Source organism: Tamandua tetradactyla, chromosome 4, assembly GCF_023851605.1.
Source record: "Tamandua tetradactyla isolate mTamTet1 chromosome 4, mTamTet1.pri, whole genome shotgun sequence".
Lineage (NCBI taxonomy): Eukaryota > Metazoa > Chordata > Mammalia > Pilosa > Myrmecophagidae > Tamandua > Tamandua tetradactyla.
In genome coordinates, this window is record NC_135330.1 from 71,609,228 (window position 1) to 71,670,175 (window position 60,948).

The 60,948-nt window shown below is 42.1% G+C and overlaps 2 protein-coding genes across 7 annotated transcripts; both read left to right on the plus strand.

The window, feature by feature from the left end:
* The first annotated feature begins 27,704 nt into the window (after nucleotides 1–27,704).
* Nucleotides 27,705–35,215, plus strand: LOC143681056 (ral guanine nucleotide dissociation stimulator-like). 6 transcript variants are annotated; one of them, XM_077157775.1, is made up of 9 exons: nucleotides 28,281–29,260; nucleotides 29,885–29,944; nucleotides 30,701–30,894; nucleotides 31,183–31,718; nucleotides 33,462–33,536; nucleotides 34,064–34,096; nucleotides 34,436–34,557; nucleotides 34,645–34,743; nucleotides 35,079–35,215. In XM_077157775.1, the coding sequence occupies exons 5-9, from the start codon at nucleotides 33,522–33,524 to the stop codon at nucleotides 35,134–35,136; spliced, it is 327 nt and encodes a 108-aa protein (XP_077013890.1). In that variant the 5' UTR covers nucleotides 28,281–29,260; nucleotides 29,885–29,944; nucleotides 30,701–30,894; nucleotides 31,183–31,718; nucleotides 33,462–33,521; the 3' UTR covers nucleotides 35,137–35,215. The 6 variants fall into 6 exon arrangements, 4 of the variants coding, with proteins under 4 accessions (XP_077013889.1, XP_077013890.1, XP_077013891.1 ...); XM_077157776.1 differs by lacking the exon at nucleotides 34,064–34,096; XM_077157774.1 differs by lacking the exons at nucleotides 29,885–29,944; nucleotides 30,701–30,894; nucleotides 31,183–31,718; ... (3 more) ...; nucleotides 34,645–34,743; nucleotides 35,079–35,215 and adding exons at nucleotides 27,705–28,239; nucleotides 29,363–29,878 and having other exon boundaries at nucleotides 29,070–29,260.
* An 11,634-nt stretch (nucleotides 35,216–46,849) lies between these two features.
* Nucleotides 46,850–60,106, plus strand: LOC143681058 (neudesin). Its single transcript, XM_077157777.1, has 4 exons — nucleotides 46,850–47,091; nucleotides 56,160–56,220; nucleotides 56,966–57,069; nucleotides 57,951–60,106. The coding sequence occupies exons 1-4, from the start codon at nucleotides 46,915–46,917 to the stop codon at nucleotides 58,125–58,127; spliced, it is 519 nt and encodes a 172-aa protein (XP_077013892.1). The 5' UTR covers nucleotides 46,850–46,914; the 3' UTR covers nucleotides 58,128–60,106.
* The last annotated feature ends 842 nt before the right edge of the window (nucleotides 60,107–60,948 follow it).

Consider the following 60,948-nt stretch of genomic DNA (forward strand, 5'->3'; position numbering starts at 1 on the left):
GAATGAAAATTAGTTTGAGATTACGTCCATGGCCTTGAATAAATTTTCTGGGTCTACATCAATACGAATTCAAAATGTGTTAAATCTTAACCTATTTGGAACTAATGGTATCCTATGGAAACCAGAGTAAAGTCAAAAGTTACCACAGTGATAATGAAGATACTGACATCAAAGGGTCATGTTTGTTTGAACAAAATTGTTTTATGGAATGTAAGAGTAGACAGATGCAATATTTCTAAACTGTTTTATATAATGTGATTTAAAATAGGTATTTATAGCTAAATGAATTAAAATGTAACTAGATATTTGACTATTCTATTTATGCAAGTTTAAGTATTCAAATTTGTTAAAAACTATCTCTGGGATCTTCTTTTCGAGAAAATGGAGGGATTATTTTATATTTTGGAGGGCCCTATGTTCAAGAATACATAGCAAACATTCTTAAGTTGCTTCAGAGTGTAAAAGAAATGGAATTTTCATCCAGTTCATTTCATGATGCTGGTATAACCTTTATGCCAAAATTTACACAAATAAAGAATGCAACAGACCAATTTCATTATGAATGTAGGTATGAAAATCATAAATAAATATTAACAACCATATTCAGTATCATATTAAACTAATCATCTCTTCAATCTCAATTACATTTATTATAGAAATGCAAAGATTATTTAAAATTAGTAAACCTTTAAATATGATACTTGATATCAATAGGACAATGGAGAAAACATATTTGATTTTCCCTAGTAGATGCTCAAAAGAGTTTGGATAAAATTCAGCATCTATTCCTCACCAAAAGTTTTACAAAACCAAGTGACAGAATACTTCCTATTAAAATCAGGAACAAGGAAGTTGTAACTATTAAATGGGAACAAATCCAAGTTTTGTGAGGTCTAGAGCTTCTACAGTGTGGGAGGGCCGAGGCCACAGAGGAGCCTTAAAGTTTAAACTTTGCTTTTTTGTTTTTTGTTTTTCCAATCATGGTTAGACCACCTTTGTATGGACATTAGAATTTATTTTATTTTTTTATTTTTGTATATCCATTTCTTAAACAAGAACTCCTTCATGACAATTTGATGCACTGTTTATTAGCAATTAGTGTTGAGAAAGTTATTCCCCTCTACATACAATATTACAGATTTGAACACTGAAAACAAACAGGACAATTTCTATGAAAAATTGATCCTTCAAAAGAAAGTAAAGCCTTAAGCCCAACTCTTCAAGTGAAATCATTGCCCTCTCCTCTACGTGGGACATGACATCCAGGGGTGAAAGTCTCCCTGGTGGCATGGGATCAACAATTTCATCCTGACCAAAAGTGGGAAAAGAAGTGTAACTAATAAAGTATCAGTGGCAGAGAGAGTTCAAATAGATTCGAGAGGCTACTCAGGAGGTTGCTGTTATGCAAGCTTTAGTTAGATATTGCTACCTATCATCACCTGCCAAACCCCAACCTGGACCATTCCAGCCAATCCTAAAGAACACCTCCAGATCAGTCCCTGGAACAGATAAATCCTGAAACCTAGAGGGCCCAGCCTCTCCAGAACATCAGATAGTTGCACCTCGCTACCCCATTTTAGTGACAGACCCTTGTTGGAGCCAAGGGTTAAAACAAGACCTGCAGAATTTGTTGGAAGCAGCTGGCCTCAGGATGGCGGCAATATACTGTGGAGATTGTTATGTAGAGCAGTCTGGGAGGAAGAGAATATTTACCCCAAATAGTTATGTTAAGTATGAAGAACACTGAAAGATAAGAACTTTGCTCCCTCAGGAAATGCCTACATATCTATTGACATCCTGTGGTATATAACCAGGATCTGGTTGAGAATAAAGTTGTCTTATGTCTGATGTAGAATTAAGCTTCAGACCCCCTGAACCCATTTGTGTCTGTCTTTCTTTTCTTCCTTTCTTTCTCTCTTTCTCATCATTCCTTAATATCCTTGGAGCTCTGTTTCAACAGGAAGCAACAGACCCTCCCAAGAAAAAGTTAGAGGGCAGGCCATGGTGGCTCAGTGGCAAGAATGCTTGCCTGCCTTACCAGAGGACCCAGGTTCAATTCCCAGTGCCTGCCCATGTAAAATAAAAAAAAAGGAAAAGTTAGAATGGCCATAGCCCAAACACCCCTAAAGAGAGGAACAGAAAGATCAAAGGTGATGGTGGAGTTATACAGAGAAGATAGGAGTTAACAAATGAATATGATTGCTGAATCATTAAATTGATATCTCATTTAGTCTCCAGTATCTTAGAGCAGCTAGAAGGAAAAACCTAAGATTGTGGAATTGTAACCCATGTCAAACTCTAAAATATGGTCTACAACTAATTGTGGTGCTGTGCTTTGAAATTTCTTGCTTTTTTGAACATATTTTTCACAGACACACAAAGTCGATTGTGATGACAAAAAATATTTATGCCTTTCAGCGTCCTATATTCTGTAGCAGCTAAAAAGAAAAATCTGAGTGGATGGTATGGTAGCACATGACAAACTCTGGGTTCTGTCCTGTAACTACTTGTTGAGGGGTGCTTTGGGAACTATTGCATTTTATTTCTTTGCTTTGTATATATGTTATATTATACAATCAAAAAGTTATTAAAAAAAATAAAGGGCAATGTGAGGATTTGTCAGTAGTCAGGGACAAATAAAAAGAAACCAAGCTTTTGCAGCCTGTAGGAGCCAAAGGGTTAAAACAAGACCTGCAGAATTTGTTGGGAGCAGCTGGTGTTCCTGGGTGGGCAAGAAACTGAGAAGATTACTTGCTTTGTTTGGAACAAACAGACTGTTCATTTACCCCCAAATGGTTATGTCAAGTATGAAGAAAGTTAAGTACTTTGTTTCCTCAGGAAGAGCAGGCATGCCTTTTGTTACCCTGCAGTAATAAGCAGGATCTGGTTCAGAATAAAGTTGTCTGTTGTTTGCTAAAGTTAAGCTTCAGACCCCCTGATCCCCTCTATTTGTCTCTTTCTTTCAGTCTCTCTCTTTCTCATCATTCCTTAATATCCTTCGAGCTCCATTTCATAGGAAGCAACATCTGCACCCAATGTGGGGCTCAAAGAAGGCTCCAAAACAATATTAAGGAACCAAGGAAAAGTCACCATTAGAGGGACGTGTGTCCAGCTGATAGAAGAGGACTCGAGTCACATTGGTAAGTAAGCATTTTCCTTGGAACATCAGGGTAACGGGTAATCACAATAGGCGGCTGGAGGAATATGTATGTATGTGTGTATGTTTGTATGTTTGTGTGTTGAAAACATTGTTAGGGTGCCATTACAATAATAAGGTTTTGATAAAGCTTAAGAGGTATTTGTATTTTGAAGAAAAAGACTTTTTGGGTAAAGCAGAAAAGAGTCTAAAACAGATTCACCATACTGAGATGGGAAACATTTAGGGAAAAGGAATGAAGAAAATTCTGAGCTGAAAACATTTTTCCATAACAATAGAGTGAGGCCACATGGGGCAATAACAGAAGGGAGTTTAGGAACAATGAACTAGGTGCTAGTTTTAGGAAGAGAGTAGTAAAGGGAAATAGTTAATAGCATAATGATGACATAGCCAGGAAATATAGCCAGGGAAAAGGTAACTCTAGTTAGGAAAAGAGGCTAAAAAAGCTTCTTCAAAAAAGGGGAGTTTTTTCTCAAAAGCATAAGTTAGAAAGATTGAGAGAATATTTGGAGTAATTAAAGGAGAGAAAGGACAAAATACAGAAGTGTGAACCTGAGGCAAGGGGAAAGGACAGGGATCTCAGCAAGGGGGCTTGGAGGCAATACAACTTTTATCAGCTTTTCTTGTAACAGTTAATCACTTGCCTCCCAATCAAAATAATCCTCAGGGCACTGTAGAAATTCATCATGAGTCCATTCCTTTTAAATTGTTAAAAGATTTGAAACAAGCTTGTGCCCAGTATGGAGTGAATCCTCCATATACTACAGGTCTAGTCCAGGGCATGGCCCATGTTGATGGATTAATTCCTCGGGGATGCTAGCCAGAACTGTTTTCAGTACAGTTGAATTTTTACCATTTAAAGCATGGTGGACTGATGAAGCTAATCAGTTGGCTAGGAGGAATGCTAATGAGCAACCCTCAGTGTTAGTAACATCAGAACAAATCATGGGCACTGGCCAATGGGCAGGTATTGAAGGACAGTTACAATATGATGATAGCGCTATCAACCAACAGAATGGCCTGCCTTGCAGCTTGGCAAAGAATTTCTACACCAGGACAGCCTGGTTTAACTTTTCCTAAAGTAATTCAAGGAAATAATGAGCCGTATGTCGAATTTGTGGCATGTCTAACAGACGTGATTCAAAAAACCGTGCAAGCATCTGAAGCCTGTGATTTAATTTTAATGACATTAGCCTTTGATAATGCTAACAGTCAGTATAAAAAGACTATTCGACCCATTAAAACTACCGATGGTTCCATACAGGACTATAAAAGAGCCTGTCAGGACGTTGCTTCTTCTTCTCATCAAATGGCAGTATTGGCAGCTGTCATGAAGTCTTATTTGAATCAAAAGAAAGGAAATTGCTTTGAATGTAGAAAATTTGGGCACTTTCAGAAAAACTGTAAATCTCTTCATGTTAATAATTCCATCCCAACTAAGAAACTGCCATTCAGATTGTGTCCTATTTGTCAGAGGGGCTTTCATTGGGCTAATGAATGTCATTCTAGAACACATAAAAATGGTACTCTATTGAAAAGGTCAGGAAACTGCCTTGTGGGCTTAACTCAGGACCCCAGGACAAACAACATGAGCCAAGCTCCATAGACACAGTGTCCTGTCAGCAACGGCAAAAACCATGCATTCCAGTCTTAGAGTTAAAAGCTGCAACTCGCGTTAGTGCTACAATAGATCTACCTGCAGCTGAGTATATTTTACTTCAACCTGAAATGGGTCTTCAATTAATTAGCACTGGAGTTTCTGGCCCTCTTCCCAACCATACCGTTGGCTTAATAATTGGAAGAATAGTTTAACTAAGCAGGGTCTATGATACAAATTGGTTTAATTGACAGTGACTATAAAGAGGAATTGAAAATTATGGCTCAGTCTTTACAGCCTTTTCAAATTAAAACTGAGCAATGCATTGCTCAATTACTACTGTTACCTTATCATGTTCCTCCTTCTCTGCCTTTTAACCATCAAGGAGGTTTTGGGTCAACTGTAAATGAAATTTATTTTCAGACATTTATTGTGGATGACTGCCCAGAAATTACTATTGCTATTACTATTAAGGATAAAATTTTCCTGGGATTGATGGATACTGGAGTTGATGTAACTATCATAGCTAAAAGATATTGGCCCCAGAATTGGACATTAAAATAGGTACCTACTGTTTTTACCAGTGTAAGTACCATGACTGATATTTATCAAAGTACTGAAACATTTGAAGTTACCAGCCCGGAAGGACAAAAATCAACATTACAACCTTTCCTGGCAGATGTCGGTTTGAATCTCTGGGGCAGAGACTTGCTTTCGCAGTGGGGAGCATATTTGCATATCCCTCGCTTATCAGATAAGGCAGAACAACTATACTTGAAGATGCAGTTTCAAAACACTAGGCAAACAAGGGATTATCAAGGTTTAGGATAGTGTAAGGAGCAGACAAATTTATAGTGGGGGCCATTGAAACAAAGGGCATAATCACCCCCATAACATGGCTTATTACAACACCAATATGGGTGGATCAATGGCCCCTTCCTCAAGAAAAACTGAATGTCCTTCATAATCTTGTTCAAGAGCAATTAAAATCATTGGACCTTCCCAAAGACCATGAAATTCTCCAGCTTTTGTTATTAAAAAGAAATCTGGGAACTGGAGAATGCTGACTGATGTAAGAGCAGGAAATAAAGCCATGAGCCCTATGGGTGCACTTCAACTGGGGCTTCCTCAACCCTCTATGATTCCTCCATCTTGGAAATTGGTTATTATTGATTTAAAAGACTGCTTTATCACTTTGCATCCAGCGGATAAAGAAAAGTTTGCTTTTTCTGTTCTGGCACTGAATAATCAGGCTCCAATGCAAAGATATCAATGGTGTGTCTCACCCCAAGGGATGATGAACAGTCCCACCATGTGTCAACTATTTGTGCATCAACCCTTACAAGAAATAAGAAATAAATTTCCAGTGGCCCTTGTTATTCATTATATGGATGATATTTTAATTGCATGTGACAACGATGACTCTTTGGAAAAGGTTTTCTGTGCTATTATAAAAATTTTACCTGAACATGGGCTATAAATAGCTCCAGAAAAGATTCAAAAGACTGAGCCTTACCTATACTTAGGAATGCAAATAGCTGCTAATAAAATAATTCCTCAAACAATACAATTAAGATGGGATAATTTACAAACTTTAAATGACTTTCAAAAACTGTTAGGCCTCATATACCAAAATAGTTGGAGACTTCAATTCACCACTCTCATCAATGGACAGAACATCTAGACAGAGGATCAATAAAGAAATAGAGAATCTGAATATTACTATAAATGAGCTAGACTTAACAGACATTTATAGGACATTACATCCCACAACAGCAGGATACACCTTTTTCTCAAGTGCTAATGGATCATTCTCAAAGATAGACCATATGCTGGGTCAAAAAGCAAGTCTTAACAAATTTAAAAAGATTGAAATCATACACAACACTTTCTCGGATCATAAAGGAATGAAGTTGGATATCAATAATAGGCGGAGTGCCAGAAAATTCACAAATACGTGGAGGCTCAACAACACACTCCTAAACAACGAGTGGGTCAAAGAAGAAATTGCTAGAGGAATTAGCAAATACCTCGAGGCGAATGAAAACGAAAACACAGCATATCAAAATTTATGGGACACAGCAAAGGCAGTGCTAAGAGGGAAATTTATTGCCCTAAATGCCTATATCAGAAAAGAAGAAAAGGCAAAAATTCAGGAATTAACTATCCATTTGGAAGAACTGGAGAAAGAACAGTAAACTAATCCCAAAGCAAGCAAAAGGAAAGAAATAACAAAGATTAGAGCAGAAATAAATGAAATTGAAAACATGAAAACAATAGAGAAAATCAATAAGGCCAGAAGTTGGTTCTATGAGAAAATCAATAACATTGATGGGCCCTTAGCAAGATTGACAAAAAGAAGAAGAGAGAGGATGCAAATAAATAAGATCAGAAATGGAAGGGGAGACATAACTACTGACCTCACAGAAATAAAGGAGGTAATAACAGGATACTATGAACAATTTTACGCTAATAAATACAACAATTTAGAGGAAATGGATGGGTTCCTGGAAAGACATGAACAACCAACTTTGACTCAAGAAGACATAGATGACCTCAACAAACCAATCACAAGTAAAGAAATTGAATCAGTCATTCAAAAGCTTCCTAAAAAGAAAAGTCCAAGACCAGATGGCTTCACATCTGAATTCTATCAAACATTCCAGAAAGAATTAGTACCAACTCTCCTCAAACTGTTCAAAAAAATCGAAGCGGAGGGAAAACTACCTAATTCATTCTATGAAGCCAACATCACCCTCATACCAAAACCAGGCAAAGATATTACAAAAAAAGAAAACTACAGGCCAATCTCTCTAATGAATATAGATGCAAAAATCCTCAATAAAATTCTAGCAAATCGTATCCAACAACACATTAAAAGAATTATACATCATGACCAAGTAGGATTCATCCCAGGTATGCAAGGATGGTTCAACATAAGAAAATCAATTAATGTAATACACCATATCAACAAATCAAAGCAGAAAAATCACATGATCATCTCAATTGATGCAGAGAAGGCATTTGACAAGATTCAACATCCTTTCCTGTTGAAAACACTTCAAAGGATAGGAATACAAGGGAACTTTCTTAAAATGATAGAGGGAATATGTGAAAAACCCACAGCTAATATCATCCTCAATGGGGAAAAATTGAAAACTTTCCCCCTAAGATCAGGAACAAGACAAGAATGTCCACTATCACCACTATTATTCAACATTGTGCTGGAGGTTCTAGCCAGAGCAATTAGACAAGAAAAAGAAATACAAGGCATCAAAATTGGAAAGGAAGAAGTAAAACTATCACTGTTTGCAGATGATATGATACTATACGTCGAAAACCCGGAAAAATCCACAACAAAACTACTAGAGCTAATAAATGAGTACAGCAAAGTAGCAGGTTACAAGATCAACATTCAAAAATCTGTAGCATTTCTATACACTAGTAATGAACAAGCTGAGGGGGAAATCAAGAAACAAATCCCATTTACAATTGCAACTAAAAGAATAAAATACCTAGGAATAAATTTAACTAAAGAGACAAAAAACCTATATAAAGAAAACTACAAAAAACTGTTAAAAGAAATCACAGAAAACCTAAATAGATGGAAGGGCATACCGTGTTCATGGATTGGAAGACTAAATATAGTTAAGATGTCAATCCTACCTAAATTGATTTACAGATTCAATGCAATACCAATCAAAATCCCAACAACTTATTTTTCAGAAATAGAAAAACCAATAAGCAAATTTATCTGGAAGGGCAGAGTGCCCCGAATTGCTAAAAACATCTTGAGGAAAAAACACAAAGCTGGAGGTCTTGCACTGCCTGACTTTAAGGCATATTATGAAGCCACAGTGGTCAAAACAGCATGGTATTTGCATAAAGATAGATATATCGACCAATGGAATCGAATAGAGTGCTCAGATATAGACCCTCTCATCTATGGACATTTGATCTTTGATAAGGCAGTCAAGCCAACTCACCTGGGACAGAACAGTCTCTTCAATAAATGGTGCCTAGAGAACTGGATATCCATATGCAAAAGAATGAAAGAAGACCCATATCTCACACCCTATACAAAAGTTAACTCAAAATGGATCAAAGATCTAAACATTAGGTCTAAGACCATAAAACAGTTAGAGGAAAATGTAGGGAGATATCTTATGAATCTTACAATTGGAGACAGTTTTATGGACCTTAAACCTAAAGCAAGAGCACTGAAGAAGGAAATAAATAAATGGGAACTCCTCAAAATTAAACACTTTTGTGCATCAAAGAACTTCATCAAGAAAGTAGAAGGACAGCCTACACAATGGGAATCAATATTTGGAAACGACATATCAGATAAAGGTCTAGTATCCAGAATTTATCAAGAGATTGTTCAACTCAACAACAAAAAGACAGCCAACCCAATTACAAAATGGGAAAAAGACTTGAATAGACACCTCTCAGAGGAGGAAATACAAATGGCCAAAAGGCACATGAAGAGATGTTCAATGTCCCTGGCCATTAGAGAAATGCAAATCAAAACCACAATGAGATATCATCTCACACCCACCAGAATGGCCATTATCAACAAAACAGAAAATGACAAGTGCTGGAGAGGATGCGGTGAAAGAGGCACACTTCTCCACTGTTGGTGGGAATGTCAAATGGTGCAACCACTGTGGAAGGCAGTTTGGCGGTTCCTCAAGAGGCTGAATATAGAATTGCCATATGACCCAGCAATACCATTGCTGGGAATCTACTCAAAGGAATTAAGGGCAAAAACTCAAACGGACATTTGCACACCAATGTTTATAGCAGCATTATTTACAATTGCAAAGAGATGGAAACAGCCAAAATCTCCATCAACAGAAGAGTGGATAAACAAACTGTGGTATATACATACGATGGACTATTATGCAGCTTTAAGGCAGGATAAACTTATGAAGCATGTAATAACATTGATGGACCTTGAGAACATTATGCTGAGTGAGTCTAGCCAAAAACTAAAAGACAAATACTGTATGGTCCCAATGATGTGAATCGACACTCGAGAATAAACTTGGAATATGTCATTGGTAACAGAGTCCAGCAGGAGTTAGAAACAGGGTAAGATAATGGGTAATTGGAGCTGATGGGATACAGACTGTGCAATAGGACTAGATACAAAAACTCAAAAATGGACAGCACAATAATACCTAAGTGTAAAGTAATCATGTTAAAACACTGAATGAAGCTGCATCCGAGCTATAGGTTTTTGTTTTGTTTTGTTTTGTTTTGTTCTTACTATTATTACTTTTATTTTTTTTTCTCTATATTAACATTCTATATCTTTTTCAGTTGTGTTGCTAGTTCTTCTAAACCGATGCAAATGTACTAAGAAACGATGATCATGCATCTATGTGATGATGTTAAGAATTACTGATTGCATATGTAGAATGGTATGATTTCTAAAAAAAAATGGACAGCACAATACCACCTAATTGTAATGTAATTATGTTAAAACACTGAATGAAGCTGCATCTGAGCTGTAGTTTTTTTCTTATATATTTTTTTATTTTTTATTTTTATTTTTATTTTTTCTCTATAATATTTTATTTCTTTTTCTGTTGTCTTGCTATTTCTTTTTCTAAATTGATGCATATGTACTAAGAAATGATGATCATACATCTATGTGATGATATTAAGAATTACTGATTGCGTATGTAGAATGGAATGATTTCTAAATGTTGTGTTAGTTAATTTTTTTAATTAATAAAAAAAAACTGTTAGGCGATATTAACTAGATTAGACCCACTTTAGGGATACCTAATTATATGTTACAAAACTTGTTTGATATTTTACAAGGAGATTCTGATTTATTAAGCAAAAGGCAGTTAACAGATGGGGCTGAACAAGAGTTACAATTAATTGAACAATGCATCCAGAGAGGACAGCTTGTTCAAATAGATCTAGAAAAGCCTGTTGATTTTATTATTTTCTTTACCTTGCAATCTCCCACAGGCCTATTTTGGCAAGGTTGTGTTTTAGAATGGACTTTTTTACCAAACAATAGACAAAAATGCTTAAATACATATCTGCAAAAAATCATTTCTTTAATAGCCAAAGGTCGCCAAAGATATTATCAATTAAGAGGTCATGATCCTAATCGCATAGTGTGTGATCTCACAAAGGAAGAGGTTCAAAGTCTATATATTTTCAATACCTCCTGGCAAATAGCATTAAGTGACTTTAAGGGACAAATTGATAATCATTTGCCTAATCAAAACTTTTACAATTTCTAAAAAGAACACAATGGATTTTGCCTAAAATAGTTCGGGCTTCCCCACTAGAGGGAGCCATTACCATCTTTACTGATGGTAGTAGTAATGGACAGTCTAGCTAAATCAAAGTTTATTACATAGGGGATGATTTGTACCAAATTTTTGGGATGATAAATACATTATTCAGAGAAATTTATGGAAACTTTCCTAGGACTGGGACCAATTTATATAGCAAATTCTAGTAACTATAACTTCCCTTAAAATAGCAACCATAAACACTATATGCATATAAGAAATCAAGCTTTTAATTGTGAGAATTATTTTCTATTCACTTGTCTCCAAGCATTTATGTTGTGGGAAAATGAGACGATTATAGCATCAAGAAAAAGAAGAGGTATTTGGCTGCCAGTGCAGATGTCAAGATCCTAGCAATCCTCTCCAGAAACACAAGTCCTGATCCATTTGGCAAAAGAATATCTGAAAAGGACTAAGAGACTAATTGGACTCATTATTACAGCTGTCATTGGAATCATTGGAATTATCACAGTGGCTGTGGTCACTGGAACTGCATTGTTAAGTTTGGGGCTGTTTATACTTTTTCTCCTCCCCCTCGGCTGTGTTAAACAACAAGTAATCAAAATCAGAGAGCTTGACTGGTAGCCAATGATGGGTAAGCCCCTTCCTTCAGAGCTTAAGGGCAACCTAAGACAGGCACAGTCATGAAGCATAGCCACACTAACAGTGGGATTCTTGCAAAAACTCTTCGCTCCCTCCTGAATCAAAGTCAGAGAGCTTGACTGGTAGCCAATGATGGGTAAGATCCTTCCTTTAGAGCTTAAGGGCACCCTAAGATAGGCACAGCCACCTCAGCTAATAAAATAAAAGAGGGGAAATGTAGGAGTCAAAGGGTTAAAACAGGACCTGCAGAATTTGTTGGGAGCAGCTGGAGTCTTTGGGTGGGCAAGAAACTGAGGAGATAGTTACTTGCTTTGTTTGGAACAGTCTGGGAGGAACAGAATGCTCATTTACCCCCAAATGGCTACATTAAGTATGAAGAAAGTTAAGTACTTTGTTTCCTCAGGAAAAGCAGGCATGCCTTTTGTTACCCTGAAGTCTATAGGCAGGATCTGGTTCAGAATAAAGTTGTCAGTTGTTTGCTAAAGTAAAGCTTCAGACCCCCTGATCCCATCTGTTGGTCTCTTTCTTTCTCTCATTCTCTCTCTCTCTTTCTCATCATTCCTTAATATCCTTCGAGCTCCATTTCATAGGAAGCAACAGGGTCCCCCAAAACACTCCCAATGGACAGAGTCAAACCCAAGAAGCAGTTGGAACTAGGTGTACCCCTTACCAGGACAGTTTGAGGAGACAGCAGCTCTGAGCAACAAGAGCATAAACCAAAGTTTACTAAATGGGCATCACTCAGAATGCCTCACAGCTGTGTCTTTGAACGATTAAAAAGAAGCTGAACAAAAAATCTATATAAAGAAAACTACAAAAAACTGTTAAAAGAAATCACAGAAGACCTAAATAGATGGAAGGGCATACCGTGTTCATGGATTGGAAGACTAAATATAGTTAAGATGTCAATCCTACCTAAATTGATTTACAGATTCAATGCAATACCAATCAAAATCCCAACAACTTATTTTTCAGAAATAGAAAAACCAATAAGCAAATTTATCTGGAAGGGCAGGGTGCCCCGAATTGCTAAAAACATCTTGAGGAAAAAAAACGAAGCTGGAGGTCTCGCGCTGCCTGACTTTAAGGCATATTATGAAGCCACAGTGGTCAAAACAGCATGGTATTGGCATAAAGATAGATATATCGACCAATGGAATCGAATAGAGTGCTCAGATATAGACCCTCTCATCTATGGACATTTGATCTTTGATAAGGCAGTCAAGCCAACTCACCTGGGACAGAGCAGTCTCTTCAATAAATGGTGCCTAGAGAACTGGATATCCATATGCAAAAGAATGAAAAAAGACCCATCTCTCACACCCTATACAAAAGTTAACTCAAAATGGATCAAAGATCTAAACATTAGGTCTAAGACCATAAAACAGATAGAGGAAAATGTTGGGAGATATCTTATGGATCTTACAACTGGAGGTGGTTTTATGGACCTTAAACCTAAAGCAAGAACACTGAAGAAGGAAATAAATAAATGGGAGCTCCTCAAAATTAAACACTTTTGTGCATCAGAGAACTTCATCAAGAAAGTAGAAAGACAGCCTACACAATGGGAGACAATATTTGGAAACGACATATCAGATAAAGGTCTAGTATCCAGAATTTATAAAGAGATTATTCAACTCAACAACAAAAAGACAGCCAACCCAATTACAAAATGGGAAAAAGACTTAAACAGACACCTACCAGAAGAAGAAATACGGATGGCCAAGAGGCACATGAAGAGATGCTCAATGTCCCTGGCCATTAGAGAAATGCAAATCAAAACCACAATGAGATATCATCTCACACCCACCAGAATGGCCATTATCAACAAAACAGAAAATGACAAGTGCTGGAGAGGATGCGGAGAAAGAGGCACACTTATCCACTGTTGGTGGGAATGTCAAAGGGTGCAACCACTGTGGAAGGCAGTTTGGCGGTTCCTCAAAAAGCTGAATATAGAATTGCCATACGACCCAGCAATACCATTGCTAGGTATCTACTCAAAGGACTTAAGGGCAAAGACACAAACGGACATTTGCACACCAATGTTTATAGCAGCGTTATTTACAATAGCAAAGAGATGGAAACAGCCAAAATGTCCATCAACAGAAGAGTGGCTAAACAAACTGTGGTATATACATACGATGGAATATTATGCAGCCTTAAGACAAGATAAACTTATGAACCATGTAATAACATGGATGGACCTAGAGAATATTATGCTGAGTGAATCCAGCCAAAAACTAAAGGACAAATACTGTATGGTCCCACTGATGTGAACGGACATTCGAGAATAAACTTGAAATATGTCATTGGTAACAGAGTTCAGCAGGAGTTAGAAACAGGGTAAGACAATGGGTAATTGAAGGTGAAGGGATACAGACTGTGCAACAGGACTAGATACAAAAACTCAAAAATGGACAGCACAATAATACCTAATTGTAAAGTAATCATGTTAAAATACTGAATGAAGCTGCATCTGAGCTATAGGGTTTTTTTTGTTTTTGTTTGCTTGTTGGTTTGTTTGTTGTTGTTGTTTTTTACTATTACTATTACTTTTATTTCTTTTCTTTATATTAACATTTTATATCTTTTTCTGTTGTGTTGCTAGTTCCTCTAAACCGATACAAATGTACTAAGAAACAATGATCATGCATCTATGTGATGATGTTAAGAATTACTGAGTGCATATGTAGAATGGTATGATTTCTAAATGTTGTGTTAATTTCTTTTTTTTTTCTTTCCGTTAATAAAAAAAATAAAAAAAATAAATAAAATAAAAAAAAAAAAAAAAAAAAAGAAGCTGAGTTAGCATTGCTTCCAAAGTGCCACTTGGGGAAGTATCCATTGGAAAGATTTATAACTTGGCCATCCTTTGTTATAAAATAGCTACATATTCTGGCCTCTCCAGAGAACAAAAAAATGCTACCATTCTGTTTCAGTAACTCAATACTTTCACTTTGCAATGGTTCAGCTAGTTCGCTCAAGATTTTTTTTCCTGGCCAGACACATCTACTTGTCCTGCAGATGGAGAGCAGCTAGAGCAGCTGGAAAGTGTCATTTGTGTCTTGATATCATCAAGCTTCTCATGGCAAATAATTCATTTTGCTTAGGCCAAAAACCTAGAAAGGGCCACTGAACTGACCCAGAGCACCAACAAACCCATCTGAAATCCAAGTGGAAGGATTGCCTGGCAGCCTGGCTGTCCTGGCAGAGGGAGGCAGGCAATGAGGTTCTGGGACAGGCCTGAACTCTACCTGGGAAACACCCAGCTGGAGAATACCCTCCTTCTTGTCAGGTCACAACGGTGGGGAGTGAGTCAGGAGTGGGCTGATCACCATTTGAAACTGAAGAAAGGGAAGACAGCATTGATGATACTCTTCTTTTAAAAAATGGAACAACTTTCTTCTTGATGTTTGAAGTGAGCCATGCCTCTCAAATGGAGCAAGGGGTTCAAAATGACAAATGCAATGATACTGATTAATCACTATTTCACAGAAATATACACTCCCTCTCAGACTATTTAATTAAGCAGAAAGTGATGTTAGGCAGAAAGCAGCATAGAACAGACAAGGCAAGTCTGTTGCTTTTGTTTTGGTTTTTAAAGATACATATGATGTAAAAGGGGAAATGGCCAAACCTCAAAACCAGCATTGCTAAAAGCAATATCAAAAGGACACAATCTAAAATCATGCTACAAAAATAATGTTACCTGGTTTAACTAAATGTACATCTTTTTTTCAATTCCACGATTGACAAGAGAGCTTTTGTGACACATGGGAGGCACCAAAGGTGACGTGATTATTATTTGCCTTAAAACATACAGTTTCAGAACGACCTACTTTGGAAAAAAAAATACAGTCATACCTATAACAAATAGGTTACTGTTTTGCCATGGGTCTTGAGGCCCTACAAACTTCAACATATACAAAGAATTTCAATCCGTATTATTCCCTTAAAGGGAATGACATTAAACAAAATCAATTTATGAGAAACACTGATTTTATCCAAATCCTTACCATGGGGCAGGATTTGAAACTCATTTTAATTGGGCTGTGGCATGGAAGAGTTGGGCCTGAGCTGGCATGGGGCCATCCCTGCCCTCCCACTCCTCCAGGAGCCGCCCCCGAAGGCTTGCCTTCCTCACTTCTGCCTCACTTCCTCACTTATTAAGACAAATAATAATCACGTCACCTTTGGTGCCTCCCATGTGTCACAAAAGCTCTCTTGTCAATCGTGGAATTGAAAAAAAGATGTACATTTAGTTAAACCAGGTAACATTATTTTTGTAGCATGATTTTAGATTGTGTCCTTTTGATATTGCTTTTAGCAATGCTGGTTTTGAGGTTTGGCCATTTCCCCTTTTACATCATATGTATCAGAGCACAGAAACTTATAAAATTGAGTCTGAAAAGGCAGAAAGGCAAAATGGGGCCCTTGGAGGGAAGACACCCTTTAGTCATGCTCGGCCTGTCTGGCAGGCATCACGTGACCCCGACCGCCCTGATTTTTCTGACCATTCTTTAGGTTTGCTTCCATAAAGACAGTATTTCCTACTAGGGAGGGCAGCGTCATCAAAGACGACTTACATTTCACAGTTTTAGACTATTACTGAATCCCATACAAACTATTATCTTGTGAGACATCTTTCCTCTGAGGCACGATTATGAAAAGAAATTTTGGGCCTTGCCCTAAATTCCACCCACAAAGCTGAAAAGGTAATTTGAGACAACTTCTTACTTGTAAATGAGAACGACAAAAGTTCTGACAGCTCACCAGAGCCTAGGCAGCACTGACCCCTCAGCCAAGGGCTCTCTGGCCCTTGTGTCTTATGCACCCCAAAGAAAACATGCCACCTCAGTGTGTCTGCGTGGCAAGTCACCCAAATAAAGTCTTGACATAAAAAATGTAGACAAACTAACCCTATGAAGTAGATATGCTATTCAAGGGCCCATAAAGAATTTAGTATTTTGTTTTGGATGCTATGCTCTGGCAAATGCAATAAGAAATGATGGAATCTACTAGATAGAAGGAAGAAAATAAAATTGACCTTATTTGAAGTTCAGAAACCTCAAAAACATTCATTGGAAAAGGGAGCTAATAGTAGTGTCTAACTAATAAGGCTATTAGAATTAAAATAAACAATCCATACAAGGAGCTTAGAATGGTGCCTGACAAAAACTCTAGTAAAGAATAGTCAATTTGGCGGGCCGCGGTGGCTCAGCGGGCAGGAGTGCTTGCCTGCCGTGCCTGAGGACCCCGGTTCGATTCCCGGCCCCAGCCCATGTAAAAAACAAACAAACAAACAAAACATAATAAAAAACAAGAAAATGTTTAAAAATGTTTCCCTTTCTTCCATCCTTCCTTCCTTCTCTGTCTTTCCTTCCTTTCCTCCCTCTCTCTTTAAAAAAAAAAAAAAAAAAAAAGAATAGTCAATTAAATATCCCTGTCTTACAAAATACTAATTTTCTAATTCACTGATTTCTCTGTTTAACCTTTGGATTTGTTCTATGTTTTTATTTTTTGAAGTTGGACGTTTAGCTCATTTAAAGCTACAAGGATTTGACATATTCTCTTTTCTTTGTATTTATTTTCTGAATAGTCTATAATTAGAGTTTTGATTTTCTTTTGACCCAGAAGTTACTCAGGATAGATTTTTAAGTACAGTAGTTAAGTAATTTTAAAAAACTGATTCTATCTTTTAAAATTAAATTTGACATTAGTTTCAGCAACTATTCGATAGTGTTACCTGAAAATGATTCCTTGTCTCCTGAATTAGCTGATGATTCAAGTTGCCTTTTCTGTCTTAAACATTTTTCAGGTCTTTGGCAGAAATAAAGGCTGTTTAATTCTTTTTGGTTTACATTAGAATCAGAAGCACTAAATAAATCTAAACTTGGAACATTTTTCCTGAATGCCTTTTTGTCCCGGCATTTGAACTTTCATATGTGAAGCCTTCTAACTCATCTGCTGGACATTTTTGCTGATTAGTGAATAAATTATCTTCCTGAGAGTACCAGTTGTCACACGTGGTCTTCTTTGTACCATACTGTAAGTTGAATGGGTGATTCTCTTGTTTTAATACGTTTTTCTTAAAGTTCCAATGGAGAGGAGATTGAAAGTCATCTGGTGAAAAGCTAGGGGCAGATACTTCTTTATTTATGAATCCTTTTGTTTCATGTGTTTCCTTTTTCTGATAATTTATAAAATTAGGGGCAACTCTCTTTTGAGTATAAGTTGGTGATATTTTAGCTTCACAATCCATTTGCATTAGACCCAAACAAAATTTCTCAGATTCTGAATCATCCTGGTTTAGGAAGGAATTACAAGCTGCTTTCCTTGAGTCAACATTGATCAGAAGAGGATTATTCTGCACAGTGTTTGGGTTACAACTGGAGCCTTTGCAATAGCTGGGCTGAGTGTAAGAAATCACAGGTGGTAAGATGCATGGTGTTTCTCCTAGTTCTGTAAAGGAAGATTTATAATTTGAAGTGGTGTTTGTTTCTCCTTGCACTGGCTCTAAGTTGAAATATTGGTAACATTCATTATTTTCTTGAGGGACAGAGTCTGAAGAACCGGAAGCTGAACTCTGAGTAATAAAGGTACTGATTTGATTCCTGTTTTCCTTAGGTGATGAAATTTGAGGTGATTTTGATATGGAAGAAGAATAGATCCTGAATAAGGAAGTAATGCTACAAAAATGCTAAAAAATTAAAACAATTAATAAAATTTAATGCAGTATGAACATCAATCAAGTAGATATAAATAAATAATGATAATTATCCACTAGGTAATAAGGCAAAATATATATATGTAGTTCATAATTTTACACTAATCCATGTAATAAGAACATAAAATAATTAGGCTCAATTAGAAGAAAAACATTTATTTTCTAATTACTTAAAAGTTATACATGAATAAATTCTTCATAAGATATGTATTTTGCATGATGTATCTATTAGCAATAAATCTAAAGGGCCCTTTAACTACTATTGTATAGTAGAAGGCTGTAAGAATTGTTTGGAAGCAGTAAATGTAAATTACATGTGACCAGGGTGCATAATTGAATATTTATGGGCATAATAACATTTCAAAAAGTGTAGTCAAATGACTACTGAACTATCACTACAATATCAATATCAATTCAGTATTATCAATAGCTTTAAAATGTACAATGTGACTGATGGCTGATGAGAATTCTATGTGAAATTTAGTGCAAGTAAATTAATTTTTCACCACGTGAAAAACAATTAAATTTGGACACCTTTATTTTGAAAACCCTTATGGTAAAATGAGATAATCAAATAGAAAGGAAATAAACATGTATAAAAATATAAATCTGAACTAACCTTCAGTACTTTTTCTGGAACATCAGGTAGGAATTCCTGAAGTTCACAAAAAGTTGCTAATAATAGCCAGTGCAGTGAAGGTGCCTTATTTAACATAAGCTGAGCCACCAATGGATTAATACATGGAAAATCAAGTAAGTACATTTCTTCCTAGAGAAGAGTTTAAGGAAAAAGTCAGTATTTTTTTAAAGTGACCCATTTTATTTTACTTACTTCAGTAGATTAAATTTTGTACCATTGCACCTACCATTGAATTTGGGACACCTGAAAAGAAAATATGACCAGAAGGGAAGAAACTTCTTTAAGTAGTAGGGTTCATACCCTCTCAGAATTGGAAAGACCTTGAAGTTCTTTAAGACTAATCACCCACCCAAAATTATTCATTCAATTCATTTCCTTCAAATGACAGTTATTTTATGTAAAGGTATATTTTCTACTGAGAAAACTTTTAGGGGGCTTAGTTACATATATCAAGATTTCTTTGTTCCCCCCTTTCTCCCTTTGTAGACCAATGTGCTGTTATTATTTGACTAAGATGAACCATGTTCATATCTAAGCAATGTTACAAGTCCAGGAAAGCTTTGTGAAAAGAGAACTCTTGGGAGGGAAAACTACCTAATTCATTCTATGAAGCCAACATCACCCTCATACCAAAACCAGGCAAAGATATTACAAAAAAAGAAAACTACAGACCAATCTCTCTAATGAATATAGATGCAAAAATCCTCAATAAAATTCTAGCAAATCGTATCCAACAACACATTAAAAGAATTATACATCATGACCAAGTAGGATTCATCCCAGGTATGCAAGGATGGTTCAACATAAGAAAATCAATTAATGTAATACACCATATCAACAAATCAAAGCAGAAAAATCACATGATCATCTCAATTGATGCAGAGAAGGCATTTGACAAGATTCAACATCCTTTCCTGTTGAAAACACTTCAAAAGATAGGAATACAAGGGAACTTCCTTAAAATGATAGAGGGAATATATGAAAAACCCACAGCTAATATCATCCTCAATGGGGAAAAATTGAAAACTTTCCCCCTAAGATCAGGAACAAGACAAGGATGTCCACTATCACCACTATTATTCAACATTGTGCTGGAGGTTCTAGCCAGAGCAATTAGACAAGAAAAAGAAATACAAGGCATCAAAATTGGAAAGGAAGAAGTAAAACTATCACTGTTTGCAGACGATATGATACTATACGTCGAAAACCCAGAAAAATCCACAACAAAACTACTAGAGCTAATAAACGAGTACAGCAAAGTAGCAGGTTACAAGATCAACATTCAAAAATCTGTAGCATTTCTATACACTAGTAATGAACAAGCTGAGGGGGAAATCAAGAAACGAATCCCATTTACAATTGCAACTAAAAGAATAAAATACCTAGGAATAAATTTAACTAAAGAGACAAAAAACCTATATAAAGAAAACTACAAAAAACTGTTAAAAGAAATCACAGAAGACCTAAATAGATGGAAGGGCATACCGTGTTCATGGATTGGAAGACTAAATATAGTTAAGATGTCAATCCTACCTAAATTGATTTACAGATTCAATGCAATACCAATCAAAATCCCAACAACTTATTTTTCAGAAATAGAAAAACCAATAAGCAAATTTATCTGGAAGGGCAGGGTGCCCCGAATTGCTAAAAACATCTTGAGGAAAAAAAACGAAGCTGGAGGTCTCGTGCTGCCTGACTTTAAGGCATATTATGAAGCCACAGTGGTCAAAACAGCATGGTATTTGCATAAAGATAGATATATCGACCAATGGAATCGAATAGAGTGCTCAGATATAGACCCTCTCATCTATGGACATTTGATCTTTGATAAGGCAGTCAAGCCAACTCACCTGGGACAGAACAGTCTCTTCAATAAATGGTGCCTAGAGAACTGGATATCCATATGCAAAAGAATGAAAGAAGACCCATATCTCACACCCTATACAAAAGTTAACCCAAAATGGATCAAAGATCTAAACATTAGGTCTAAGACCATAAAACAGTTAGAGGAAAATGTAGGGAGATATCTTATGAATCTTACAATTGGAGGCAGTTTTATGGACCTTAAACCTAAAGCAAGAACACTGAAGAAGGAAATAAATAAATGGGAACTCCTCAAAATTAAACACTTTTGTGCATCAAAGAACTTCATCAAGAAAGTAGAAAGACAGCCTACACAATGGGAGACAATATTTGGAAATGACATATCAGATAAAGGTCTAGTATCCAGAATTTATCAAGAGATTGTTCAACTCAACAACAAAAAGACAGCCAACCCAATTACAAAATGGGAAAAAGACTTGAACAGACACCTACCAGAAGAGGAAATACGGATGGCCAAGAGGCACATGAAGAGATGCTCAATGTTCCTGGCCATTAGAGAAATGCAAATCAAAACCACAATGAGATATCTCACACCCACCAGAATGGCCATTATCAACAAAACAGAAAATGACAAGTGCTGGAGAGGATGCAGAGAAAGAGGCACACTTATCCACTGTTGGTGGGAATGTCAAATGGTGCAACCACTGTGGAAGGCAGTTTGGCGGTTCCTCAAGGGGCTGAATATAGAATTGCCATATGACCCAGCAATACCATTGCTGGGAATCTACTCAAAGGACTTAAGGGCAAAGACACAAACGGACATTTGCACACCAATGTTTATAGCAGCATTATTTACAATTGCAAAGAGATGGAAACAGCCAAAATCTCCATCAACAGAAGAGTGGCTAAACAAACTGTGGTATATACATACAATGGAATATTATGCAGCTTTAAGACAGGATAAACTTATGAAGCATGTAATAACATGGATGGACCTAGAGAACATTATGCTGAGTGAGTCTAGCCAAAAACTAAAAGACAAATACTGTATGGTCCCAATGATGTGAATCGACATTCGAGAATAAACTTGGAATATGTCATTGGTAACAGAGTCCAGCAGGAGTTAGAAACAGGGTAAGATAATGGGCAATTGGAGCTGAAGGGATACAGACTGTGCAACAGTACTAGATACAGAAACTCAAAAATGGACAGCACAATAATACCTAATTGTAAAGTAATCATGTTAAAACACTGAATGAAGCTGCATCTGAGCTATAGGTTTTTGTTTTGTTTTGTTTTGTTTTTACTATTATTACTTTTATTTTTTTCTCTATATTAACATTCTATATCTTTTTCAGTTGTGTTGCTAGTTCTTCTAAACCGATGCAAATGTACTAAGAAATGATGATCATGCATCTATGTGATGATGTTAAGAATTACTGATTGCATATGTAGAATGATATGATTTCTAAATGTTGGGTTAATTTCATTTTTTCAGTTAATTAAAAAAAAAAGAGAAGGGGTAATTGGAGCTGAAGGGATATAGACTGTGCAACAGAACTGGATATAAAAACTCAGAAATGGACAGCACAATACTACCTAATTGTAATGCAATTATGTTAAAACATTGAATGAAGCTGCATGTGAGGTATAGGTTTTTTTTCTCTCTATTATCGTTTTAATTCTTATTCTGTTGTCTTTTTATTTCTTTTTCTAAATCAATGCAAAGTACTAAGAAATGATGAATATGCAACTATATGATAATATTAATAATTACTGATTGTACATGTAGAATGGAATGATTTCTAAATGTGTTGTTAATTTTTTTTAATTAATAAAAAAAAATCTGAAAAAAAAAAAGAGAACTCTTGTCAGAACTAACCTTGACAGTCTAAAAATGGATGTTTTCAAAGAAGTCTCATAAAAATCTGGAAATACAGCAGTCACTACATGCCACATTTCCCTTTTTTCTGGATTACATTGACCTTTTGAACGCTCTTTGACTTTACCAAATGAAGAAATGTTGAGTAGATTAGACATGCTTTGGTAGCAAGGAAGCTGTATACCTATGCACACCTGTCATAGTTTACTATATCCACACTTGCTGACAGTACTATGTTCTGTTTAAGCATATAAAAGTTCTGTGATTTAATATTTATTTTATTTTATAATTTTATTTATTTATTTAGAATAGGTAAAACAGTCACATGGCTCAAAATTCAAAAGGTACTTAAGGGTATACAGTAAGTCTCATTGCCACCCCATTCTTCCAGTTCTGTCTGGAAATAACCAATACTATTGTTTCTTATATATTCTTCCAGAAATATTTTCTTTGTTTACAAACAAATACATATAAATAGTATTTTCCACAAATAGTAGCAGACTGAAAATGCTCTGATTGACAACCTTCATTTTCCATTTAACAATGTATCTTAAAGATCATTCGATATTAGTACATAAAGAGCTTCATCTTTGTTATGATTTCATGACAGGAATATATTTTAAAGTAAAGGAAACATAAACACTGGGTTAGTATAAGAGGTTGGAAACATTTATTCTCATACAAAAATGTTTCTAAAATTAACAACTTTATTAAAAAATTCAAAACCCTACTTTCAATTTCAATAATAATTTCAATTATGTGATTAAATACTGAGAAATCACTGAATGTTAGGATTTGCCATTCTCATAATATATTCTCTATTTTTAAATTCAGGGATTAGAAAAAAGTTGTTTTAAAAATATTAGGCATTGAAATCAGTAGGTGATCCCAGATTAAGCAAAATTTCAATATCTATTATAAAAGTTCTCATTAAAATTATTCCATGAAATTGAAAAATACTCAAAGTTTGGCAAAATGATCTAAGTTAAATGTTTTTGTGCATAATCTTGTAATGCAAACATTATTAGAGCCAATATATGCTAACAGAAAGAACTTTTAAAGTACATGTATTTATATTTGCTTTGCAACATGTGATATATATATATATATTTATATTTAAGAAATAAACCTTAGATGGTGAAACTTCCAGCCAGGATATATCCAACCATTCATGAGGATTTCCCTTCGAGATCATTAAAATGTGGTCAGCAATCTGTCAAATTATCAATGCAGTCTCTTCTACTCCTGGTGCAATTATAAGCTAAAAAATATATTGTTATATGTTAGTTAACAGGAAATATTAGGAAGTAAAATATATCATTTAAACATAGCTTGTAGTTAGAAGAAAGAGTAAAAGTTAAAAAAAAAAGAAAAAACCCAGCTGATTCTGACTTTAAACACTAGTTTAGATAAAATTTGTTAATTTATCTATCTGAAATCCAGGATGTTTTATTTATGAAAATAACCAATTTCTTTCATTTCAATAATGATAGCCTCATAGCTTCCAATTTGGGGAACTAAATTCTTTTTCTTCACTTTCATTTTAAATACCTTTGGCCTTTAGTAACAAAGTTTTTTAAAAACATCTTTGCTGCTATATTTCATCTATATTAGAAGAAACAAATTTGAATATCATTCATAATATTTAATTTTTTGCATTTTCTAGGTGTATTAGTTAGGGTTCTCTAGAGAAACAGAATCAACAGGGAACACTTGCAAATATAAAATTTATGAAAGTGTCTCACGTGACCGTAGGAACGCAGAGTCCAAAATCCACAGGGCAGGCTGCGAAGCCGATGACTCCAATGGATGGCCTGGATGAACTCCACAGGAGAGGCTCACCAGCCAAAGCAGGAATGCAACCTGTCTCCTCTGAGTCCTCCTTAAAAGGCTTCCCATGATTGGATTTAGCATCACTAATTGCAGAAGACACTCCCCTTTGGCTGATTACAAATGGAATCAGCTGTGGATGTAGCTGACGTGATCATGACCTAATCCTATGAAATGTCCTCATTGCAACAGACAGGCCAGCGCTTGCCCAATCAGATGAACAGGTACCACAACTTGGCCAAGTTGACACCTGTCCCTAACCATGACACTAGATCTCACCTAAAAATAAGAATTTAAAAAAATAGTCCAAGATTTTTTCAAAAACAAAGTCAAACAAAATGAAGGGCTATTTATACAATGAGTTTGATGCTGTATACAAAAAGAAATATAAGGTTTTGGTTCAGAGTAATGATCCTCAGTTTTTTGATTTGCTATATCCAATCTTGTCTTATTTGATTTTAAGATACCCCTACCAAAATTGTGTGTGTGTGGGTCTGTATTAAGTTCAACCCTAAGGAGGAATTTTTTATATCCACTATTTCCTGTCACTTGTTTTTTTCCCATGCCTTTCTCTCTTCTGAAATACCAGTTTTTGCCTTCCCCTCTCACTTCTGTCTTTCTCTTTTTCATCTTTTAGGGTTGGTAGGAGGAAAGCTAGTTCATGGTTTAGCAGTTTAACATGGACCGAGAATTACTGCCCTAAACAATCATACCTTAGAAATATAAATGTCCTGTCCTGTATTGGAAATCTAAAATATGAAGACTAACTAAGATATCTTTGCTTTCATAAGAGTAGCAAATACAAAACTGTTAGTACACACTTGGGAAGTATATGTATTCTAAAGAATGATTTTCTTTAAATGATATTAAATAGTCATAGAGTGTACAGAAGTAAAGTTTATTTCAAAATTTATTTTATTGCTAAGTTTGGGATGTTTTGAGAAATTTTTATATGTGTGCATTTTATTTAAAAGTCATGATTTTATGATAATGGTAATGATTATCATCTCAATTTGTTGGGGCATGGGGTCTCGGGTTTATGACTAGAATTTAAGAGGTCCAGAAATTCCCTAGAATTCTTTTCAAAATTTGCATGTGTATGTGTTTGTGCATTTTTCTGAAGAGAAGTTTCATGTGAAATCTATAAAAAAAATTTTATAAATGAGAATAGCATTTGGTACAATATGATTAGCAGTACTTTTCTTTTAGTTTAAGAAAATGTACTTTGACTCAACACTTTAGCAACTATAATTATGCTCAGTAGAGTAGAGCAAAGTGACCATTGTTGCTTCTCAAATTCAATGGGAAAAACAGGAATTATGCTATACAACTACCTAGAAATAAGACTAAGCAGTTTAGTGTAGGCTTCCAGACTTTTTTCTTTATGCTGTTTGCCTATGCTCATACATGTATATTCATTCTAAAAGAAAAGAAAAAATAGGATCACATCCTACCTGAAATGTTAAAGTATGCTTTTTTAAAAATGCAGCACAAAATTATTCACAAATACTGGGGGGAAAGTTTAAAACCACCAAATAGTCTTCTAGAAATGCTGTCCAAATTTATATTTATGCAAAAAAATTATGAGGATCCTTTACCCCATGTCTTATTAGAAATAGGTATTATTTCATCTTTTAAATCTTTGACGGAATTATATGCAGAAAATATTTTGTAGTTGTATTAATTTGCTCAAATGGCTCTAGAACCCTTAGCGTATTTAAAAGTTATTTTTTTCTAACTTTGTGAGATAATAATGCATTAGACAGGACTTTTTAAGTTTTTGAGTTATAATAGTAAAGATAAGTAATTTCTGTGATTAAAAACTTGTTATAATTTAAATAAATACTTTTTATTTTGGGGTGCGTGGTCTGGGAATAGAAGCTGGGTCTCCCTCATGAAAGGCAGGCATTCTAATCACTGAACTACCCATGCACCCTTATATAAATACTTTTAATGTTAGATTGAAATGCAAGATTATTCTAGTTCCTAATTGCCAATCTGCTCTAACAGGTGTATTGGGGTATGTGGAGTAAATAAAAGTGTAAAAAAAGCAGGACAACAGAGAGCAGGTGTAAATAAACATCTTGCACCTCAGCAAGGGTACTGAATGCATAATTTTCTACACTTATCCCATATTGTTCTTAGGGCTCCCTAAATCTTGGTGAAATTCTTTATAGTATGGCTTTTTACCATAAATGCAAGTAGTTATCAGCTTGAAGATGAAGATACTTGGGGCCTTCAAGGCCAGCACCTCTGTCTTATGCTGTGTCACCTTCCTAAAACTATCTATAGAAGCCTGAACAGCCAGTTATGCATTCCAGAGCTTTGGCTCCAGTTACTCTCAGCTGTCCAACAGCACTGCCCTCTGGCTAATCAGTCAGTCATAACTAAAAACTCAAAAACCAATAGAAAGCAACCAATTTCCACTCCTGAAATAATTCATTAGAAACTTTTAGACTGTTCTGTAACTTTTCCTGCACTGGTTATGTTCCTAGGTTTTCAACTTCTATATGAAGCAGAGAATTTTTAAGGGGGTGATTAATCTAGACTAGAAACTGTTACATTACATATACGCAACATGCTAAAAGATATCAACCAAAGCTAACACAGGTTCTGTCAGAGGGCAAGCAGGGTCATCAATTAATATCTGCAATTTTGTCTCCTTATCTTCAAACCAGAACACAATGACTCAACCCTGCCATATCAATGTTAACTAGTAAAGCTCACTTTACAGACAAGGAATGTGAAGAGATGCTTAAAAGACTTGCTCTAGGTCCTCTAACATTGTCATGATTTAACATGTCCTTTACCACGTTAACATGTTAACATGACTTAACATCTGTCATGCCACAGGGCCTTCCTATCTAAATTCCATTTAATTTCAACTTCTTCATGGTGCTGACCCAGAAAGGAATCTACCTTTCCAAGGATGACACAGCCACAGCCAGCCCATATGAGTGAGGCATTCCATGTTTTGGAGTGCTGTTGCCTCTGCATGTTAGCTACTCGAAGACCAGCCATGGCTTTTACACTAATGACCTTCAATCCTCATGATGACCCAGGAAGTAGATGGTAGAATGACCCCATTGTGTAGGTGTGGAGACTGGGGAGACCCTGAGATGAGAGTTCCAATGACTACACCATGGTCACAAGATTTCTAAGAAAGTTCATCTGTGTTAGAATTGAGTCCTCCCTCCTTATGCATGGAGCCCAGTCTGCACCCAGGCCTTCCCAAGTAACTGTGGGTGATGTGCTGTGAGTGATGTGTTGAGGAAACTTGGTCCAGTCAACAGGATAACATGTTTCAGGAGGATGAGCATCAGGAGCCAAGAGGGCCTTTCCTGGAGGACCTAACGGTTGAGAAGTTTCAGTTAAGGGGCTTCAGGAGATGACCTCACTTCCTTTGAGCTGCAGTCCAACGGAATGTAGAACCTTAGTAACCAGGCACCTAGATTCCACAACAGTCCCCCTACCAGGCTCACTTAGCCAGAGACAATCGACAGTACAACATGTTCTCATGTTGCATTTGCAGAGCAGTAGGATCTGGCATGAGAAAACCAAGGAAGGAGACATTTTTCAACAGATGTAGGCGCTGGCTGAACCCTCCACCTCGCCGCCGCAGTCTGTTGGTCAGGGTGTTCAGGAAGGTAAGTCAAGATCGCCCAAGGTCAGAGAATTAAGGAAACACCAGCATTGTTATTTTGCCTCTGTAGCCCCTTAATACTCCTCCTTTCAGTGTGAGGAGACATGAGGAACGGGGTCATCCATGGCCACATTGGGAAAGTTCATGTGCACTTTGTGTTCAAATGTGAAGTCATGGATGGCTGTTGGGAAGGCAAGTGGTGATGGTGGAGTAATCCCCATGCAACATGTTAATCCTGGGCCCAAAAGTTGTCATCTCTTATCGATGTGAACTGGGGAAGTGTGCAGATACTTGATCTTTGGTCTGAGCAGGGATCACCATGGCTGCAGGTACTCAGAACTCCCTTTGAGGTAAGAGACATTCAAGTCTTGTTGTCGGTGTGAAAGCAAAGGTGTTCTCACCATCTTGGTATTCTTGATGTACTGCCTCCACAGTAGGGAAGAATGAGATGTGAGCAGGCTCTTCCCCTCCATGTCTTGAAGAGACCCTTTTCCACAGTAAGGAGGGAAGATCATAAAGGTCCAGTGTGAATGCTTCTGGCTTCTGTCCTGCAAGAAGTTGAATCCCCCCATCTCATGAATGTGGGTGATTTGTGAGGAATCATGTGGATAAAGTGCCTTCCACGCATTGATGCACAACTCCTCGTGACTTCATTATTCCCCCACCTGAGTTCTACTTTGGAGTGTGGGACCTTTTTCTGCTAGATGCATTCCTGCCCCACTTCTTGCCCCAAGGCAGGGAGGGACAGGGAAAGGCTGGTCTGCGTACACCCCCAGCCGTGGCCCTCTTCTGGTTCCCAGTCCAGTGGCTAAGCACCAGCTTCTGCTATTCCAGCCTCAGGGTACAAACGTGTCAGCAGCCCAGAATGACCAGCAGGACACCCGCAGCGTGAGAGCCTGGGAAAAGTTCATGAAGCGCATGGCGGTAGCTGTTGCAGAGGGCGACCAGTCCTATGCATCCCTCCTCGTGTTAAATTACCGGGGCTTCTTCACCATCCAGCAGGTCCTGGACCGGGTGTCCAACAGGTGAGCATGGGTTCCTCAATCTCCTAATGGATCTGGCATGCCTGAGCTGAATGTCTGGGGAGGTCATGGCAGCATCTAAACTCAGTTTCCTCCTCTTGCTAGTGGGGCCATGGGACGACCAAGCTGCTGAGGTCAGAGTCAGGATTGAATGATTCTGGGCCATGGAAAGTGTTTCCCCATGCCAGGCTTTCTGGAGAGGGAGCTCGGTGGAGATGGCTTGTCAAGGTTGAGAAATTTCCTTTCCACGGGAAGATGCTCTGCTCCAAATTGACCTTTGGAATCCTCGATTCCCATTCAGAGGAGGTTTGAGATTGCATCAAACTGGATTCTGTCCTCAGTGTGGCCTGAGTTTCCACGCATGCTGGGGGCTGGCAGAGGAGGCCCAGGCCTCACCAGTTATCTGTGAAGGAGCAGCTCAGGGATCATTCGTTCATGTAGGATATAGGAAGAATAAGCTATGTGCAGGCCCTTTGCAAGCTACTTAGCCTACTTCATTGAACAAAACTGCAGAATCGCCTGTGGCCTCCTGCTTGCCAAATCATAGGGGGTCAGATAACAGCAGTCCATGTCACGAGTAGGGGCACACCACAGAAGTGCCATGTGACACCCCCATGTACCCTGCAGGTATGCAAGCAGCTGAAATTGGCCAGACAGGGATGGAGGAGGCCAGGAGGGCCTGAAAAAGTGAGTGAACTCTGGGTGAGGAGAGAGGGGCTCCTTCCTCACAGCCCAAGATGGGGAGTGGGGGCCGGTACCAGGAGGGACTGGGCAGGTCCCTGCATCCATCTCATGATTCTCACTGGGGACCAGAGGTCAGGGCTCCATCCCCTGCAGGGCACCAGGACTCTCAGAGACCCATGCGAGAGTTCCTGAGACACAGGGTGGGGAGTGCTCCCGGAGGCTCAGAGCACACTCCACACGCACCCAACTCTGCTGCCCCTCTACCACGCCAGCAGCACACAGACACAGTTCAGGAGATGCGGGGAGAATTCAGCTCACAAATCCAACCTGACTACCCAGTCCTGTGAGCCTGGCTGCGGGTGGCTGCAGTGGGGTGTGCCCGTGCCCTTTAGGGTCCATGACAGTGGGAAGGGGAGAAACTCACATGCCTCGCAGAGAAGCAGGCAGGACCTCAGGGCATGAACTCCAGGCTGAGGTGACACGATGGCCCTGGGTAGGCTGAGGCAGGGTCATGCCCTGTCCCCTCATCAGGCAATTGATGCAGTTCCTACCGTGTGCAAGCGCAGTGCCATCGGCTGAGCAGACACAACCACTCCCTGTCCTCATGCTGTTTCTGTTCCAGTGGGAGGTTGCACAGCAGATACAGACAGAAATAGTCTCTCTGGTCCTACCCAGGAACCCCCACCTGGGAAGGTGGTCATCACAGGACAGTGTGGCAGGAACAACCATTCCTCACTCTGCGGCCCTGTCCACCCACAGCACCTTCTCCTGCCTCCTGCTGACCTGGCTCCAGGACTTTCCTGGTGATTTCGATGAGCCCCCGGACTTTTCCAGCCTGAAGGAACTGGTGTCCTTCGCGCAGGTGGTGCTGCCTGGGTCTGCCCTGGAGAGCCAGGCCCAGGACCGCCTCTTTTGGCTGGAGCGCTCAGTGGCCAGTGAGACCCAGACACAGGGTGAGGAGCATGGAGGTGGCGATGGGTGGGATGTACGGGAGGAGATGGGAGTCACGGGGCCAAAGTCTATTTTTGCCTTTGGGCAGGGAGTAAAGAGGGGCATCAGCCCACCCCCCTGAGCACTTGCAGTCTGAAAGACTTGGTGAGGGTGGCGTCCCTCAGAGAGTCACCGCAGTCATTTCTATGTCAAGAAAGTTCCATAGAAAGCCCGTTCTGTGGATGCATCTTTCGCCTCTTGGGGCGCGTATGTGAGAGCCAGCATTGCAAACCACGGTACTCCTTTTCCAGGGCTAGTTCCATCGATGGCAGCAAAAATGGTGTCAGCCGCAGACCTGAAGACACCTGTGGCAGCACCTGCAATGCCACCTGCTGATGTGGAGCCACCGTGGCCTCCAGAGCTCCTTCTGCCTTCTCCAGCTCCAGAGAGGGAGGCAGCTCTGAGGCCACCTGCCTTGCCACCTTCAGAGGCTGCATCATCCCCAGATCAGGAGCCAAAGCTGGAGACACCACCTGCTTTACCAGCAGAGCAGGCGGTGGCTCTGATGCCACCTCAGCTGCCACCCTCAGGTCTAAAGCCAGTGGCTCCTCTGGATCTGTCACCTGCTGCCGCACCACCTGAGGCACCCACTGAGCAGCAGGAAGCAGACTCGGTGCCACCTGCAATGCCATCGGTTGAGCTGTAGTCAGCGCCAGGTGTCACTCCACCAGGAGATCATTGTTGCTTGTCACAAGGGCACCGAGAGCAGGGGCAGAGGGAGGGGAAGGCCCCCGTCTTGGCGTTCCCTGCCCGGCTGCAGGCAGAGCAGCTCAGCCAGATCGATGTGGTGAGCATCTGGGATCCTTAGGGGGGAATGTGGTGACTTTTTTCTGGCATCTGCTCTCCCTGAATTGCCATTCCCAGACCTGGGATCCAATGATCTGGGTCCAAAACCCAGCTCCACCACTTTCCAGCCTGGTGACATGGGCAAGTTCCCAATTCCTAAGGCCTCATGTTCCCAGCTGGAGAGGACATCACAAGACCCTGCCCTGACCATGTGCGTCACAGCGCGGGACTGCACAGAACAAACATCTTAGGATCAAGGAGAGGTGGACAGGGCCTAGCTGGTTGAGGGACAGAGGGAAATCTCAGGTGTGCATCCGAGTCCAGGGCTAGCCCAGCCATCTGTCCCAGAGGCCTCCACGGCCTCCACATGCATTAGACATGATGTGTCCTGTACATGACAACAGGCTCCACACTAAGGTTCTGGATGTAGCAGCAGCAGGGGACATGCATGTGAAGGAGATTAGAGGGAGTCACACAGCTGTCAAGAGGTGCAGAATGTGCTCCCTGGGCTGTGTCCTCGGCATGTGGGTTTGGAGTCCCCATCCTGTCCTTGGCGGTGGTGAGGAGGATTTGAGGGAAATGCAGCTCTCTCCTCCCTGTCAGCATAAGGGTCCTGGGTTTTGCAAATGCACCCACAAAGCACAAGGGTGGGAAAAACACCCTGGGCAGTGGTGCTGAGTGCTGAGTTGACTTCAGCTTGGACCAAGCTGGGCAGAGCCAACCACTCTTCACACTCCCAGCATGACCAAGGGCAAGTGACGGCCCTTTGGGGCCTCTGTTCCTCATGTGGAAATGCTGTGAGACCACGTTGTGCTGCCTTCTTCACAAGGGAGCCCACAGGGGTTCGAGAGAGCACAGGAATGTGGTGGAGCTTTCCTCTGGTTCTGATGGGAGAAGGCACTGGAGAGAGCACCCTGACAACATTATGGAACACTCAGTTGTCTGGAGTACATTTCATGCCTGCACTTTGCACATGACACAGGAAACTCTGGGTGGCCAGCCCACTTGGTCAATGCCACACCACAGGGAGTGCTGCTCCTCGGTTGCATCCCAGTCAGGGCTGGCGATTGGTGACAGCAACATTTCTGTCAATTGATACCTCCAGGCTGTCCAAACCCCAGTCAGGCAGGTGGGCTGATTGGGTGAGGGGAGGTTGGCTTCCCTGACCGTGTCCACCCTGGCAGGAGGGGATCTCTAAGGAGTCCAAAAGGAAGGTGATACCAAGGAGAGAGCAAGAGAGGCCACTGTGGGAGAGAGTGAGGGTGCCTGAGGACACCGAGGGTCAGGGTGTGGTTGGCATCCATGACTGTACAGGGCTCCCTCCTTTTGCACCACTGCTTTCTGTGCCGCTGAGCCTGGGAAGCCTCCATTAGACGTGCCATCGTATGGACCCTGAGCGGGAGGCTTGGCCAGGTAGTATAGAGGAGGCCCTGATGATTCGCAGTCAAAGGAAGACCTTGGTAGAGCCCAGTTAAGGTGGGTCTGGGTGAGTTGGTTGAGCAACCTCATACCGTTTTGTGATTTGCCAAGAGCCATGGCTGGGAGGTGACTAGCTGTGCTCTTGCGGTCCAAGGGGTTGGAGAGGAACTCAGTAGGAGGTGACTGAGAGCCCCAGATGTTAGCAGGGTAGGTCTGGGTGGGGGAAGGGGACTGAGGGAAAGAGATTTCAGGGTGGGTGCCTTGGGTGGGTTCCAGCAGGCTAGGGCACTCCATCCCACACCTGATGCCACTGTTTTCCCCCCAGCCCACCGTTCCCCACCTGTGGACGTTCCTGTCAGAGCTGGCCTCCCTTCAGTTAGCTCCCATGGACTCTCAGGAAGTGAGTAGGACTTGGGGCCAGGAAGAGGGTATCGAGTCCAATCAGCATAGGGGAGAGAGCCCCTCCTTGAGCCCTGTGCTCTCAACCCAGGGCCTAGCTCATCCATAGGAGCCCTGGGAGCTGAGGCATCATGTCCCCATTCCAGCCCCAGAAGCAAAGGGCAGGCAGAAGCCATAGGCCTTGACCCTCTCCCACATCCCCTCCTGGCTGAGCTTGGCACTGACTGTCCCTCAGGTGTGGGCATGGGGGGAGAGTGGATTAGGCCCCTCCATGGTGAGACCGCTTCTGAGTCCCTGCCTGCCTGACCCGCAGTCCCCCATCAGTATTCAGATAGGGTTAGGCTGGAAGATCCCTACCCCTCTGCCCAGGGCCCGCTGTTCTGGCGTCCAGATTCCTGAATAGGTCTGAGCCCTGGGAGGGCTGGCCTGTCCCTTGTGCCACCTCCCAATAGTGCACAGGAGAGGGTGAGGGGGCTAGTGAGGGTCTTTTGGAGCCTCTGCTGATGGACCTGGCTTTGTGTCTCGCAGGGGAGATGGATACATTACAAAATAGGACTGAAGGTGAGGAGCTGGGGGCATCACTACACGGTTGAGGTGCAGGAGGGAGGGTCTGAGGTTCACATCCTATTTCTCCAACCACCTTCAGTTTCTCACCAGGAGAGTTTGTTTCACAGAGACGAGGTAGAACTTCTCCATGGGGTTGGGGAGCTGCTGGCATCCAGGACATTTCCCTGCAGGAGGGTCTTGAGAATCCTGGGCTGAGACCAGGGAGGCCTTGGATGAGAGTGCAGGGAAGGAGGCGGCTCCTGTGACCAAATCCACAGACCCCAGCTGCAGCCCCTATCCCACCCAGCAAGCCACCCTGGCCTCTTCTCCATCTTCTTCTTCCCTCTGTCCCAGGGATACAAGTACATTTCCCAGCTCGAGTGCATCCAGGAGGGATACACCTGCACGAACTTTTGGCACATGGAGGAATTTAAGGCCTGGTTTGGGGCTGTGGATCAGCTGAGGGAATCTGAGTGGTAAGACCAGGGCAGAAGGTAGCAGCAGCAGGGCCCCGCCGGGAGCTGTGTCTTTCGGTAGCCTCACAGCAGCCCTCTGCCCTGTAGCTACCACCTGTCTCGTGTGCGGGAGCCTCTGGCCCTGTTGGCCAGCAACACACTCGATGCCCCAATCCTCCGCGATGCTGTCAAGCCTCGGAGTGCAGGGTGAGTTCCCTTTCCAGGCCGGCAGTTGCAGCTGCCTCAGGGCTCAGTGTCTTTTCAGACTCAGCATTGCCTCAGAGTGTCTACACTTTAGTATTGAGGACCTTTATCCTCTCCTGCCCAGCCCTGTGACAGCATCATGCCCCCATCGTTCTGGGCCTTTGTGTCCCATGATGGAAATAGGAGATGCTGAGTGATCTCTCTGGTGCCTGGGGTTCAGGTCTCCGGTGGCCTACAGGTGCCCTTGGCAGGGTGGCCCAAGCGCTGAGGGCAGTATGCACGGGAGGGAGCGGATGGGTCCCTGGCACCAGCCCCAGCTTAGGCACCCTACTCTCCAGGCCCCAGGAGTTCAGCGCTGAGCCCAGCTGCAGCGGAGCCTCCCTGCCCTGTGTCTGAATCCAGCTTGGGTGTGGCCTCAACTGTGGAGTGGCAGCTCTTTCACTCCCCGGATGTGAGGCAGATGCCTCCCAGGCTCACTTTGTGGGCCTCATCTCCACATGCCCTGATGGCCAGGAGAAGTAGGTGTCTGCCGATTTTTTTTCAAATTTATGTTTGTTTGTTTTATTTTATTTTTGTTTTATTGTTATTTTATTTCAATTTGTTTGTTATTAAAAATATTTTAACACATGAAATAAATCGTTAACATAATCTGTAATACACAAAATCATCATTTAGTTGCATATTCATCATTTCTTAGAACATTTGCATCCATTCAGAAAAAGAAATAAAAAGACAACAGAAAGGGAAATAAAACGAAAACAGGAAAAATAAAACCACGATTGTACCTACCATACCCCTTACCCCTGGCTTTCACTGATCACTAACATTTCAAACTAAATTTATTTTAACATTTGTTCCCCCTATTATTTATTTTTATTCCACACGTTCTGCTTGTTTGTTGACAAGGTAGATCAACGCAGCATCAGACACAAGGTTTTCACAATCACACAGTCACATTGTGAAAGCTCTATCATTATTCAATAATCCTCAAGAAACATGGCTCCTGGAACACAGCTCTACATTTTCAGGCAGTTCTCTCCAGCCTCTCCATTCCATCTTGAAGAACAAGGTGATATCTACTCAATGCATAAGAATAACCTCCAGGATAACCTCTCGACTCTGTTTGGAGTCTCTCAGCCATTCACTCTTCCCCCTTTTGTCCGAGAAGGTTTTCTCAATCCCTGGAGGCTGAGTCTCAGCTTCTTCTAGGACTTCTGTCCCACGTAGCCAGGAAGGTCCACACCCCTGGGTGTCATGTCCCACGTAGACAGGGGAAGGGTGGTGAGATGGCTTGTTGTGTTGGTTGGAGAGAGACCTGCCCATGTTTGGGGGTTGAAAAGGAAGGAGAGAGCCCACTCCACCCTTCTTCGCAGGAATGAAGAAGGGGCTCAAATGGTCAAGGGGCTGCTTCTAAGTGGCCCTGAAGGCTGTCGGCCTTAGGGTCATCCTGCCTGTCTCCAGCTGGTCAGGTGGCTTAGCCATCCCCAGGGAGACTAGGCCAGTCCAGGCAGCCACTTCCCTCCCACCAGTGACCTGGAGCCTCCCAGCCCCAGGGAAGTTCCAGCCCTGAGCCTTTCCTCCTGCATGGCATGTTCCTGCCCCTTGACAGGCTCACTTGCACTCCAGATCTTATACTGCCCCCTTGCCCCCCAAAGTAAAAGATGTAATTTGGGATGAATTTTGAAGTGCATGATGGTAGTTTGTTTTCACGCTTTTGTCAAAACCTTCCGGGGCACGTTAGCCTGCAGTGTATGGGTGTCTTCCCACCAGTATAAGGCACTGAGTTAGAGTCAAGCCAGGACTAGCTCACAATTTTGCATCCTAGTTATCAAAGTAGAGAAGTTGACAGGTGTTCCTAATGCCTTTGCCCTCCTTTATGGTCATTCTTTTAATGGAGTCATAAGGGAATTTCCTTAGCAGTTGTGGAAATTTTAGCCACATACAGGCCAAAATGTTTAATTCTTGGCTATTAGAGTAAGTTGTTCCTGATTTAATGATCCCCAGCAGAATATTCCTTTACAATGATAGTTTCACTTGCTGTCTAAGTAGGGCTCTTAGAGAGTGTTCTAGTTTGCTAGCTGCCAGAATGCAATATACCAGAAAGGGAATGGCTTTTCAAAAGGGGAATTTAATAAGTTGCTCGTTTACAGTTCTAAGGCTGAGAAAATGTCCCAATTAAAACAAGTCTATAGAAATGTCTAATCAAAGGCATCCAGGGAAAGATACCTTGGTTCAAGAAGGCCGATGAAGTTCAGGGTTTCTCTCTCAAGTGAGAAGGCACATGGTGAACACAGTCAGGGCTTCTCTCTCGGCTGGACAGGCACATGGCGAATACGGTGTCATCTGCTAGCTTGGTCTCCTGGCTTCCTGTTTCATGAAGCTCCCTGGGAGGCGTTTTCCTTCTTCATCTCCAAAGGTCGCTGGCTGGTGGACTCTCTGCTTCATGGTGCTGCAGCATTCTCTGCTCTCTCTCTGAGTCTCTCTGAATCTCCAAAATGTTTCCTCTTTTATAGGACTTCAGAAACTAATCAAGACCCACTCAAATGGGTGGAGACATGTCATCCCCTAATCCAGTTGAACAACCATTCTGAACTAAATCACATCAACCAGGGAGATGATCTCATTACAGTTTCAAATATACAGTACTGAATAGGGATTATTCTACCTTTAAGAAATGAGATTTATATTAAAACATGGCTTTTCTTAGGGGGCATACTTCCTTTCAAACCAACACAGAGAGGTTTTGCATGCCTTTGACTGTTTGACCTTTGGCTAATACTTTATTTGCACTGGTTATTTCTCAATGTTCTTCCAGGGATTTCAGGATTTTGGATCCTGATCTTTTCTTTATTATTTATTCATTTTTTACCGAACATAGCTGTCACATTCGGTTTGGCCTCTGTCTCCCCCCACCTCTCATATTTTTTTGGTTCAGAATTTTCAGAACTGACAGCCTGCCACCTCTATTTTATTCTCTGTCTTATTTGGTGTCCCTACAAGCCTGTTATTCGATGGGAGTTGGAAATCTGCACACTCCTCTTTCACTGCACCTTCAATTCTTTTGTTTTTGTAACATGTGCTCCATTTCCACCACCATTTCTGGTAGTTCCGTTCCATACACACTTAAAGGGATGTTTGCACAGCTAATCATTCCAGTGTCCTCTCCTTACAGCAAAGAAGCAGGCCACCCTAGGATTCCTCTTGCTGGACCCTACTCTCTCTAAGGCTGTGGACCCAGGAAACAAAGGAGTACTGAGCATCTTTGATACTGTGCTGTTCTTAGTTTCAGTTCCCTTAGATTTGTTTTTGAAGTCAGGGAGGATATTGGGGCTGGGTCTGATAGGCTAATGTTGAAAGGATAGGGGGGCCGGGCCAGAGGTCGAGCTTGAGGAGGGGAGGGGAGAAGGCAGAAAGGGTTTTTAGCAGCACTGCCAGAAACAGGGAAAAGCAACCAGCACAGTCGAGGGGAGAAAACGAAAGCAGCCAGTGGAAGCGCAAGCTTTTTTTTTTTTTTTTGCATTTTGCTGAACTAGGAGCTATTTGTCAAAATATCTCATTCAGCAAATAATTTGAATTTGGGGGCTGTTAATGTTTCTCCTTGAGATCACTCAATTTAACTTGACCAAAACATCCCCACAGGGGCTAAGTAATTTGGGGCTATTAGGGTGCACCCCTTTCTTTTAGAAAGGAACGAGAACTAGGACCAAAATCAGAAAACGTCAAGTGAGAAGCCATCCTTCGCACATGTGCTTCCCCAGACTTGACTGCCTGATTATTTTTCATAACAGCACCAGAAAAACAGGAGAGAAATAGTTGTGAATTCTATTACCTGATGGCCAGAAAACTCCATTTCAATGGGCCCACAAGATTTTAGCTTCACAAACAGATTTGACATTACCCGCAACTCGGTGGGAGTTCAAAGATCCTAGAGGGGCTAGCCAATGCGGTCAGACTTAAAACAGGAGAAGATGGAACACGAAGAATCCCTGCTGGCACCAAGCCCTTCCCTGAGCTGCCATCCTGGCGTCATCCCGGTGTTCACCTTTGAGACCCACTCTTCGCATGCCCACTGAGTCCTTAGTGTTGGAGTTAGCTTTTGATCACTGTGTAAGAAATTGCACGACATTTCAAATAACACAAACTGATTACCTCAGGGTTTCTACAGGTCAGAAGTCTGAGCAGAGTGGTCATGTACACTGCTCAGGGTGTCACAAAGCAGATCAAAGTGTTGGCTGGCTGAGAGCTAACTAGAGTCTTTAGGAGGGAAGCTCCCACACCTTCTCGGGCTGTCGGTAGACACATTTCTTGGTGGTTAGACAACTGACGTCTTCCTTGCGTTGCTACTTGTTGACCAAATTCTGCTCTCAGCCCCTAGAGGCCACTCTCAGAGCCTTGCCATTTGGTCCTCTCTAGATGACCTCTCAGATCTCCAGGCTGTGACTTCACGGAGGATCCAGGCCCATCCCAGGCTCACCTGATCAGGTCAAGCCTACCCCAGACATTCTACATATTGAGGAACTCCATGTCAACCGACTAGACACCTACTCATGGCAGTGACATCCCATCCACTCATAAGTTTCCCATGCAGTAAAGGCTAGGAGACCATTCAAGGATCAATCACCAAAGGATGGAAATAATGATGCCATATGAGATTTCTGTCTCCAACAGGATTTAGAAGGAATATGTTCTGGTGTATCGAAAAGTGGATGTCAGGAGACTGGGGCAAAGCATTGCTGCGATGATCTAAGGAAAATGGGACAAACATATTTTGCTGAACAGAAAAGTTGTTAGAAGAACAACAAAAAAGCAGTAAGAAGATCGTTAGGCTAAACTTCATCTGATGAGAGGCACTCTGAGGAGTGTTTCTTAGGAGCTCATTGAAGAAGCTTTCAGGACTGGATTCAGACCCAAACTGAAAGGGCAGGTGAAACCTCCAATTGCCAACCCCCCTTAGCACTGAGGTGACCCCTCTCTTACCAGTTTGGAAAAGTTTTCATTTCTCACCTCCTCATGTTGATTCAGAAAAAGCTTGCTTCACAGCAAGGAAAGTGGGTTTCCTAGGACTCTGCCGTTCCTGCCTTGGCCAGTCCTGGTGGGTTCTAGCCACACTGAGCATTCTAAGCCTCTATTTCAGATCAAGCATTTTTGGCCACACAGATGCTCTGCTTAACCCTCCCCCTTAGGCCTGCCTTCCCCCAGACTGATTAGGCCACAGCCTCTCCCCCAATCTGTCACCAGCTCTTTTGCCGGCCTTCTCCGGGCAGCAGAAAAGCCCAGACTCTATCGTGTTCATGGAGCTGATCTAAGGTTTCCTCCAGTCTCCTCATTAGTCAACAAAGCAATAAACCCTTTCTCTTCTCAAAATACGTAGTGACTAAAAGTGGCTTCAGTGCACATCAGGCTGATGAGCTCACTTTTGGCAGCAGTACAGGTCCAGAAAGTGCAACCAGGGCTGGCTGAGAGCATTCGGGAGGATTTACCTACGTGAAAGGTGTAAAGGGTCAAGAGGAGCCATAGAGTTGGGATAACTTCACCACCCCTTCTGCCCCAAGGTAAATTCCTCGAGGGCAAATCAGTGACCCCACTCTCTCCCTAGGACCCACCTCAGCACAGTTCTTTCTCTGCATAGCGTAAAATCTCAAGAAATGACTGTTTCATGAATAAGAATATGTGTACCTGAACTAGCACCTTGAGACATTATTTCAGCTTCAGTTGCTTTATGATTTGTACAAAACACCAAACCTAGGTGCTTTCTGAGGAATGGTGTGTTCATTCCATTTTCTCATTGTTCCTGTACTGCCAAAGCAAGGATTTGTCATGTCCTTCAAAGGCTAAAGGCCTCCCATTTCAAAGGATAGTTTCTACCTGATGGTGCTTTCCTCCTTTCTCTCCCCGATTTCTCTGATTGTCCTAGCCCTCGAAGACTGTCTCTGCATGAGACTTCCCGAGTGCAGAGCACCTGGAGGCCTGAGTTCGAGTGTCTGGGTCAGCAGTGTTCACGGTCCAAGCAGCAGGACCAGGGACAGGGCGGCAGGCGCGGGGCCTTCCTGCAGGGACTGACTGAGCCCGCATCTGTGAACTGCCCCCTCCCCAGCCCAGGACCCCCTTAGGCCCCCACCGCAGCCCGCACCCCCTCCCGCCCGCCCCCTCCCCAGCAGCCCCAGAGTGCCCCGCGTCTCCCCTGCACGCGGGCGCCATTGTCAAGATGGCCGCCGCCGCCACCGGGAGACTCCACAGAGGCGCCGCCATGGCAGCCGCGGGCCCCGCTGAGGCCGCGCTCCTGGCGCTTGCCCAGGGGGCCTCCCACTGGGGCCTGGCGACGCAGAGACCGGGCACCGGAGCAGGAGGCGGGCAGCGCCGGAGAGGCCGGGGTCCCCGCGCCATGGCGGGAGCCTGGGGGCAGCGCCGTGGGGAGGCCACAGCGGGCCAGGGGCGGTTTTGGGGGTCAGAGCTGGTCTCCCAGGGCTCAGGGGCTGGGGGTGGCTGTGGTCGGCCGGGGGCGGCACTGTGGGAGTCGGTGGGGTCCCTGCTGGGGGCTTTTTGGGTTTCCAAAGTGTTTTCTAATTGGGGCGTTTTTGTGGGCCCCATTGTTTGAAACCGCAAAGGTTCCACATTCCTAGTCTCTAACAGTCTCTTACACATTTATCAGAAAAGGATGAACATAGGAAGGATGAACAAAGGAAACTTGGCAGAAGGAAACTTATCCGTCAAGAAGAATTTGCCCTAACCAGTAAATCCCAAAGAATGCATGAATGATCCAAGGCCAAGTGAAAGCCAAAATGAGTAAGTAACATGATTTTACTTACCGACTGAAGTCAAGAAAAATCAATGATCATTGGAGATGTTGTGAATACAGGAGAAAAGAGGCTCCCAGGTACATAGGTCTGTGATAGATGCTTTTGGTAGCCCCTTGAGGGAAAGCAGCTGAGCGCATGAATCAAGTAGGTTTGCTAGCTCTTCTAATGAAAAATGTCCTCCCAGATACATCCCTAAATATTCCATGTCGCTGTTCATTTCAGCTTTGCTTTAGATTCACACAAAAGGACTGGAGACCTAAATACGGACTAGGGAGGAAATTTGTATATAAGTTTTCTTAAGATGGAATATTATGGGAGTATATTGAAAAGAGATATCTCTTTCAAACTGTTGTAGCATGTAAGAACATACACATAGTTTTAATATTTTGGTAAAGTTTGTGCCATCTAGAGACTGATCCAAATGATAAATCTTTCATGTTGTCGATGTCATATATAGCAAATACTATGTCTACATGTAAACATATCTTACTTATTGATCAAAATATATTGAAAGTAGGAAATTAAATATTCATAGTAGGTGTATTCAATGATGGGATTGTGGGTTGCTTTTAGTTTCTGCTGCTTGTTTCATAGATATCTTAAAGCATCTGTAGTGCTCATAGGATGCATTTGTGGAGTGAAAAAGTTCTCTCTTTAGAAACAGAATTCAGTAAAGTTGGCATTAGTGTTAACCCCAAACTACCACACTACCCTGCCTTGAATTTACTCTTCTTTGCCTACAAAATATCCAAAACCCATTGTATTTTTCAAAATTTATTTCTTGATTGAAACAATTCAGAACAAACAAAAACATTGACACATAATTCCATTCTACATATATATTCACTAATTCTCAATATCATCACATAGTTGAATATTCCTCATTCGTTAGAACATCTGCACCAATTCAGAAAAAGAAATAAAAAGACAACAGGAAAAAGAAATAAAAGAGTAACAGAAAAAGAAAGATTATACCTACCATACCCCTTACCCCTGGCTTTCACTGATCACTAGCATTTCAAACTAAATTTATTTTAACATCTGTTCCCCCTATTATTTATTTTTATTCCATATGTTCTACTCATTTCTTGACAAGGTAGATAAAAGGAGCATCAGACACAAGGTTTTCACAATCACACAGTCACATTGTGAAAGCTCTATCATTATTCAATCATCCTCAAGAAACATGGCTACTGGAACACAGCTCTACATTTTTAGGCAATTCTCTCCAGCCCCTCCATTACATCTTGAATAACAGGATGATATCTACTTAATGCATAAGAATAACCTCCAAGACAATCTCTCAACTCTTTTTGGAGTCTCTCAGCCATTCACACTTTGTTCCATTTCATTCTTCCCCCTTTTGTTCGAGAAGGTTTTCTCAATCCTTTGATGCTAAGGCTCAGCTCATTCTAGGGTTTTGCTCAATCCTTTGATGGTGAGTCTCAGCTCATTCTAGGATTTCTATCCCACGTTGCCAGGAAGGTCCACACCCCTGGGAGTCATGTCCCACATAGACACTGAGATTACTTGTTGTGTTGGCTGGAGAGAGACCTGCCCATTTTGGGGGGGGGAGAAAATGAAGAAGAGAGCCCACTCCACCCTTCTTCACAGGAAGAAGAAGGGGCTCAAATGGTCAAGGGGCTGCTTCTTAGTGGCCCTGATGCCTGCTCTAAGCTGGCAGTGTGGTTTTCAGCTCCCCAGCCTTGAACCAGAGCTGTCCCAGGGCTTTGGGTGACTCTGGGATCCTTATGGGGCCTCTGCAAATCCATTTTCTCCTTGCTTCCTGAGATGATTTGAGTGGATTTCTTAGTGGATTTCAAATGGGCAGGGTGAAAACATGCTCTGTATTGTGAGAAAAGGGGGCTGGGGAACCTCAAGAATTTGGACTGTTTCAAGTGCGGTACAGAAGAGGCAGGTTAGGCTTGTACAGAAACTTCCTGACTCTGGAGAATTTAAGCATCATAAGGAAGTCTCCCAGATTCTTCTGTCGGCTCTTCCTGGAGCTCATTAAAGATTCCCATGTTGGTTCCTAACTAGTGTAGCAATGGCACATTAAAACTTACCAGGTAAATATTGTAAGCATCTAATGTCTTCTTCAGCCTAGCCCGTTAAGGTGGATTAGGCAGGGATAATCATTTTGCAGGCCAGGGAACTGAGTCAGAGTTTATCGTGGTATGTGTTCCAGATGCTCCATGCTTCCCCTGCCCCAGTATCACCTCCTCTGGGGCAGGGACTACCTGCAGGCAGGGGGCTGGATCCGAGGGTCTTCAGAGGCCTCTTCCGGTCCTGGGGATCCTGCCATGGATGCAGTGACAAGGACCAGCCTTGTCTGCAGCTCTGCTCTGAATGGCTTTAGCCAAGAGAGTAGTGGAGTCTCATCCCTGGGCCATGTTCTGCTTCCTCCTGGTCCTTGTTCAAAGTATGAGGCGTTCAGTTCCCCAGAGGGGCCCGACCTGGGGAAGTGGAGAAACCACATGGCTGGGGCCCCGGCAGGGAGTGGAGCTCATTCCTTGGGCCTCAGGCCAGGCTCCTGCATCCCAGAGCACAGGCCTGCAGAGGAAGGCCCCCGTTCCCAGCCCGACTGGCTGGGTGGGACTGCGTGTGATACAAGCAGATGCAGCCAGATGGGTGGAAGCAGATGGGGCACAGGCGGGGGCCACATGTCCAGCTCAGCGGCTGTCTCTCTGAGATCCAGAGGGGCCAGCATTGGGGGCCCTGGGGTGAGCAGAGCCGCTTGGTGGTGGAGGGAGGGGCAAACTGGTGGGGCAGTGGGGCCTTGGGTGTGAAGGCCAGGAGCTCCTAGGGTCCTTCTGGCTCAGCCCATCTATGAGTGTTCCAATCACAGGTCTGTTCCAGCACTTTCAAATCTCCTATCTTTTTTCCTAACCATTGTGCACTTAATGCTGAACCCTAGATTCCCAGAGTAAAATGGGAGTATTTGTACCCATTCAGAGAGTTTTGAGGAAATTAAATGAGCTATCAGATGTAAAGTACTTAGAAGATCACCTGGCACATTGAAAGTAGTATATCAGTATTAGCGATAATTATAAAATTCGAAACTGAACTTTTGTGGAACAGTATGAGCAGTATTGGTGTTCTTTTTGAAACAAACCCATGTTCAACTAAAGAAAAGTAATACAAGATGCCGGGGGGCATATGAGTGTGCTACTCAATGAGAACCTTATTCTCAACGTCTTGGGGAGAGGGTATCTGATCAGGAGAAATTACAGGGAGTATCTTTTGACTCAAAAAGGTTCCTGATATAACTGGAGCAATAGAAATGTGCAAGCAGAGAAGGAGCACATTGTATGCCAGGAATGTCATTAGAGAACATGCTGTATCAGAAAGGGGGTCTATTCGAGGGTCTAGAAGGCCTCTTCCAACCCAGAGATCCTGTGACACAATGTACACTGCTACTGCAGTCTAAAGTTTACACAGCCTTTCATGTCCATTATCTTTATTATTATTATTTTTTAACTCAATCCTGTGAAGGAGGCAGGCTGTTATGTTACCGATGAAGAAACGGAGATTTAGAGGATTAGTGGACAGATCCTCTATATGTCATCCTGCACTAGAAGTCTATTCTCTTGGATCAATAAATGCATGAGCACTCGGTACAGTCACTGAGGGGAAGGGTAACCTGGTATTGAGGAGAAGATTTGGGGCCAGAAGGCCTGTGTTGAATCCTGGCTCTGTCACCCACTCTGTAACCTGGCAAGGTACTGAAGAGCTCTGTACCTCGGGAACAGGAACACAATGACCTGTAACACGGGAACAATAATAACACACATCCACAATTACAGTGAGGATTAAATGAGTGCATACGTGTCAAGTACCGAACCAGTGCCTGGCACACAGTAAGCCCTTCTTTGGTCTCCTTTGGCAGCTTCCTCAAACCACCAGATGTTGGAAGGTCCTGGGAGCTCAGTTCTGGGTTCTCCCCTCCTCTTTCTCCCTGTGCACTTCCTTCAGGAGCTCATCCAATCCCATGGATTTAAATACAACTCCAGAATATTTATATATTGAATTGCCTATTTGGCACCTCACCTGGATGTCTAATAAGCACCGCAAGCTGAACAGGTTTAAACTGACCTCTTCATTTCTTCAGAAGTGTCTCCCATCTCAGTTAATGGCAACTCCATCCTCCATTGCCCAGGCCAAAAACCTTGGAGTCATCCTTGATGCCTCTCTTTCTCTCCTACTCCACATCTCATCTGTCAACTGCACCATCAAAAGATGTCTACAATCCACCCACTTCTTACCACTTCCACCACTACCACATGGGTTCTAACCATCATCTCTCACTGGGCCCTTTGCTTCAGTCGAGACCAGCCAGAAGGATTCGGTTGACATTAAGTCCTTTATTCTGTTCCCTAAGTAGTTTCCCATTTCACTCAGAACAAAAGCCAAAGTCTTTAAAAATGCACTGAGCTCTCACTTGATCTACCCTCCCACCTGGCTTCCTACCTAGCCCTACAGCCCTCTTCAGTCTTACTCAGTACAGCTGTCAGCCTCCTTACTGTTCCTCCAAAAATGCCTGGCATTCTCCTTCCTCAGCATTTACAGTTGTCCCCTCTGCCTGGGTCGCTTTTCCCTTAAGGCTCCCTCCCTCATAGCCTATGAATTTTCCTACAAATACTACCATCTCAGTGGGGCCTTAGTTGGTCAGCGCATTTAAAATTGCAACCCCCGACACTCCCTATCCTTTTCCCTGCTTTATTTTTCTCCCTGGCATTTAACATACCATTTTATAGATCTTTATTTGTTGTCCCTCTCAACCATAGAATGTAAAGCTCCACGTGGAGGTGGATATTTGTCTCTGTCTGGTTTAGTAACATGTCCTCAGCGACCGGGTACATGGAGGCACTAATTTATTGAGTAAATCAGTGAAGAAAACCTTATGTAAATGTTAGCTATTATTATTTAGGAGCATATATGAAGGTTGTGCCCTAACTTTCACAAAACCCCCCCTTGAGGATCCAAAATTCAAACACATTTGGAAAGGAAAGAAAAATCAATTAAAAGTGAATTAGTAAAGTTGCGGCCCTATTATATAAATACACCCTCGTAGGTGCTGGAATGTTGGGGTGTGTCATCTATGTGGCTACTCCTGGAAATATGGCCACATAATGTTGCTCTGTTGATCGGCTTTTTTCAGTCTGTAGTCTGGGTTGTGATCCTAGTTCCGAAGTTTCCTTTTGCACGGCCGAGACTGAGCCGGTTCGCCAGCCCCACTGCGCCTGCGGGGCGGCTCTGGCTCCCGGCACTGCGCGACGGCCCGGAGCCAGGCGCGCACGGGGCGGGGCTCCGGGGCCGCTAGGCTGGAGCGCGCCGGCTCTACCGCCCTGGCCGCCGCTCGCCCTGCCGGCTCACTATGGAAGGCCCCGAGCCCCGGCGGCGGCTGTGGCCGCTCGTAGCGATGGCCCTAGTCCTGGTGCTGGCCCCGGGGCCGCACCCAGTCCGGGCCCGGCAGGCTCCACGCCTAGGCGAGCAGGGTCCCCCGGTGCGGCTTTTCACGGAGGAGGAGCTGGCTCGCTACGGCGGGGAGGAGGTACGCGGGGCGGCGCCGGGCCGGGCGTCGGGGCCCAGCGGCCCAGCCATGGGTGCGTGCGGGGCTGGCACGGGCAGAGCGACCCCCTGGAGGCCGCCCCCAGCAACTCGAGGCCTCGCGGGAGGCGCGGCCCCCTCCCGGAACCCAGGCTCCGCCCTGGGGCCTGAGACCTGCTGGGCTTCCTCCCTCCCAGGCCCAGGCGGCCTGAGGTTAAGGACGAACCCTCAGGAATCAGGCTCCCTACTTGAACCTCACCACAGTGGAGGACATCTGCCTTGGAGCCCCTTTGAAACGTCTTTTCTCTAGTGGTCTGTGTATGAAGAACTTTTTTGTTTTCAGCCTTAGCATCAATTGGGATCATCACTTCTCCCTGTACATGGGGGTATGGAGATGGAAGGAGGGAAGGAAGCAATTAAAATGCCTGCTTTCTGGATTAGGTGGGAATTGTGGGTTTGTAATTGAGAAGTTGGGATCTAAGGGCTGATAATGATTATTGAATCATTATACAGAAATTCCTTTTTACTTTCTGGTGTATTAGAAAGACAGGGAAATTGTAATCCAGCTGCCTTGATCTCTGATAATTGTTGTACAGCCTTCATTTTGTGCCCTTGTGATTGTAAAAACCTTGTGACTAACCTTTACTTGTACTCATTTATCCTGTTTTTCAACTTTAGAACTTGTAATCACTAAAGACAGCCCCTAATGTTTATTAATGAAGGGTCTTGAGTCAGCCCAGAACTAACCCACTCCAAGTCCAAAGTTAGGTTGATAAGTGAGCAAAATAGGTCTGCCTAACATGGGCAGTAGCTTAGACTTTAAGTGACCTATATCTCATTATAATACTAAAAATCACACCCATCATCATATTAAGGTCGCTATGTTTTTGTGACTGAGCGTGTAATCAATCTGTGCATACTCAATAATTAGATCCCTCTAATTACATCATCTGGAACAATTGTGCTCATCAGCCTAAAACATGCCAGTCTTTTGATCCTGTGAAACTGTTACCAGACAAAGGCTGTGGATTTTTTGTCCATCCACTCGATAACCAATTCCCGAGACACTGGGCTTTCAAAGAGAGAAAAAGTTTATTACTAGGCGCATAGTAGGACAACAGATGATCTAGCGGTCCAAAATCTGTCTTCCTGAACTGCAGTTATTCTGTTAGTTTTATTAGAGAAAGAGATGGACAGTGTTTAGGGTAATGGGCACAGAGGCCCCAGATGTTGTAATTAGAGGGGAATCCAATTATTGAGCATGTGCAGATTGATTACATGCTTAGTCACAGAAACATATGTAAGAAAATAGGGCCTTAATATGATGATGGGTGTGATTTTAGTATTATAATGAGGTGTAGTTCACTTATAGAGAATGTATGTAAGAAAATGGTGGAATGAGGTATAAGTTAAGTGACTTGTGGGTTAAAACCTAAGCTACTGCACATGTCAGGTGTGCCCAGTTTGGTTAGATCCAGACTCAGTTATCAAGATAACTTTAGATTTGGGGTGGGTTAGTCCTGGGCTGACCCAAGACCTTTCATTAATAAACATTAGGGGCTGTTTTTAGTGATTACAAAACTCTAAAGCCAAAAGGCTGGATAACTAGATACAAATGAAGGTTTTCCACAAGGTGTTTTACAATCATTATCAGAGATCAGGGCAGCTGGATTACAATTTACAGTTATCTGGAATCTCCCTCTGTTTACTCCAATATACCAGAAAGTAAAAAGAAATAGCTAAATAATGATTCAGTAATCTAAATCATCTCTTAAATCATGATTTCTCAGCTTCAAAACTATCCGAATGACTGCAGTTCTGGGAGGCAGATTTTTGGGCTGGTAGACCATCTGATCAGCTTTGTGCCTTGTAATAAACTCTTTCTCTCTTTGAAACCTCAGTGTCTCAGGAATTGGTCATTTGAGCACATTGGGTGAAAGAATCCACCACTTTTGTCCAGCAGCGTGATGACACAGGCTTTCCCTATAGGTCGGTTTCCTGCCCATATATCCTAGGCCTCCTCTGCAGCTGACTCTCCAAACCCAGTTTTCATGCCCCTGCCTTTGAGGTAAGTCCAGCTGAGTCAGTCTGGGTCAGGGCAGGGAGAGATGGGGAGGTTGAAGGTTAGAGACAAAGACCTCTTCACACACCCCTTCTGTCAGTTGTCTGGAGGCACCCAGAAAAGCTCTCAGAACCATTGTCCATTGAGTTGGTGGAACCCTGTCTAATGGCAGGTAGATGATGCAGGAGACGGGCCTTAGAATGGGGTGGGGGCTGTTATATCGAGAAGGTGGAGGGGACAGGTTGGTGGGGAGATCACAATACTGTAACATTTTGGAGTTGGCAGAAGCCAATCTGCTTTTACAGATGAGAAAAACAAGGCCTGCCACACTGTAATGGTAAGTCAAGGAAGGAGCCCTGTGTTCTTTTTGTTAAAACCATTTAGCTTGGGTTCCCTAGCCTCTGAGTTAACAGGATTTGAATGGATCAGGATGACAAGGGATACTTAGAAACCTAGTCCATAAGCAGTGATGCCAGTTTGGGCATCATTTGCAAAGAGAGGTTGGCTAGAACCCTGAGTGGATGAGAACACAGAGGGAGAGAGATGTGACAGGATCATGCCTTCATTATGGAATTTCGGTATCCTAAGTTCTTGGGCATGCCGCAATAAAGAATTCAGGAGCACAACAACAGCATAGAGGGAGCAGGCAGAAACTTACTAGATATACACATAAGAGGACATACGGGCACTCTCGCAAGTAAAGAAAGATGGAAGGCGAGAGGCCCCAACATTGGGACTATCTGCGTTTGTACAGGGCTCACTCCTTTACTCTCCCCTCTTTCCAGGCCAGTGTCTGGTGGCAGATAGTGCATCCGAGTGGCTCGGCTGGTTTCACCCTTCTCTGTAGATGACTCACTCGGGTGGGAGTCCTTGGGCTTCAGGTGGGTTGGCTGCTGCGGGTGTTACCTGTAAGTGGGTAGGCCCCGGGTAGGGTGTCTGTGGCTGACTGGGGCCCTCCTGGTCTTGATTAACCATCCTTATTCAAGGACTTCTTCATGGTTTTCTCTCTTCTGCCTCTCCCTGTTCTAGCATTCCTCAACTTGATGTTAAAGATTACCTTCCTTTAGGGGTAGAGGAAAGAACAAGATGGTGCAGAGTCAGGGAACCTATGCAGAAAAGAGCTGACATAGGCCCGAGACTGCTCTCCTTAGAAAGGCCTGCTTGCGAGATCTGAGAACAGACAAAGGTGGTGAGTTCTCTGCCCTATGGCTCACATGACCAATTCCTGGGACACCCGGGTTTGAAAGAAAGTAAGAGTTTATTGCTAGGCACAAAGCAGGAGATCAGTGGGCCGATGGGCCCAAAATCTGTCTCCCTGAGTTTAGAGAGTTCAAGGTTTTTATGGATTCAAACAGGACGAGATGAAGTTGTTACCATTCAAGAAGCAGGCTGGAATAGCCATCACAGCTGTGAGTGTCACAAGAACAATTTACACACATCAAGGAGCAAGACTGGGGCTGGAACCAGTTAATGGCTGACTCAGGTTCTTCCCTGAGCATTAATTAGGGCCTCTGCCCTTATAAGTTACTTTGAGAAGAAATCAGGATAAAGGAAATAACAGCTCTTAAAATCACACAGGCACGAGATAAGGGCTCTCACAATCATTATCCATATCAGGGCAGCTGAATTATATTCAGAAATTTCAGGTATTTTTCTCTCTCTAATATAACAGAAAAAAGAAATGTTTATATAATGATTCCATAGTCATTATCATCCCTTAAATCCTAGTTCTCGGTTACAGGGTTACAGGTTGGCCACAGCTAGCATCAGGATTTCCTAAATGATAAGTGTGGCTCGCTTGGCCTAGGCCATTTATACAAACAATGTGTTTTTTGTCAAACACAGAATGTACTAGGCAGCATGACCTGACCAGCCCTTAGTAAAAAGCTTGGGTGCTGAATCTCTAATGTGCTTCCCTGGAGAGAAGCACCAAGCATATGCTGCTGCATTTTCAAGCGACTCTGTGTAGCTCCACGTGAGGAGAGAGCAGAAGGCAGACTCACATGGATCCCTCCTGATTTCTAGGGAATCTCCAAATGTTGGGGTGGTGTTGGGGACCCTGGGCACAGAATCCAAGGTAAGAGAGAGCCCGTAATGGGGGGTGCAGCAGCAGGGTCACCAGCTGTTGGGTGAGGGCTAAGAAAAGACTCTTTCTTTTTTTGAGGTTGATTTATTGATACTTAACTAAGTTTGTATAATACTTTATACTTTGAGAGAATAGTTTCCTCCAATAACAGGGACTGACACTGTAAGAGGTTGAGGAAAAGCAAAGAAAGTAGGTGCAGACTGCTCTTTTTAAGAAGTTTGGTCACTGAGCATTTCCTAATATGACTTATATGGACAGGGTCATTGAACACCATAAGTACATGGAACCTTGAATAGGGCATGAGATTTGTAGGTTTGTCCAGGTTAGTGTGATGCCCTGAAAAATCCCAGAATGATTTGAATAGTGAATAAAGAAGTATTTGCAGAGTCCTCTTGGGGGAATGGTGAGAAAGGGGGAAAATTCACCTTCCCCATTTGGAGAGTTCCTGATATTCTCACAAGCAGCGGGTACAACCAAATCAATAGGCTGAACCCTCAATCTTGGGGTTTGTTCATATGAAACTTATCCCTGCAAAGTATAGCTAAGCCTACTTAAAATTAGGCCTAAGAGTCACCCCCAGAGAACCTCTTCTGTTGCTCAGATGTGGCCTCTCTCTCTCAGCCAACGCAGCAAGCAAACTCACCGCCCTCCCCTTCTCTATGTGGGACATGACTCCCAGGGGTGTAAACCTCCCTGACAGCATGGAACAGAAATCCTAGAATAAGCTGGGACTCAGCATCAAGGGATTGAGAAAGCCTTCTCAACCAAAAGGGGGAAGAGAGAAATGAGACAAAATAAAGCGTCAGTGGCTGAGAGATTTCAAACGGAGTTGAGAGGTTATCCTGGAGGTTATTCTTATGCATTATATAGATATCCCCTTTTAGTTTAAGCTGTATTAGAGAGGCTAGAGGAAAGTGCCTGAAACTGTAGAGATGTGTTCCAATAGCCATGTTTCTTGAAGATGATGGTGTAAACATACAGCTTTTGCAAAGTGACTGTGTGATTGTGAAAACCTTGTGTCTGATGCTCCTTTTTTCTATGGTATGGACAGATGAATAAAACATATGGCTCAAAAATAAATGAATAGTAGCGGGAACAAATGTTGAAATAAATTTAGTAGATTGAAATGCTAGTAATCAATGAAAGGGAGTGATAAAGGGTATAGAAAAAAGATAGGGGAAACAAAAGCTAAAATCTATTGGATAGATGGAAATGCTAGCAGTCAGTGAGAGGGAGGGGCAAGGGGTATGTTATGTATGAGTTTTTTTCTTTTTATTTCTTTTTCTGAATGGATGCAAATGTTCTAAGAAATGATCATGGTGATGAATATACAACCATGTGATGATATTGTGAGTTATTGATTATATACCAAGCATGGAATGATCATATGGTAAGAATGTTTGTGTTTGTATATTGTTGTGTTTAGAAAAAATTTTTTTTGAAGAATATACTTTTCTAGCTACATTTCTAATAATTTATAATTCAAAAATAATAAAGCCATACCATAAAAAACTGCATTGAACCTCTTTTGTTGCTCAGTGTGGCCTCTCTCTCCAGCCAACACAACAAGCAAACTCACTGCCCTCCCCCTGTCTACATGGGACATGACTCCCAGGGATGTGGGCCTTCCTGGTAACGTGGGACAGAAATCCTAGAATGAGCTGAGACTCAGCATCAAGGGATTGAGAAAACCTCAACCAAAAGGGGGAAGAGCAAAATCAAACAAAATGAAGTGTCAATGGCTGAGAGATTCCAAACAGAGTTAAGAGGTTATCCTGGAGGTTATTCTTGTACATTAAATAGATATCACCTTGTTAGTCAGGTTGTAATGGAGAGGCTGGAGGAAACTGCCTGAAAATGTAGAGCTGTGTTCCAGTAGCCATGTTTATTGAAGATGATTGTATAATGATAAAGCTTTCACAGTGTGACTGTGTGAATGTGAAAAACTTGTGTCTGATACTCCTTTTATCTACCTTATCAACAGATGAGTAGAACATATGGAATAAAAATGAATAATAGGGGGAATAAATGTTAAAATAAACTTAGGTTGAAATGCTAGTGATCAATGAAAGGGAGGGGTAAGGGGTATGGTATGTATGAATTTTTTTCTGTTGTCTTTTTCTTTTTCTGAATTGATGCAAATGTTCTAAGAAATGTTCATGATAAATATGCAACTATGTGATGATATTGTGAATTACTGATTATATATGTAGAACGAAATGATCATATGTTAAGAATGTGTTTTTTCTTGTCATATTTTTTTTTAATTAAAAAAAAAAATACGTCTGCCCCCCCCCCCCCCCACTACATGGGACATGACTCCTGATGAGCCAGCATCTGGCATTATAGGAATGAGAAAACCTTCTTGACCAAAAGGGGGAAGAGAAAAATGAGACAAAATAAAGTTTCAGTAGCTGAAAGATTTCAAACAGAGTTGAGAGGTTATTTTTATGCATTATATAGACATCCCTTTTTAGTTATGGTACATTAGAGTGGGTGGAGGGAAGCAACTGAGACTGTTGAACTGTGTTCCAGTAGCTTTGATTCTTGAGGATGGCTGTGTAACTATAGTACCTTTTACAGTGGGACTGTGTGATCATGAAACCCTGAGGCTGACTCTCCCTTTATCAAGGGTATGGACAGATGAGTAAAAAAATAAGGACAAATAAATAAATAAAATAAGCAATGGGGGTAGGGATAAGGGGGTAAAAATTTGAAAATAAATAAAATAAATAAATAAATAAATAAATAAGGCGGGCCACAGTGGCTCAGCAGGCAGAGTTCCTGCCTGTCATGCCAGAGACCTGGGTTCAATTCCCAGTGCCTGCCCATGTGAAAAAATAATTAATAAGGGGAATAAATTCAGTAGATTGAAATACTAGTGATCAATGAAAGGGAATGGTAAGAGATATAGGAAAAAAATAGGGGGAACAAAGGTTAAAATATATATTGGGTAGATGGGGTGGTACAATGGTGGCTCCGTGGCAGAATTCTCTCCTGCCATGCTGGCGACCCGGGCTCAATTCTTGAAGCCTGCCCATGCCTATATATATATATATATATATATATATTGAGTAGATGGAAATACTGGTGGTCAATGAGAGGGAGGGGTAAGGGCTATGGTATGTATGAGATTTTTCTCTTGTCTTTTTATTTCTTTTTCTGGAGTGATGCAAATGTTCTAAGAAATGATCATGGCAATGAATATACAACTATGTGATGATATTATGCGTCATTGATTATATACCAAGAATGGAATGTTCATTTGTTAAGAATGTTCATGTTTGTATGTTGTTAAGTTTTCTCAATAAAAATATGTACAAAAAAATGAAGTTTGGTCACTGAGGGAAGGAACCAGTAAATTTGGCAGAGAAACAGGTTAAGAAAGAATTGTCAGAGGGATGGAATCCTGGAAATGTCTGTGGGCAGAGGGAGGGAGCCAGAGAGAGGAAGAAGGAAAGAGGTAATGGAGGAGAGAGGCAGTTGAATGCAGTGTTAGAGCTGTGCTTGTCCTAGATGGCTCTGCTTTATGCCTGTTGTCCAGGGGTAATTATTAATAGTACTCCCTTTCACTTCCAGAAGTGTCATGGTTTGCATAATATATTATGTGGTCTGCCCTACTTAGAGCATTATATCTTTGGATTATACTTGAGTTTGAGTCCCTCCCTGTTCCTCTGTTTTACTTTGGACAAATTACTAAACCTCTCAGTTTCTCTCTCTCTCTTTTTTATCTGTGTTAGTCAGGGCCCTACCAGGGAAACAGAACCAGTAGGATACATTTATTTGTTTATGGCAAGGAAGTGACTTACATGATTGGGGGATCTGGCTCAGCAAATCCATGACCCACAAATAGGTTACCAGGCAACTGCAGTTAGAAAAACACAGCCCTAGACCAAAGGAGGACAGATTGTTTCTGCAGGAAAAAAAAAAATCTGCAGTACTTTCCTTCTTTTCCAAGGGCACGAGTTGCCGGCAAAGAACTTCTACCCTGTCTCCAGCCAGTGGCACAGGATCTGAGAGTATTGGAGATCCAGGAACTGCTGGCTGGACTCAGTTTTCCTGCCTACATAGGCTCCAGGTCTCCCTCTTTGCCTCTTCTGTTCCAGCTGAGGCTGTTCCCAGCTGACTGCGACAGAACTTGATGAGACTCTGCTGGTCTCAGCTCTCACCCTGTAAACAGGTTTAAATGTTACTCTAAAATATTCTGAAGGCAATGCTACTGTTTTTAATGGGGACAGGTTTCTAATGGGGACAGTCGCCAAAAGGCTGGGGAGAAGCAAAGAACTTCCTAGGACTCATTGTATACAGAGTTAAGGACTAAGCAAAAGATATAAAGTGTCTTTAAACAAACACAATAAAACAAGGTTATGTATTGAGCCAGTGTGTGTATGATTGACAAAGTGTGTTGGGACCACCCTCTGACAAGACCCTAACCCTGATTTCCCCTAGGGGCGGTGGTCCAGTATTGGCTAATTCAGTGCTCACAGAGCACACAAGTAGCTGCCAGAATAACTAGAATTGACTGTAGTTTATTCACACTTATTACATCCATATATGGACATTGATGAAGATGAGAGGAAATTGGACTGATTTAAATATATATATTTATCATTTATTTAATATTCTTTTGAATTCTTAGCTATGTAAAGTTGGTTCAGTTCCTGGCTTGTTTTGTTTTGTTTTTAATGGAAGGGATTGCCATGTGCTTGTCATGTTCCTTTATAAACTTTTCCAAGTTTTTGTGAGCCAGCACGCATGACCCAGGTAGGTGGTGAGTTCGCTGAGGACCACGCTGCATGGAAAGCTGTTTTCTAACTTTACCCACTGCTCTTTACACAGCTCATGATAACAAAAGAGAACCAGCCTGCACTGGGAGAGCTGGGCTCAGTGCCTCCTCCTCACAGCCTCTTCTCCTGCTTTCTAGGCAGATCAGCCCATCTACATGGCAGTGAAGGGAGTGGTGTTTGATGTCACTTCTGGAAAGGGTAAGTGGCTTGGCCTTCTTAATTTTTGCTTTGGGGAGCTCAGGAGCCAGAATGGGGACTGGAGGGATGAGGAACGGGCAGGAATGGTGGGCGAGTCCTTTCCCTTCCATCTTAAATGACCAGATCCAAAGAAGAATCTTTGTCAGTGTTTTATTTCAACAGCATTTTTTTTTCTTCTGATAATGCCACACTTCTACTCAAAAGTCTTCCTTCGCTCCCCGTTGCCTGTAAAATTAAATTCCAACTTGATAATTTACTGAAGTTGTAACAAGAAATGTCCCTTGGCAGAGAGTCAGAATCATATAACATTACAAAACATTTTAATGCCATTTAATGATTTCCCTATTTGAAACTACAAAAGATTTTATGGAGGCAGTTATTCTATTGGTTCATCTTTTATTTGATACCAAACACAGTATCAAATGGAAATAGATTTGCTTCCACCAGTATTTTAGGGGGACAAGCATTGTCTTGTTTGCACTCAATATTTTTAAGAGACTGTTTTCACCCTGTGTTTTCTAAAAGTCACCTCCTAACCAGCATGTGTGAATTATTTTGTATCCTGAACTAGTGGAATCCAAACTGGTGGATAGGGGTAGGTTACTGGAATTTATGTCTTCATTGCTTTCCCTCCTCTAGCCCAGAATCCTTTTTAGGACTCGGCTGGCCTTGGAAGCCCCTTGTTTGCAGGCTTCCAGCTGGTTTGCATGCACAGCTGCACTCATGTCTCATTTCTCCCCACCAGAGTTTTATGGAAGAGGAGCCCCCTACAATGCCTTGGCCGGGAAGGACGCTACCAGAGGGGTAGCCAAGATGTCCCTGCAGCCTGCAGACCTCACTCATGACACTGTGAGCAAATTACAAGCCTTTACCAAAATGACTCGGCCTTCTTTCCCTCTGGGCGATTGCAAAGCTTTCTCACTAGACTATTTCCACTCTGGTCTGCTCAGTGTGGTAGCTACCATTTCCTTGAAATAGTTATCTTATTATGTCACTCGTGTGCAAAAACCTTCCATGGCTCCCTGCTGCCTAGAGTCAAGTCCAAGCTCTTAGGAACTTGTGTTCCAACTCAGTGACCTTCACAGTTTGGTTCCCACCAGCCTTGGCAGCCTGGCCCACCTTACAGTCCGCACCTGCCCCTCTCCCCCACAGCCTCTGGAACAGATTTGCTGCTGGTGTCTGAGACCTCACCCCCCTACCTCGTGTCCACTTTAGGTGATTCACATGTCTGTGAAGGAGAAAATAACATCAAATACAACCATTTCAGGGTCTAGAAAATCCTAACAGAAAGGTTGGCACTCACACCAGTTGTGCTCCATGCTACCAGGCAGAGATGAAGCAAACTCTTAAGCTATAAGATCACAGAAAGAAATGAAGGAAGGGAGAAGATGGAATGGGAGGCTGGTAGCGAGTGGGTGGGATATATGCAGAAGGGGGAGGTGGAGGCCGACAGCAGCAGAGCACACCTTCTCCAGCCCAGGGCAGCTGTCCCTCTGAGAGGCTGTGATACCTGCAGCAATTGAGCAGCTAAATAAATAAAAAGATGAAGCCTTTGCTTCTCTGCCCCCACAGGATGTTTTCTAAAAAGTCAAAAGAAAAATTGTTTCGTTGTGATATTTTCTTTCTCTTACTTCAGGGACGTGGGGAGGGCAGGGATGGAGAGAGGCCAGTGATAAAAACGAGCCCCTCATTCCCCCTTCCCCATGTTTCATGGATTTTTCTCCCCCAAGACGGGCCTCACGGCCGAGCAGCTGCAGTCCCTGGATGACGTCTTCACGAAAGTGTACAAAGCCAAGTACCCCATCGTGGGCTACACAGCCCGCAGGATCCTTAATGAAGATGGCAGCCCCAACCTGGACTTCAAGCCTGAAGACCAGCCCCATTTTGACATAAAGGATGAGTTCTAATGTTATAACTGCGGGATCAGGTTCTCAGAAGGATGGGGCTGGGACATGTTCAGGTGCTGCATCTTCTCCAGGGATCTGAATAAAACAGATGGTTGACCTGGAACAGTGAATATTTTTTTGTTGTCCCCAGTCAAGTCTTCTGTCTACAGGGTAGCTCTGCCACCCTGCCAGCGAGGGGGCTGTGATAACCACACGGGGAAGCCTCCCAGATGTCAGCGTTGGCACCTGGTGACAGAATTATGAGTGGCCTTTATTTTTTCGTGCTTCTCTGTATTTTCCAAATTTTCTAATGTGACCGTGTTTATTTTATAATAAGGACAAAAAATAAACTTGCCTGTTTTTACTAAAGGAGAATGCTTACACACGTGCCATCTCCTTGGAACCTTGTCAGCACCACTTCTGGGTGGGCAGGACTGAACTGCCCCTCCGTGTTCCTGCTTTCTGTCTCCCATGCCTTTAAAGGACAATGAAGGAGCCGGGGCAGCAGTGGCAGGATGGAGAGATCTGGCAGAAATGGGCAAGGGATTAGATGGTCGGGTGGAGAATGGGAAAGGCAGTTATTAGAGGGTTTAGATCTACCTGGCAACCTGAAGACGGCGGGTTTTTGAATAGCTTCTGCCTTACTTGCACCTGAAAAGTGGTGGGAAAGGCTGAGATTCAGGGTGGGTGAGCCTGGGCTGGGACCATCCTTTGAGGAGAGAGAAGCACAGACCTTAACACTGGGTTGAGGTCATGATTTCTGGAAGAAATCCCTTCTGTCTAGTCCCTTCCCTACCTCCTTTTTGTCATTCCTCCTAAGGAAGAGTCTCCATCCCCTTTGGTTGGTGGCTCACATGATTCTCAACTTGGGGTAGGGGAGAATGTCCTCCCAAGGGACATGGGTGTGTCTGGAGACGTTCCTGGTTGTCAAGATGCTACGGGCATCTGATGGGTGGATGCCAAGGATGCTGCTACACATCCTGCAGTGCACAGACCAGCCCCCATAAAGAGGAATTCTCCAGTCCACAATGCCAGTAGTACTGGGCTTAGAAAACCCTGCCTTAAGCAGATCCTGGAAAATTTTCAGTAGAGTTGGAGTTATTTTACTCAATGCTTTCTAACTTTTAGAGTAAACAGCAAGTACACTGCAGAGAGAATATGTTAAGCAAGGTGACTGATGGTTTAACATGCTGATTACTGGGCTCCATCCCCAGGACTTGTGATTCAGTATGTCTAGGGTCTGCATTTTTTTAAATGTAACAACATACAAAAATGAACATTCTTACCATATGATCATTCCATTCTTTGTATATAGTCAGCAACTCACAATATCATCACATAGTTGTATATTCATCACCATGATCATTTCTTAAAATATTTGCATGAATTCAGAAAAAGAAATAAAAAGAAAAAACTCATACATACCATACCCCTTACCCCTCCCTCTCATTGACTGCTAGTGTTTCCATCTACCCAATATATTTTAGCCTTTGTTTCCCCTATTTTTTATACCCTTTATCACTCCCTTTCATTGATCACTAGCATTTCAATCTACTAAATTTGTTTTAACATTTGTTCCCCTATTATTTATTTTTGATCCATATGTTTTACTCATCTGTCCATAAGGTAGATAAAAGAAGCATCAGACACAAGGTTTTCACAATCACACAGTCACATTGTGAAAGCTATATCATTATACAATCATCTTCAAGAAACATGGCTACTGGAACACAGCTCTGCAGTTTCAGGAACTTTCCTTCAGCCTCTCCATTACACCTTAACTAAAAAGGTGATATCTATATAATGCATAAGAATAACCCTCAGGAAAACCTCTCAACTGACACTTTTATTTTGTCTCATTTCTCTCTTCACCCTTTTGGTCGAAAAGGTTTTCTCATTCCCTTGATGCTGAGTCCCAGCTCATTTTAGGATTTCTGTCCCACGTTGCCAGGAAGGTTTTCACCCCTGGGAGTCATGTTCAGGTCTGCATTTTTTTTTTTTTTTTTTTTTTACATGGGCAGGCACCGGGAATCGAGCCTGGGTCCTCTGGCATGGCAGGCAAGCATCCTTGCCTGCTGAGCCACCATGGCCCGCCCCAGGTCTGCATTTTTAATAAGCTCTCCAGGAGAGAATGAGACAGGTAAGCTCTGAATGTACTTTGGGAAACACCACCTAATCTCTTATTAGTCAACCACACCTCAGGGAGAACATAGCTCAGCTCCTTTCTGAAGTTTAGTTTTGTTGGTACCGCGGAAAGGCTGTAAAATGTTGCTGGAGAGCTGGATCAGTCAGAGGGCAGAGACGGGAGACTTTGGCAAAAACTTTACTCACTTTCCAGTATCACACTGCATGTTTTGTGCACACATTTATAGATGATAGGTTCATAAAGCTTCTGACTACATATAATATCTCCATTTTCCTCTCTCTGTACGTATACATATGTATGCATTTAGTTCGGGGGGTGGGCTTTAGCTGTCTTCCTACCCACGTTTTTTTTACAGATGAAGAAACTGAGACCCAGAATGGAGAAGTGATGTTTTTCATTGTCCCACAGGCCATTAGTGTCAGAGCCACAACTTGCTCCATGTTTCTGCAAATAGGAACTCCGAGGCCATGCAACAGACAAGACATGAAGTACTTACGACATGCCTGCCTGAGCCCCCTACGCTGACATGCAGAGGCGAGAACATCAGACATATCAGTGCCTATGTTTGCCTGCTCCTCAGCCAGCCCTGCCATCTCCTGATTCCCAGACCCTGGCTATATCAGATTTGGTATTTTGCATCATCCACCACACAGTATGTAATATAAGTCAAATAGTAAAGTGATCCTTTGATCATAA

Excerpts from the sequence above, each read along its gene's own strand:
- LOC143681056 (XM_077157773.1), top strand. The coding sequence starts at position 30,453 with ATGCCCTGTCCCCTCATCAGGCAATTGATGCAGTTCCTACCGTGTGCA. Across the intron at positions 30,895-31,182 it reads CAGTGAGACCCAGACACAGG|GGCTAGTTCCATCGATGGCA; the intron begins GTGAGGAGCATG and ends CTCCTTTTCCAG.
- LOC143681058 (XM_077157777.1), top strand. The coding sequence starts at position 46,915 with ATGGAAGGCCCCGAGCCCCGGCGGCGGCTGTGGCCGCTCGTAGCGATG. Across the intron at positions 56,221-56,965 it reads TGATGTCACTTCTGGAAAGG|AGTTTTATGGAAGAGGAGCC; the intron begins GTAAGTGGCTTG and ends TCTCCCCACCAG. Across the intron at positions 57,070-57,950 it reads CAGACCTCACTCATGACACT|ACGGGCCTCACGGCCGAGCA; the intron begins GTGAGCAAATTA and ends TTCTCCCCCAAG.